General features: G+C 40.1%; 6 protein-coding genes and 1 pseudogene across 11 annotated transcripts; 5 read left to right on the forward strand and 2 right to left on the reverse strand.

The window, feature by feature from the left end:
* Window positions 1,367–6,225, forward strand: LOC18766040 (50S ribosomal protein L21, chloroplastic). Its single transcript, XM_007198779.2, has 5 exons — window positions 1,367–1,884; window positions 2,129–2,209; window positions 4,366–4,467; window positions 4,580–4,654; window positions 5,930–6,225. The coding sequence occupies exons 1-5, from the start codon at window positions 1,558–1,560 to the stop codon at window positions 5,999–6,001; spliced, it is 657 nt and encodes a 218-aa protein (XP_007198841.1). The 5' UTR covers window positions 1,367–1,557; the 3' UTR covers window positions 6,002–6,225.
* LOC18766130 lies at window positions 16,372–19,557 on the forward strand. Its single transcript, XM_020559550.1, has 4 exons — window positions 16,372–18,181; window positions 18,343–18,597; window positions 18,954–19,079; window positions 19,167–19,557. The coding sequence occupies exons 1-4, from the start codon at window positions 17,003–17,005 to the stop codon at window positions 19,212–19,214; spliced, it is 1,608 nt and encodes a 535-aa protein (XP_020415139.1). The 5' UTR covers window positions 16,372–17,002; the 3' UTR covers window positions 19,215–19,557.
* LOC18766026 lies at window positions 23,458–26,285 on the reverse strand (annotated as a pseudogene).
* Window positions 26,374–27,423, forward strand: LOC109947919. Its single transcript, XM_020559551.1, has 3 exons — window positions 26,374–26,666; window positions 27,023–27,148; window positions 27,236–27,423. The coding sequence occupies exons 1-3, from the start codon at window positions 26,406–26,408 to the stop codon at window positions 27,281–27,283; spliced, it is 435 nt and encodes a 144-aa protein (XP_020415140.1). The 5' UTR covers window positions 26,374–26,405; the 3' UTR covers window positions 27,284–27,423.
* Window positions 30,184–33,120, forward strand: LOC18766054 (pentatricopeptide repeat-containing protein At2g20710, mitochondrial). The gene is made up of 2 exons (XM_020560819.1): window positions 30,184–30,629; window positions 31,549–33,120. Exons 1-2 carry the CDS (start codon window positions 30,315–30,317, stop codon window positions 32,776–32,778), a joined length of 1,545 nt encoding a protein of 514 aa, XP_020416408.1. The 5' UTR covers window positions 30,184–30,314; the 3' UTR covers window positions 32,779–33,120.
* On the reverse strand, window positions 33,639–39,250 carry LOC18766105 (FBD-associated F-box protein At4g10400). 6 transcript variants are annotated; one of them, XM_020560357.1, is made up of 7 exons: window positions 38,892–39,250; window positions 38,513–38,568; window positions 38,247–38,399; window positions 37,971–38,128; window positions 34,825–35,700; window positions 34,453–34,638; window positions 33,639–34,222 (listed from the first exon to the last, which is right to left on the reverse strand). In XM_020560357.1, exons 4-7 carry the CDS (start codon window positions 38,076–38,078, stop codon window positions 33,908–33,910), a joined length of 1,485 nt encoding a protein of 494 aa, XP_020415946.1. In that variant the 5' UTR covers window positions 38,079–38,128; window positions 38,247–38,399; window positions 38,513–38,568; window positions 38,892–39,250; the 3' UTR covers window positions 33,639–33,907. The 6 variants fall into 6 exon arrangements, with proteins under 6 accessions (XP_020415946.1, XP_020415947.1, XP_020415949.1 ...); XM_020560358.1 differs by having other exon boundaries at window positions 38,509–38,568; XM_020560360.1 differs by having other exon boundaries at window positions 34,492–34,638; window positions 38,505–38,568.
* LOC109948067 lies at window positions 42,625–45,744 on the forward strand. Its single transcript, XM_020559975.1, has one exon. The coding sequence runs from the start codon at window positions 42,625–42,627 to the stop codon at window positions 45,742–45,744; it is 3,120 nt and encodes a 1,039-aa protein (XP_020415564.1).

Raw genomic sequence — 71,416 nt, forward strand, 5'->3', positions numbered from 1 at the left:
CGTGGTGCTTCTAATTGGTTTTGGGGTCATTTTCAAATAAAATGAAAGCGGGAATGAAATTAAAAGGAAACTTCAAAAACTCTCTGTTTTAATGAAGGAATTGAAAATTATATAGAATTCTAAAATGATAGAATTTAGATTTTTTTCATTTCAATTTCTGGCAATTGAAGATTTCAGTGTTTGGATTTATGTATATCGAATTTTGTAAATGGTACTATGAAAATTGTGAAATAACTCCTATTTTTGTGGAAATTAAACTCGGAATTTTCAATATCTCCTCTTAATGCCGAGTTATTTTCTCTCATCCAAACAAAGAATTAAATAAGAAGAATGTAATTTTGTGTGGATTATTTGACAAATTTATTTATAGAATTTCGGTCAAATGTACGATTGGATATGATTTAGTATATTTGATTTTATGATTTTGAGCATTAGATTTAAATTTGGGCCATTTAACCGTTAAAACAGTCAAAAATCAATGTATGCCATTGATTTGAATTGGAAAAAATAAAACGGATGACCGTTGGATTTCAATGACTAGCTGATCCCAACTGCGTGCGGCTCAAGCACATGGTCACAAATTTAGGTTGTACCACACGAGATCATTTCGGTTCCAGTAACATTTATAAAAATAAAAAAAATCTGCTACTGGCCTGGAGCCCAATCCAAAGCTAGATTTGGACCCTTCCCGCACATGGGTCTGAGGGGAATCCAGGCCGAACATTCCTAATTTTGGTTTTAGCCTTCGGTTTGGAGAAAGCCTAATGTAGAGGAACTAAACCCAATTTTTTTGTAAAAACTCAAAATACATCCCCAACCCATGTATAGGAAGAGGCCAATTTTGAGCTTTAGCTAAACTACCAATCCAAGTTTGGGTTCGGAATTAAATGGGCCTATACTGGGCTAGAGCCCACTCAACAAGCACGTACATGAATTTATCGCTTAATTGCGATGCACGGGTTCAATCGCGCAAGGGGCCTGTTGTGCTTAGAGTTCAATGACACTTTGAAGCGATCTAGATTAACTGGCTCTTGAGATCCAACGACTAGCTCCGATATGATGATCTAGATTTAATTTGACCTAATCTAACGGTAAAAAACAAAAAATTCAATGGTCGAAATGCCTAAATTAGATCCAATCCCAAAAGTTATCCCAAACTCACTAACAAAGTTTCTTTAACATTCCAATCTTTATATTCTCCTTTCATTTTTCTAAGTTCTTATGTAATTTTGTGTCAATAATAGATTATCGCTTCGATTAAAAAATTATTAATAATCCTCTTGTCTAATTAATATTAATTAGTTTTGCTAAGGATGTTGGTTGGTATTATTTTCTTTTTCTTTTTCTTTTTTGCTTCTTTCAAATTCTTTTCAAAGGGTAAAATTGAATTTTAGAGTTTGCAAATGTAGGGTATGAAGAGCAAATTGTTGGGCCGAAATAGACTTCCTTCCCCCACATACATATTTGGTTTCTGCTAACGGATAGGATAAGTCCATGGCAGAGTGAGTGAACAGCTCACTTGTTGTAGCCTTAAGCTTTTCCTCTTAAATCAAAACAATGGCAGCCTCTGCAACTCTTTCCTTGTGCTCTTTGTTCGCAACCCATTGCAAAATCTCACAGAACCTTCAAACCCCGTCCAGCAATGTCAGCTTTCTGTCTCTCTCTTCTTCTTCTTCTTCTTCGCACAAGCTGTCTTCCTCCTCTTCACGACCCACATTCCCTCTTCTAACCAAGTCGGCGGAAGCTGAATCTGCTGTGGTCGTCGAGGCCGAGTTTCAAGCCTCGGAGTCTGAGGCCAAACCTGATGATACGGAGCCTGCGGCTTTGCAGGTGGTTGAAACCCCTTCATCCCCAAAACGCGAGCAGTTGTTTGGTGTTGTTATGGTATGTATTCAATTTCAATTCATTGACTGAATTTATGGTTACCCAGATGTTTTAAGCTGAAAAAATGGCGTTTGTGGTCATTAATTTTGTTGTTCAGTTGATTAACCAGCTGACATTTTGTTTGTAATTACGTTTTTGCTTAGTTTCTTTTCTCTAAAAACAGAAGTTCGAATTTTGGGTTCTCTATTTAGATCATAATTGCTAATCTTATGACTGGGTTTGCTTCTGTATGATGTCTGTTTAGATTGGTGGGCGCCAATACATTGTTATACCTGGACGATATATCTATACTCAGAGGCTGAAAGGCGCTAATGTCAATGATAAGGTATGATATTCTTCTCATTCTTTGGTTATTAGTTACTTGAATTCTTGTCATGTTTGTTCCATCATGGCAATTCTTGTTGTAGTTATATCTAGCTTTAACTTAGTTTTGTGAAATTTTTTGCTTTGATTGGATTTTAATACATTGCCAGTACAAGAATCACACACAAGTGCAGTAATTTTGATGAAGTTAATACGCTTTTACTTCTTGGGTTGGCATGAGAAACATTCCATTTCCAGTGACATGCCTCAAATTATTAACCCCATCAGTTGAGAACCTGTGAAATTAGGTGACTTTCAGCTAATGTTGCATCAAATCATAAATTGTTGGAACCATAGTTGCATAAAACTGTTGATTGAAAATGCTGCGATGAGTCAATCCTTTACAAGATGTTGTAGAAGCATTAATTATAACTGGGAAAGGAACTTGTTTGCAACTATTGGCCTTCTGTTTCCAATTTCACAAGTAATCATTTCAAGACAAAGTCATGGGCGTTTGATCTATGCCAATAACAAAGTTCTTGTTGACTAATGTGGTTACCCTTTATTGGTAGAAAGGAAAATCAGGAACACAGCCCTCAGTTTATGAGCTTTGCCCTCTCGTGGAATTCTTTTGGGTTTGCTTATGGTTGTAACCAGCTTGGGATCAAAATCTAGTTTTCATTTTTGGGTACACAATACTTAAAGGGAAGCATCTAATAATTTTTTTAGTGAAAGTAGTACATTAACAGTATGCTCTTCTACTGTACCTAGAATTTTCAATGTGAATGCCCTTGCTATTAGCATCTACTTTGATGAATGCTCCTTAAATAACCAATCCTTCACCAATTATAATAATTTAGTCCTTTGGTTTCCTGTGAGATATTGACACTTGATGAGGGAGAATGAGGAAGTACTATGAACAATGGGTTTGCCTTTTCGTGGATGCACTTTTTTGGAGGAGCAATTTCAGCTAAAATAATTGCTTTTCACTTTGGAGAGCTACACCGTTCACTTTAACCTGTATTGGCACTTCTTCAAGATCTTAGTGCTAGATGCTTTTCGTCTTGTTACACTATCTTTTCCATAACACAATTAACGTGGTCTTCTCCTCTGTTATCCTGAACTAAAAAAGAAGAAATAAGAAGGAAGAAGAATTTTACAACTCAATTGGTAGTTTATCCTCCATTGCCTTGAAATTGAACTATGAACTTATGGATGCTTGAAGAAATAGTGTGCAATCTCGGTTCATAAAGCTGCATTAAGTTTTGGGTTCAGATTGCCAGTAACATGCTTAAAATAACTTTGGTTGTTCCATTTAACAAAAACTCTCCTTTGCATTACACCGACCGATGGGTATGCCTTGTCAATGAGAATATGAAATAGTTCAGAGTATATTTCAGCATGTCATGATGGAGTTAGAATATAGGTTATTCTAGTTAGCGACATAATTTAATTTCTCTTTCATGATGGAATTAGAATATTTAGAATATATTTCGGTATGTAACATTGAGAACCTTCTTAGGGTTTGTAATGGTATTAACAATTGGTTGAAAATTGCATAGATGCGAAAGAAAATAGAAGAGAGTAATTAGAAGAATAATAATCAACAAGATATGAAAACCTATAACCACACTATTGTCTTCTGGGAACCTCAATGTCTCACCTTACAAAGTATAAAACATGCAGAAAGTCCTACGCATAGAGCAACAGAATCTGCAAATTTCTAATAAAATATGGAGATTCTTTTCAAACTCTTAAAAGGGGAAAGACTTTTCAGTAACTAAACAGTGCACGTACTTCACCTAAACAAGGGTAAAAGAAACTAGACTCATGACTAACCAACTTCTTATTCTGAATCTGAAACACCTCAAATCTCAAAATTATAAATGTACCAAAGTGTAGAGGTTCTTCCCTTATCTCCCTTTCAGCACAAGAATATTTTTAACTCCATAAAAATGTACTATTGCTTTACTAGAATCCATCAATAGTTGGAGAATACTGTGGTCTGTTGTCTAGCCTTTAAATAATGATTCTAAATCATTAATTCTTTCATGACCCAAAAAAATCTTTAATTCTTTATATTTATAAAACCAGTGATGTTATCAGCATTGGCTCTTTTATTTGCCAAGAACTGATCATTGCTTTGTTCTCAAGATGTTTAAACTTGATCTTATGCAGATTGTTCTGAACAAGGTATTGCTTGTGGGAACAAAAACAACTACCTACATTGGAAAACCAGTGGTGACAAATGCTGCTGTACATGCTGTAGTTGAAGAACAAGTAAGTCACTATATCATAATGAATCGATCGCTTTTACCCACACAAATAATGTGTCTCTATATGTGTGTCTGCGTATATTTTCTGCTTCTTATTGTGACATATTATTATGCAGGGACTAAATGACAAAGTAGTTGTCTTCAAGTATAAAAAGAAGAAAAATTATAGGAGAAACATTGGTCACCGACAGGTATTACCTTCATTCATCTCATTTCTTTGTGAGCTAACCAGAACAGTAGAGTTTATTCATGAGTGCAACTAAATTTTTTGCGAAGACTTGATTTCATATATGGAAACAAGGAAAGAAACAAAGTTTCAATTTTTCATATAGTTTTTTGGCCTAATAGGATGATAGAAACGAAGTTACAGGTATATGCATTTTGCATATACTGCAATGAGACTTTGCCTCTCATTTTCTTTATCACCCTCATCTTTTATTTACCCTAGTTTAAATTCGAGTCCTATTTCCTGATCAGTCATGCACCCAGTTCATGTGACTCTTGACCAAAATGTGTAAAGCAGGTATTCAATGCTCTAAATTTCTATTTACTTGACATTTTGGCAAGTTTAACCTTTGGATATGACATGGATACTCTGAAAGGATACACAAGGGATATGAGATGGATACAAGAGGGATTTATTGATTCATGCAGATGTTTTTGGGAACAGTGAAACTGAGGGTAACTTTGAAAAAGTCTAAGAATTGTTTTTGAAGAGGGGATTTGAGTGGTATTATATAATGTTAAGGGCTGATATGAACACAAAGCAAAACATAAAATAAGAAAGAAGGAAAGAAAATTTGATATGGTAGTTCACTATGCGTTATGGATTATGTGACTGCATGCCGAGTCTCACCATGAATTGGGTCTATATGGACTATATAGGCGACAATCATCTTCATTAGTGACTAATTCTATTAGGATTTTGACCCCATGTGGTGAGCACATTCTTTGAGTTGTGACAAGATTTTCAGGTATTAGAGTCAATCAGGGACCATACTGACAAGATTTTTGGGGAAATTTATGTTTGAAATTGAAATATATATATATATATATATGTATCTTTGTAGTACAAGCTGCTGAATCTTGCAGAGTGCATCACATGTAATTTGCTAAAACCAAGCTCAATTATTTTAATTTATCATCGTAGATAGGACGCAAAGGCAGCAATATGTACTTCTAGTTTTCTGTATACTTTTCATCTAGTGCTCCAAGCAAGAAGTTCCTGAATAATCGAGCAAACACCTATACCTTACAGTTTGTTATATGTTTTTTTTAAAAACAAAATTCTGAAAACGAAGAGACACATCTACCTTTATCCCTTGGGATGAAAACAAACTTTTGTATGTGTTTTTCTTAAGATCTTATATATGTCCTTGATCAAATACACACATCACTTTTCCTCTTAATTGCCTATTCCTGTTTTGATGCTTTTGATTTAGTTTTAACTCATTTAATGTATCCAGCCAAATACACGGATAAGGATAACAGGCATCACTGGCTACCAAGACTATCCAGCAGTTACCCTTGAGTCGTAACCGCATAGGAGGAGGTTTCGGTTCAGGATTTGGTTTTTTGTTTTTTGTTTTTCAATGCTTCTGAATATATTCTTGAAGTAGTGAATCTGAATATTCTTCCTTTTAGTTTCGTTGCCCTTCTCATTTTGTATGTAAGCTGGTAGATGGATTACCGTTCGTTTTGCCCAAAATGCTTAGTGTCATTATCCATTCTGTTCATACGACTTTCACATGATTGCAAAGTTTCCATTGATGCATTTTACATGGTTGCCTTCTACCTCAAAGAAAGATAAAAAGGGTAAACAAAAGAAAAAGGTAGGCTTAGCAACTTGCCATGTGAAGCACACTGGTTTCAAACAAACAAAAATATGACTCATTGGCCTATTGTATTTAAATAAATAAGCCATAGCCCAAAGGATGTGTTTTTTTGGTTAGAGAATGCAAGCCTCTGCATGTGTTTAGAACAGCGGTCGTAGTACAGTAGAATTCCCTGAAATCACATAAATTACTTCAATCGACTTCTGATAGTTGAGTCGTCTGCAAGTACCTTGAAATCACAGAATTCCAAGAAACCACATCCCTCTCATCTCAGGCATAACATCAAAACAAGACTGCGCGAACCCAATGTCGCCACTCTCAGCTGAAAATCAGTGTTACATGAGACCATGTCCCGATGCGACATTCCATCAAACGCCTTACTTGCATATTCCAAAATGTGACACTTCATATATTTGGATCAAACAACTTGTAACAGATACAGTAGGTGGCTCGACCAGAAAAGATCATGCGTGCATTGTTTGCACCGATTTAAAGCTCTGCCATGGCAGTTATTGCTGGAAAATGTGGGAGACGGTTGAAGTACTTGGTGGCTGTTGTTTGGCATTGAGAGAGAGTAGAGAATGCATAAATTGGTTGTGTTGGAACAAATATTGTAAGGAGAAAGAGAAACGTCTTGTTGTCGGCGTGTAAATTCATATGTTTTTTTATTTATAATTTTAATTTATTCTAAAGAACAAATTTATTTACTTACACTATTTTATGATGAGTTTGTATCATAAAGAGATCAGGACGTGAAGTTTTGTAATCGAATTAAAACATGAAGTTCTTTGAATTTAAATAATTGAGGGAATGAAGTTTCTCGGTTCTAATTGCAACAACCAACATAAGTTTTGGTATATTTATTTATGTTTACGCAACAGGGTATTCGGCACGCTTTTGCCGCATGCAAAAACATTTGGTAGTTTGTAGTGTTTCCCTCTCTTCAGGTAGGTTAATAGAATGAGTTATGGTCATTCTTTATTTGAGATGCATGAACGCGTACCAAGCCACCAAAAATGGCTTGAATGGAAAGATAGGATGGGGTGTGCGTGTAGTTTTGACTTCTAACCATACAATTGTTCGGACAAGCAAGAAACTTCATCTTGGCTTAGGTTTTTTTTCACTTCATTGGGGTCAAGAATGGTTAGATTTTGGATTTTTAATTTTTATGTTGTTGGATTTTTAGGATTTATGATATGATGAATGTAAATGCAAGAAACTAAATGACAAGAAAGCAAGTGTGTTCAAACAAAATTTTTATAAAAAAAACTTAATAAAGCCAAGAACCTACTATAAACTACGAAAAATAATAAACTTAAAACTAAGAGATTTTTGTAGACATGTCACCTGAACTTATACTTCAATTTCAATTTGTCACCTTAAAGAAAAATTTAAGAGAAATGTCACTTTAATTTTTCAATATCCATGATTTATCATCTGACTTTAACACCATTCAATTTTCCATTCATTTTTAAGGGTATTTTAGTCTTTTCTTTTTTTATTGGCATTTAAAAAATGGAAAAATCACTATTTATACATGGTTAGAGAGAGAAGAGGGGGAGGGGGGTGGGTCCTATGCGATGTGTTTTGGGGGCCGGTAGGGGAGAAAGGGAGAGAGAGGTCTCTTTTTTCTCTATTTTTTTTTCCTTGAAAATGGAAAGACTAAAATACCCTTAAAATGGATGGAAAATTGAATGGTGTTAAAGTCATATGACAAATCATGGATTTTGAAAAATTAAGGTGACGTTTCTCTTTAAGGTGACAAATTGAAACTGAGGTATAAGTTTAGGTGACATTTCGACAGTTATCCCTAGAACTAATTAAGTAAACTTGAATAGAAAAAAACTTTGTATTTAAAGAAAACAACTTAAATTAAAATCACTTGAAATCTAATAACAACGGAATTTACAGTGCATGAAAATAAACTAGAAAACTGAAGAACTTGGCTATACTCTGTGGAAAGTACGAACTAGACTAGTTAGGAAGTGAAAAGTGCAAGATAATGAAGTAGAGTTTGTGTGTTGTGTTTGAGGTCCTATTTTCTTCTTCAGATGATGTATATATATTCAAATTGTTGGGCATGATTGGCACTTAATTGTAAATTAAGTGGATATGTTTAATTTAATTTTCTATTGGAATTTTGTACCTATATTGTTTTATGTACGGTGTGAAACCGAGCTTCCCAAGTCTCGAGTTCCCAACGACCCTTTAGAACGTACCCTCCTCCCTCCCCCACCCATATTGCTTGGATTATTCTTTCTCTTCTTTGACTATTTTGTCAGGCAAGTAGTGCATGAGAAAAGTGTGCTTGGCTATTTAATCAGGCAAGTAGTTTATCTTCTTTAGATATACAAAGCACCATTAATATCCCTCGTAAGTGTTACAGCATAAATTCGACAAAAAAAAGAAGAAGGTAATTGTTATGGCAAGAAAAGTTTCTAGAGGTTTAAGATGGATAATTGATGATGTTGAATTGCAATTTGCATTCCTATTGTCAGATAAGTGTAGGTAGCTGCGTCTTTCATTCAGATATTGAAAATTGACGTGAAGCCTGCGTCTATTCAGCTAATAAAATTTCATCATCCATTTGGATTCGAAAAAGAGTTTTGAAACATACATACACTCAACAATTTTTTATACTGAATTTGGAAGAGAATTTTAGTTTCGAATTTGTTTGGATTGGAATTGAAATCCCCAGATTATGATATGAAGTCCTCAGGTTAGGAGATTCTAATTTCAAGTGGTTAAGAGCATTTACCTAAGCACCTGAGGTCCTAGGTTCGATTCCCGCTCCCATTATCACTTGTATAAAAATAAAATAAAAATTCTTATATAGTGGACAGTCATTGAATGCTTAGTTGGTCTTTCAGTTGACATTACTGAACCCATATCTCATTCGGTGGTTTTCTCTTACGATTAAAGTAAGCCCTAAACCTTATTAAAGTTCACTTAGGTTTCTAGAAATGAGATAAGGTACCAAAACATTCTTTATAGGCATCAGTTTTTCGCGGTTGCTTTGACAGTAGTAAGGTGACGCTTATTAGAAAAGACATTGGAGAAAAATCGATGCATATTACCATGAACAACGACGGTAACTTCAAAATCAACTGATGCTTAACTAGCTTTAGTTGTTGACTTTCTTCACAATAATGTTGACTTCCGACGTCTTTGACCATAACAACAACGGTCCACTTATGCCTTTTGACAAGAACCACTCCACTTATGATATATTTCCAAATATCTTAAATATGTTTAGCATCAGTTATTTCTCAAACAATGCAGTGTCTGAAAATCATAAGCATCGTTTTCTTCATATCTTTGATGCCTATTAAAAGGAACTACTTCACTTCTGTTGTATTTCCTGATATCTTAAAATATGTGTAGCATTAGTTACTTCTCAAACATTGTAGTGTCTAACTTTCATAAGCATCATTTTCTTCATATTTCAGAAGCCTTTTAACAAGAACCACTTCACTTTTGGTATATTTCCCGATGTGTTAACAAGTAAAAACAACAATTTCATGTTATAACATGATGTTTAATTATGGTTATGCCATTTGTCCAAACTATAGCATAATTCAAGTGATGTTTAAGGCCAACACATTTTTTTGTTCCTTGCAGTTTAACTCTTGTAATGTCAAACTAAAAAGTCATATCTTCATTAATTATCATGAAACATTACATAATACTTGAGTTTTGTAGTCCAAACCTCACATTGTTATTATGAATAACTACATGTACAGTGTTGTAGTGGTCGAGTATAGAGGGTAAATTAGGTTTTACAAAAAAATTAAAGCCTTTTAAAATAAAAGAAACTACATTTTTATTTGAAATTGATCATAAATGACAAAAAAAAAGGGGGTTATCTAAAGAGAGAAGCCTCAAAAGGTGTTATTTTATTTTATTTTATTTTATTTTTTGGGGTTTTAAAGTTAGTAAAGGGGAGGGGGATTTTCTTACATACACTACTAATTTGCCATTGTGATTTGAACCTGACACACCACTTATCTGCAATTCAAAATAATTTTTTACTCTAATTAAATTGTTAAGAGATTGTGGGGGTCTTTTTTGTTGAGAAGGCTTAGCTGGGCTTGATGGTTGCTAGGTCTTGAATAAAGCCTTCAAGTCCTTCTTTTTGAGTAAGCAAGAACTAGACCCAAAGAATCCCGAAGTAAAAGCAAGTCCTAGGAAATACTCTGTTCTTCATCTAGCGGCTCTTTGGATTTCTATGGCTGCATGAGTTGATATAGAGACCACATGTGCTTGGCATGGTGAGTCAGAATATTAAAAGGCTTGGCATGAGAGGTTTGTGGTGTGGGCGCTAAGTGCCCATAAGTTTAGCATGACAGAGAGACTTGCATGAGGAATGAATGATTATGGCAGTGTGTTGTGGCATGGTTTGGGTAGTGTTTAAGGTTTGAGATGGTATTCAGGGCATGGTGATAATGGCTAGAGGATAAGCTTGCCTCTGGCTACTACTTGGTTGTGTGGTGGTTGTGTTGGTGTTTTGGGTTTGAAATGGTATAAGTATGATGGAGGAAGGCTTGGGCTTTGTATGTTCATGGCAGTGGGTTTTCTGGATGATGTTCATGACTTAGAGTGCTTTACAGAAGAAGAGAAGCTCTGGCTACTGCTTGGCTGTGTTGGTGGTTGTGTTAGTGTTTTAGGCTTGAAGTGGTATAAGCATGATGCAGAGGTTAAGGCTTGGTTTTGGGTATTTCTAGCAGCTAAAGGATGAGCTTGCCTTTGGCTACTGCTTGGCAGTGTCTGTGTTTTGCAATGGCTAAGGCTTGTTGGTGTTTTGTAAAGGGTGAGCTTGCCTCTTGGTTGTTTTTAGATGATGTGCAAGGTTTTAGAATGGCCAAGACTTGGTGTTTTCTAGCGGAGGGTAAGCTTGCCTTTGCCTCTCTTCCCCCCTTCCCTCTTGGCAACCGATGCCTCCCTTTTATAGGTGCTGGGAGTTCCTGGAAGTTGCGAAAGATTGGTTTTTTAACGCAGGAAGATGAGGCGTTGGTGCCTATGGCTTTAATTGAGTTTGATTGGCTTTACTGCTGAAAGGGTTGGGTAGCAGGCACCGCAACCTAGTTTTAGAGCTGCTGGAAGGGTTTAGTGCTCGAAGAAATTGGGAGTCGGGTAATAAATGCTCTAGCTCGATTGTTGGTTACGATGTAGGTTTTATTGCTGGGAGGTTAGGCCTGTAGCTTTTAGTGCTTGAAAGTTGGTAGCTTGGGGTTGAGTGCTGGGAAGAAAATGTGTGATCTCTCTTTGCCTACCGGTGTGTATTGGGCTTAAGAAAGTGGGTACGAGTTTTGGTGCTCACAAGTAGCCCAAAACTTCTACTTTCTGATCCCTCAACAGGGCTTATGTAACTTTATAACCATCCACATCACAACTCGCTCAGCAAGTCCCAGACATGTATATGACTTGGGCCTACTTAAGGTTATCGGTTGGTTTTAGCATAGAAAAATGTATTATTGGCTTAGCATGACTTCTATATTATTTATATATTTATTTAATTAATAAATTTCTAAAATACAATTTGGATTAGCATGTGATAATTATTGTATGTTACATTGGACTTTAAATATCTTTGGACTTCTTGTAACATTTTGGCCTCAACAAAGACCAAATCCTAATATATCTTAAGACTGAAATAGTAAAAAATTGATCTTCTAACTGAAATTCTAGGAAGAGCACAGAATAATGTAAGGGATGGATAGGTGCCCACCCACGCATATGTTTTTTTTCATTTGTTTTACAAATTAAAATTAAAAACATGACTCCCACATACTGTCAGCTGCTACCCTTTTGGCTTTTTTTTTTTTTTTTAATTTTTTGGTGGCCATTTTAATTAAATTAAATTTAAAAACACAAAACACCAACTTACAAATATTAATTTATTACAAAATAATAGGGTTTATTACAACAATATAAGAAGCTAGCCAATGAGAAAAAGCAAACACTACAATTGTTTTCAGAATTGCAAAGTTGCAACTGAAACAAAACCGCATCCAAAACGTTTGTATCCTTATCCAAATTTGTCCTAACTCCACATGTTTACTATATGATCCTTTTAGGTTACATATACATGTATATAATATGTAACTCTTTAAATGAGTTCATTTGAAGTTCTGGACATTCTCTTCCCACTTGTATGAAACATCTGAACTATCTTAATATTTTAGTTTCCTCCAACATTTTACCTACAAAGTAAAACTAATATATTTTCTTTTATTTTATTTTTTCTATTCTAAAGAAAAACTTAAGTAGAGCATTCGTTGCATTATGGCAAACGGTAAGATAAACAGTTGAGTTTTTTCGTTGTTGAAAAATTAAATAGTTAATTTGAAATTAGACATCATACATTTTTCATTTCACCTTCATATGAATTTTAAGTTCATCATATATATTTAAGAATCTTATGTGTGGACACTTGTTGAATGCTTAGTTAGTCATTCAATTGACATTTGCTGAACCAATACCTCATTTGCTGGTTTTTCTTAGATTAAAATGTTGTAGTCATTGAGTAAAGGAGAGTAAATTAGGTTTGAAAAAAAGATTTAAATGCCTTTTAAAATAGAACATGAGTGTTGCTATTTTCACCTCCTGTCCTATTTTCTCACTCACCTTATCTACAAAATTTTAAAAATAAATTTACCCCTTTGTAAAATGATTTCTAAGAACTTACGGACAAATTTACACCATTCTCTTTAAAACATTTATCCATAATATTTTCAAAAGCTACAAGGCATAGAATCAAAAAAACTAAAAGATTCAGAAAATTAAAATATTATACTAAAATATTTATAGAGGTAGTACCATGTTGGCGTGACTTGTGGATATTGACTTACTTTCCTTACACACCAAGAATTCCTATTATAATTGTAATTGATTTACTTTAATTCCTGATTTCCTACTGCAAATAGATTTAGGAATTTATTATTTACTTGCCCATTCAGGTTTCGTTGTATTATAAATATGACCTCCTACAAGGAGAAGAATACACAGAAAATTCCCACAAACAAATATTCTCTCATAGTTTTAATATTTTAGCATGGTATCAGAGCCAGGTTCGATCTAGGGACCTGTGCTTGTGTTCTTCTTGAAATTTAAGTGCTCTTCTCCCCCCTTGAGAGGGGGGGAGGGGGAGTGAAAGGAATATGTTTATTGACCTATCCCAATTACCTTGACATATTTCCATGAAGATGTTGCTTATTTCTTGACTCCGACGATCCCTTCTCTTCAAGGGGAGAGGAAGATTGAAGAGAAGTTGTGTTTGAGTGAATTAGCTAAAGTTTATATGGAAGAATTTATTGTTGCCACTGCCGTGCTCATGGGATTTCGGTGTTCTGCCTTACCTATTGCCGTGCTCACAGGGTTTCTGTGTTCTGCCTTATCAATTGTTGTGCTCACACAGTTTCTGTGTTTTGCCTTACCTACTGCCGTGCTCACAGGGTTTCTGTGTTCTGCCTTATCTACAGCCGTGCTCACAGGATTTCTGTGTTTTGCTATGTGCCCTATTTTTTAGGGTTTGCTCTTGTGTTTCCGCTGTGAACTTTGTTTTAGTTTGTCACTTGTTTCACTCGTGGTTGACTAAAAGATCTTCTCTACAATTGGTGTTTCTCAAGTATGGTGTCCTGTGACTCGCTTGTCAAGTTGGGCCTGCGAAATATCTTTGCCCAACTTGAGGGGGAGTGTTGGCGAGTCCTTATTTCATTAGAATTTTGGTTACTTACCAATTATATTTTATCCTATTGTAATAGAGATTATTTTATTTAGTGTTATGGGGGTTGATGATTTTTTCAACCCTCATAGAGGTAGCACCACCGACTCATTCTCTCATTCTCTCATTCTCCACCAACCATCGTTGAGTTGAGTGCCCAGATGGCTCCGCTCCTACAGATGCAGACTTTGACCCCGAACCCGATCCAGAATCAGGATCCTCTTTTGACGACCCCGACCCCGACCCCGACTATGATGACGACCACCCAGACCCCGATCCCGACTATGACGACGACGACCTCGACCCCGACCCCGACCCCGACTCCGAAGACGACCCCGACCCCAACTCCGACTCCAAAGACGACCTCGACCCCGACCCCGACCCCGACTCCAACTCCGAAGACGACCCTGACCCCCACTCCGATGATGACCCCAACCCTGAATTTGGCTCTGATTCAGACCCTGATCCCGATTTCAACTCTAACTCCGGCCTCGACTCAGGCTCATATTCCGATCCCAATTCCTACTCAACTGTATCCTATGCATCTTCCGCTACACAGATTATGACTTCTCGACTAACGACCCCGACACATGGACCAGACTGCGCATTTTGTGAAATCCGAGGATCCATTGGCGGATATTTTGACAAATGCGATTTTCAGTAAAGCATTCCACAATTCACTAGATCAGTTGGGCATTGGCGACATCTATGCACCAACTGAGGGGGAGTGTTGGCGTGACTTGTGGATATTGACTTACTTTCCTTACACACCAAGAATTCCTATTATAATTGTAATTGATTTACTTTAATTCCTGATTTCCTACTGCAAATAGATTTAGGAATTTATTATTTACTTGCCCATTCAGGTTTCGTTGTATTATAAATATGACCTCCTACAAGGAGAAGAATACACAGAAAATTCCCACAAACAAATATTCTCTCATAGTTTTAATATTTTAGCAATAGTTTAGATTAATTTAAACAAAACAAAAAATAAAAAAAGATATAATATCGCTTGTATAAAAATATAAATAAATAAATAAAAGAAAAGAAATGAAGTCATTTAAAGAGAAAAGGTGAAACTTTCAAAAACTCAAACCAATAAAAGCTGATCTTTTAGATAAAAATATATATATATATATATATATATCTATATATATAAAGCAAAAGGCAGAGAATGGTGAAACATTCAAAATACCAGAAAATGCACTTTGTTAATTCAAACATTAAGAATTGAAATTATTAATTAAATGAGGATAATATCGTAAATTCATATTTTTTAATATTAAAAAAATTAAAAATAAAATAAGATAATAGGTCCTATTTTTATGGAACATAACTACCCTGTTATTTTTTCTTAATTCTAAAAATAAAAATAAAAAAGAAAAAGAAAATCAATTGTCACATGCGTGAGCATGTGTCAAGGGGCTAGTATATATAAAGCAAAAGGTAGAGAATGGTGAAATATTCAAAATACCATAAAATGCTTTTGGTTAATATGGTAAGTTTACATTTTTTTCATATTAAAAAAATTTAAATTAAAAACAAAATCAGATAATAGGTCCTACTTTTATAGAACACTAGCCTCTCTGCACGCGCTTCCGCGCTTGCGAGAGGTTTTTTAAAAAAAATAAGTAAATTTATTTTAGAATTAAAAAAGATAATGGGTAGTTGTGTTCCATAAAAATAGGATCCATTATCTGCTTTTTCTTTTTCTTTTAATTTTTTTTAATATGAAAAAGTGTAAATTTACCATATTATCCTCATTTAATTAATAATTTGAATTCTTAATGTTTGTATTAACCAAGGGCATTTTCTGGTATTTTGAATGTTTCACCATTCTCTGCCTTTTGCTTTATATATAATAGATAACCACCCAAATTACCTTTTCTTAATTCTAAAAATAAAATAAAAAATAAAAAATAAAACTAATTGGCTAGTTACAAGAAAGTACAAAATTATAATCCCACATACTATTTTATTAAATGAGTAAAGAGCATACCCTTTTGGTTTTCTTTATTTATTGTTTTAATAAAATTAAATTATAAAAAAAATACAAAATATGTATTAACAAAAATGGCATCCACCAGACAGTTCGCATCCTTATCCATTTTTGTCCGAACTAGACACCTAAAAAAACCCATTTAATTCTGTTGAAAATTCGGATATGCTCTCTGCCTCCTAACTTTTGCAGTGTTGATCACGACTCATCAACTTCATACTAACAAATCCAACGGTTCAGAATCAGTACTTCACCATCTGATCCTTTTACCGTACTCCGCGAAGCAGAGGATAACTAATCAAATGTCACAATTATAAGAACAAGATAGCGTGAAGCCTAAAGCAATTAATCAGAAAATTGAAATCTCAACAGTTTGGTTTTCTTCACTTCCTTTTCCATTTGATTTTCCCCCACTTTTTCTCTCTCTCCAAACAGCCACGGAGTTCCTGTCGAGCTTCGAGTGAAATGGAGATGGCTATGGAGGACTCATGCTCTCATTCGCTTCTCTTCATGGCTCGTTACGCTCTGCAATCTGACGGACGAACGCCGCGGTTTCTAAAGAATCCTATACAGAGTACGCTACGAATAAGTAATTTTCCGGTTTTCTGTGCTAATTTCTAGATTTACATAGTTTTAGAGTTGTTATTGTCGTCTTCAATTGCTCTGTTTGTGCCTGAATTTGAAGAATTGGAAACGGAAGCTCTAGGGTTACGGTGAATTTAGGAGAACTTGTGTTTTAGATTCTAGTGGTTTTGGAAGTTCTGTGGTGTTTATGAAGAACGGTGGTTCATGTATAAATTCTAGGGTTTCGGGAAATTCTCGTGGAGTTGAGCTTCTTAGGTTTTCACATGCTTGGTAAATTGTCTGTGGCTTGAATATCTCTTGAACAACACCAAGTGAAGTTTGACTTTCAGCTCGTGGGATTGAAAGAAGTAGAGGGACATTTGAAGTTGAACTTGATTTTTGGTGGGAAGCTTTAATGGCGGGAAGGTGGGAGCTCGGGTTTCCAAAGACTAGTGCTAGTAGTCTTAGGGAGCAAGCAACAAGAACAATTCTTCGCAATGTGAGGTCGCAAGGGCACACATATGTTGAGCTCCGAGAAGATGGGAAAAAGTTCATTTTCTTCTGTACTTTGTGTCTGGCTCCATGTTATAGTGATAAGGTGCTGTTTGATCACTTGAAGGGTAATCTTCACAAGGACAGGTTAGCTGCTGCTAAGGTTACTCTGTTGCGACCAAACCCGTGGCCTTTTAACGATGGTGTGGCTTTCTTTCATAATCCAGATGAGACTGATAAACATTTGGTGATTACAGATGGCAATAAATTTAGGATGTTGGAGTCTCCTGACGATGAAAACAATCTTGCTATTGTCAAGTATGGGGAAAATCTGATATCCAATGGCAATGAGCATGTTGGTACTGATGGTCTTGAATGTAATGGCTCTTTAGATTTTCCGAGGGTTCGTTCAAATTTCAAATTTAGTTGCTCTAATGAGAATTCAACTGCTAATGAAGTAAATTCCTCTGTAGTGATCCCTAGTGTTCTGGTTAGGGATGATGTTACTGACATAGAAGCGAAGAAGGTAGGCTTGGGACAAATTGCTGCAAGGTTCCTTGAGAAGGATAAGGTGTCAAAAGGTATTGGTAGAATATGGTGTGAATGGTTGGGGAAAAAAGCTATTGGCAACGAGTATCATTTAAAGGTTCCTGAGCACGACTTCGCTGTTGTTACCTTCAGTTACAATATTGATTTAGGTAGAAGGGGGTTGCTTGATGATGTAAAGATGCTTCTCTCTTCCAGTCCTTCAGTAGAAACAGAAAATGGTGAAGGCAGCGGCAGTAAGAGAAAGAAGTCCTTTTCTGACCCCGAGGATATCAGTGAATCTCTAAGTAATCAGTATGATTCATGTGGGGAAGATTCCTCTGCATCCAGTGGTGCATCATCAAAGTTGCTTTTAGACCGGTACGACGATCAGCTTCTGCACACAAGATTTATTTTAAACAAGTCTATAAGGAGAGAGTTGAGGCGGCAACAGCGTTTAGCTTTAGGGAGAATGTGTGATATATGTCAACAGAGGATGATTCCTGGGAAAGATGTATCAGCCCTCATAAATTTGAAGACTGGAAGGCTTGCTTGCAGTAGTCGAAATGTGAATGGGGTGAGAATCCTAAATAACTTTCATCATACCCTTCCTTCCCTCCCCCACGTTCTGGAACTCCATCTTCTTAATTTTGCAATGTATGCATTCAATTCTGCGTTTGGGTGTGTTACTCTAAACTTTTAATGTAGTTCTTATAATTTTATTTTGTTCACATGCAGGCTTTTCATGTGTTTCATACTTCCTGCCTAATACACTGGATACTTCTGTGTGAGGTTGAGATTGCAAATCAGTCCACTAATTCAAAAGTGAGAAGAAGATCTAGGAGGAAAAATGCAGCCAAGTGCAATGGACAAGATGGTCAGATGACAGCTTTGAGCACGCAAATCCATTCTGTATTCTGCCCAGAGTGCCAGGGTACTGGTGCAATCATTGATGGAGATGACCTGGAGAAACCAAATCTCCCTCTGTCTCAGGTTTGTACTTTGCAGGACAATTTTTTAATTGAATCGTTGTCTTATTATTTATACATTTCCTTGCCTTTTTTATTTTTCCTTATTGGCCTTTTGTGTTGACTGAAGTAGTGGTTTCCCAATTTGGGAGAAAAACAATCAAGCACACGTTTTTATTATCAATTTTTGGCAAGCAAAGTAGAGTTATTAGTTTTTCATGATTGTGATAGAGCATGCTTATGATGAGTCTTGACTCATCATCGTGAGCACATGCTTATCAGAAAACTATCTTCTGGTATCACAGAGAGGTGTAGGCTGGGAAGAAAGAAACCTTAGCAATATGCTATCTCTAAACCTTAGATTCTTTGTTAATATCACAGATGTTCAAGTATAAGATAAAGGTGAGTGATGCACGTAGAGCATGGATGAAGAGTCCTGAAATGTTGGCGAATTGCTCGACAGGTTTTCATTTCCCTTCCCAATACGAAGAAGGAATCCAAGTTTCTGTAGGTTTCTCCACCAGATTTCCTTTTTAATTGAGGATAACAATGATCATAACAAACTCAAGTTTGCCTTTGTGATTTTGATGCTAGGAAAAGGTGAAACCATTAAAGTTGATGCATTTCTACAGGGCAGATTAATAGAGTTCGCTTCAAGAACACTGGGAACCATGCGGTCGGTTGTTTTAGCTTCTCACCGTAGCACCTTCTTGTTGTATGTTTCACTTCTAACGTGCACCTTCTTGTTGTATGTGACTGGCTCATGAGTAGGACTTTGGAGTGGACAGGCATAGGTTGTATGGGACTGTTAGCTATTGTGGATAGTTTGGATTAGTTTGCTTGATGAGATATATTTGTACATACCTGTTGCTAACACAGGTACATATATGTTGTATACATTGCTGATATATGTCTGCATAATGCAATTATTTATGTATAAATGAATGATTTATGTTGTATACATTGCTCGTATGTTGAGGTCAAAGATGCTTGCTCGGAGGACACAATTGTCTTTTAATATTTTTTGTTTTTGTTTATATATACATCTTCCCATGACCATATTTCAGAAAACTCAATAAAACTACTACAATCTCCATTGCCCACATGAATCTTTAAGCGGGGACAATTCCTAAACCCCATGAGCTCCCCATGACCATAATGAATTGCCAAAGGGGAGCACCAATTCTATTAGCACTATTATTTCATTGTATGCAAGGGGCTTGTAGTTCAAGTGATTAATAGCATTTACTCATGCACTCGAAGCCCTGGTTTGATTTTTTCATTCTCCAATATCGCTTGTATAGGGCTTCGATTTTCCCTTTCTCTAATATCGCTTGTATAGGGCTTCGATTTTCCCTTTCTCTAATATCGCTTGTATATGAGAAAATATATATATATATTTATATATTTGTATATGCATATCCAATAGTGACAATTTTAATACAATCTCAAAAAGTATCTTAACAAATAAATTTTGGTTTGGATAAAATTAACTTCATTATAATACAATCCTTAACATTTTTAAGGGACAACTTATTTTGTTTAAAAGTTGGGATAACCTAACTCGAAACTCGGGACTCCAAACCCCAGATATGGGACTTTAGCCTCGGAGTTCTTCGGATGTGGAAATCAAACGCTAGGAGATAATATCATTGAATTGGTTCAAAAATTTTATTTCTATTTGAAGTCATGATACAAAAACGATCATATCATTCAATCTATGAATAACAATCCAATCTAATCATATGTGTTAAACCATAGGCCATATTTTGGCATTCTTATCCAAGTAATGCTACACTTAACACATTATTATCCCACATTTCTATACCACATGATGTGGCATGTCCATATTATATGCCACATCAATTAAATCAATGAAGTGCATTTTAATTAAGACAATTAGAAAAACAAAAATTGGAATAAATCATAAAAGAAAAGAAAATTATTAAATAATTTTAATTGATGTGGTTGTGCATCTCAGCTGCCACGTAAGATGGTATAAGGATGTGGTATACAAATGTGGTAAGAGTAGCATTATTCTTCTTATCCTCCACATGATCTACATGTCATGATCTTTAGGACTGATGGGCCATTTCGATATGTTATGATTTCCAAGGGGTTGGGTTTTGCTGGCAATTTTGCCCTGAAAATAGGGTATTTACTCATGATAAAGAAAAGAAGAGGAAAAATTCAATAAACAATTTACATAAAAGATTGGGCTCATTCTTCAAACTTGAAAGAAAAAATTTGGCCCATTGGCTGCACCGCAGAGGTTTATTGCCCTTCTTTCTGACCACTGCTGAGCTTTTTCGTTTATATCCACTGAAATCTTAAACCCTTAAACCTAAGCCACTTTTGTTGATAGCTCATACTATCACTACGAGCCGAGCCTATCTCGAACCGCCACGTAGCTATAGCAGACTGGGTCACTTATATACCGACCCGATCGTACAAGGGATACCATCACCAATCTTCCTAGTCAGAACACAGCAGACTCAAAGAAGGGGCCAATGCTCAAATAACCAAGAACCTACCCGAGCACAGGGCTGGGCCTTCCGACCAGAGGTATATTACGAACTGATAGACCCGACCAAGCTCCTGTCAGGTCCATCACTTCGCCCCTAAAGCTAAACAGCCTGGCAAGCGAGAAGGGTTGATTAAATACACATCTCATCCCCAAATATGTGTTGCCCTGACCATTGATCTCCGAATGATCTGGTTGATAATGGAGAGAGATCATTTAAGGCACCTCCCATCCTTGGCCGCTTGTCACTTCGCCACATAACCTCTGACCAGCAACATGGCAAGTGAAGACAGTACATTATATATATATATCCTTCACCTACACCAGGACAAAGGTAATAAATCCCCTCATTGTGAAAACCCTACATCCATTTTTTCTCCAGCCCAGATTAGTTTCTGACTGAACCATCAAAGAGGGTTAGACTGGGATCAGTCTCAGTCCGCCCCTATTCTGATATTGTTTGAAGTGTTCAGAGCTACCCTCGGACATTATACGGGCCCAAGTCCCCGGAGAGGGCCTAAGTATCTGTACGAGAAGGATACGCGGTTTACATTGGCGCCGTCTATGGGAATCCACTTTATTTGCGAACAGAAGCCGCATCTCCTAACCTATCCGAGCACCAACGTGAATGAAACCAAGCTATGTTAAGGAATCAACACCTCAGAAAGAAAGCCTCCACGAGCGCGGCTGGGAGAAATGCCCAGAGGCGAAAGAGAGATAAGTTAAGATCAGGTCGCCCGAGGGGCCTGGAGGAAAAGATGAGCCGAATTCTAAAATGCGTTAAAGACGTACAGAATCTTAGCAAATGCCTCCGCGCGCAAAATGAGATACTGCAAGAGAATCATGCCGAGCTAGCGGACCAGGTGCGTGCGCAACAGGAACCCGAGCCGACCAACACTAAGGACACTGACGGAGCCTCGTCCTCGTCGACAGCGGCTAAAATGCCAAGTAGAGCGTGGCCGACTCAAGAAGCATACTGAAGGAAAAAAAAAGCCTGGTGAGAGCGCAACAAAAGCCTGGTGGGAAACCTTCGCAAAGGAAAAAAACAGGCCGGCTTTGATGAAGCCGAGGAAGAGGTCGATGGCATCACCTCCAGGCTTAGAGACTTGGTCACTGGCGAGTTGAGAAGTGTGTGGGATCGGCTTGGGCAAGTCGAGAAATCCAAAATGCCCAGAGGACCAGAGATAACCGAAGAAGAGATCCCGCTACCATATACCCAGGACTTGCTGGATGCTCGGGTAGTTGGGGATTCGAAGGCTCCGAAAATCCCTTGTACGATGGGATGACCGACCCGTACGACCACCTGGAGCTGTTGAGAAGCAAGAGCTTCAGTCACTGGTTCGACTCTTGAAGGACTTCAGACGCTTCAATCACGCTCTTGAGGTTCAAATCTTTCTTACCGACTTCACAGTTTCTTTCCTTGTTTTATTTTGGTTCTTTGCAACTCTTTTTTTTATATATATGTTTCTATAGGTCAATTCAACCAGTTATCAAAAAGATTGGAATATATTATCTTTTATTTATAAACCTACGTAGTTGGATTGGTATTTTGTTACTTTCATCAGTTGCATGTGAATGTTGTGTTATTCAGGTGTCTGCAATGTATTATCGACAATTTGAAATTTAAATGTATGAACTGTTGACCATTTTAGAAGCACAAGATCCAAGCCTTGCTCTTTTAACATTTCTTGCTTTGAATTAACCAATATGCTGGTTCTCGTGGTTTGAAGTTGGTGAACTGGGGATGCAAATGATGGATTGCAGCACTACCAAATAACCAATGTCACCTGCAAATCTTTTCTAGCAAATTGTTATTGGCACTCTGAAAAAAAAGTCATAATGTACTGCTCTTGTGTGAAAACATATGGAGAAAATTCGATTGCAAGGAGTGTAGGATGACTATTTTGGAGTGCCAATAACATATCCTTTTCTTCTTCTTTTTTTGGATATACTGTATTTTTTTCTCCTTAATTACCGTCATTTAGGGAAAATTTGCTATCATGCCATATTATCGTTGGTCAATGATTTTTATATGTTAGAATTCATCTCATTGTTGGCATGGCCTCTGTCTTGTGGTGAGTGATTGTTGTTGTGAACTATAATTAGATGACCTAGGTCGGTGTGACCCAGATTGATTCCAACCTTACCAAAAATGTGTTTAGACTGTCTAATCACTATGTGTCATCCTTTTGTTATTTAGATATCCGGATCGCAGGTATTTTGATTTATCGCCAATTTGCTTAATTTGAATGACGAAAGATTCTACCATTGGCTTCATTTCCAACAAAAGCAGAGATTCCGACTTCAAAGATAGTAAATCAAAACTGCAAACTGGAAGCTGGCAGTAAAACAAAACTGTAAGCAAAAACACACCATCAATTGGCTTTATTTCAAACACAAGCAAATACAAACAGAGTTTCCAACTTTACAGGAGGACAGTGCAAACTGGAAGCTGGCTGGCTTACTGCTGCGGCTTCTTGTAAGACAGAATGGAGAGAACTGTTTGTATCAAGGTCAATGTTGTAACAAAGACGACAGCAGTCGCAAAATTCGCCAATTCCAATGGATTTTTAAAATATGTACGTAACTGGCTTTGATACCGATGCCATATAGTATCACAATACGCGTTCACATCCCGATAGAGTCTCCAGTAACAACAATTGCGCGGCCTAACATCATTGGAAAGACTTCTAAAAATCAAGGATATGTCGTAGCCCAAATGGTTTTCTATAATTCGACACTTAGCGAGACACTCTACATCTTTGTCAGACGTAATAAGTTGCTCCAACAACGCAGCATAAGAGGTAATTTTACTGGCTGTTTCACACTGTTCATACGCCACGAGATTTCTAAACAGAGATTCTCCATTCTTATGAACTCTTATCCGTGGAATTCTCATCACTCCATTTTTGAAGGTTATATCGAACATGTCCTCTCCAATTCCACATTCAAATATAATTCCTAACTTTTCAAGTTCTGTCACAGAGGGCATACGCAAAGAAGAAGTCCGATCTAAGTGTTGTGCACGTGATGGTTGTGCACGTGATGAGAGCAAAGAGTTTTTTACCAAGTCAAGCAAATGCTTGCCTTCCAATGCTTCACGGACGCGTTGCCAGTCCCACATCCTCAAGGTGTACCCGTCAAAGTATTCTAGAGTAAGCTCGGAAAGTGAATACTTCGTACGGGCATTACTTTCCCGTGTGAGGTCAAACAAACGGTCAATAACTTTCCAAGGAAGCTGGTTTTCAAGTAGAAGCAAGTCATTTATGAGGATCGGTTGCATCCATGCCCTATGGAACACAGGGTCGTCGTCCTTGATTGGCACCTTTCCTGAAACTTGCGGAAGAGCTCAATGATAAAGCAACCATCGACCACCATCATTTCTACAAACTCATCACTGGTTAAATCAATATTTTCTTCATAGCAATCGCGACAATATTGTTCCATATCTCTAATGGCTCCGACAAAATCCTCTAAGACAGTAGTTGGAGTTGGTTTTCGCTCAAGAAGGCAATGCAAATACCAAGATTTAATCACTTCCATGGCTTGGAACTGCAATCCACGCTGAAATGGTCCAATTGAAAGTAAATGTGGAACATACACTTCTTCTTTACCCTTAAGCAGCACATGAGGGATTCTAAATATGCAATGATGAGCTCGTGATGGAGACTGCTGGTGAAGTTTCGCTTGAATTGAGGATGCTAATATTTCATTTTCATGTCTCACATTATTTGCAGCCATCCTAGTAAGGGAAAATGGAAATTGTTACAAGCCAAATGTAATAAAACTTGTTTGAAACACTAACTCTCAGACCTAAAAAAATATTTAAAAAAAACTAACTCGGGTTAAACATTTTATTAGTCTCTGAACTTAGACTCGATTTGCATTTGAGTTCCACAATTTTCAAAATCGTTCCTGTGGTCCTTCAACTTTAGATTCGTTATGACAAATGGTCCTGCCATCAATTTTGTTAACTTTTCTGTTGAATGCAGGGGCAAAATGGTATTTTTATATTAAATTGATTAAAATATGAATAAAAAATTTAAAAACTAAAAATTAAAAATTAAACTCTCTCTCTCTCCCTCTCTATCCCGATTTGTACTCCCCCCAAACTTAACTTTTTTTTTGGTTGGTTTTATTTTTATTTTTAATTGTTATTTTAAAGATATGATTTTTTATTCAATTTTTTGGTTTTAACATAAAAATACCATTTTACCCTTGCATTTAACAGAAAAAGTTAACAAAATTGAAGGTTCTTTGTCCTAATGAAAGTGAAGTTAAAGGACCACGGGAACGATTTTGGAAATTTAGAGACTCAAATACAAATCGGGTCTAAGTTTAAGGACTAATAAAACAATTAACCCCACTAACTCTAATATGTTTTTTTTTTTTTTTCCGTCAAAGTAACTATATTTCAAAGAGTGCATAGCGGCCACAGCACTCGCAGCACAACAGCAACACCAGCCACAGTGGGCTTTAGGTAACGCTGTTTTGATACTACTTTTTAGCTACAGAATTGGGATATTTTTTTTGTCAAGAAAGAAACCCCTTGAGTTTCGAACTTGGGTGCAATGGGGGGAGGGGGGAATCCACCACCATTGTGGTGGATATTGGGATCTTTGCTAGAATGCCAGTTATAGTTTTTTAGAATTTTTATCAGCAAATCGGATGTATTTACAAAATAAATTGGTTTCAAGTATAAATTAATGCAAGTTTTTGAATGGATAGAGATGAAGATTGAGAGATAACTTACACTTCTGATTCACTTACGGTGAGAGGTAGCTTGCACACTTCTGATTCACTTTTGAAGCAATTGTTCTCCTATCAATATTGCTAAAATGAGAGTGTGAGAAGAAAGGTTTTTGGTTTCAATTGAATTGATTTCTTTGTATCACTTACAGCATAATTTATACAAGGAAAAGGCTTGCTAACGAAGCCCAATATTAATTACAAGTGGGTAGATGACAGCTGGTTTTGGGTTCCCAATTCCTGGAGATTGCAGCAACAGCCTCCCAAAGTCAAGCCAGACAACTAGCTAACAATCAACTAGCTAACAATCAACTAGCCATATTAGGTTTGACCCAAAAAAAAAAAAAAAAAAAAACACTAGCCATATTAGACAATAAAAAGGCAATACACATGCAATACAACGGCAATAAATTCAATGGATAAACCCACACCACAGTGAAGGATAAAAGCCCCGCGGTGAAGGACATAAAAGTTTGATGGTTAAAAAGTGCATTCAATTCTGCATTTGGTTGTGTTACTCTGAACTTTTAAAGTAGTTCTTATAATTTTATTTTGTTCACATGCAGGCTTTTCATGTGTTTCATACTTCCTGCCTTATACACTGGATACTTCTGTGTGAGGTTGAGATTGCAAATCAGTCAGCTAATTCAAAAGTGAGAAGAAGATCTAGGAGGAAAAATGCAGCCAAGTGCAATGGACAAGATGGCCAGATGAAAGCTTTGAGCACGCAAATCCATTCTGTATTCTGCCAAGAGTGCCAGGGTACTGGTGCAATCATTGATGGAGATGACCTGGAGAAACCAAATCTCCCTCTGTCTCAGGTTTGTACTTTGCAGGACAATTTCTTAATTGAATCGTTGTCTTATTATTTATACATTTCCTTGCCTTTTTTCTTTTTCCTTATTGGCCTTTTGTGTTGACTGAAGTAGTGGTTTCCCAATTTGGGAGAAAAACAATCAAGCACACGTTTTTATTATCAATTTTTGGCAAGCCAAGTAGAGTTATTAGTTTTTCATGATTGTGATAGAGCATGCTTATGATGAGTCTTGACTCATCATCATGAGCACATGCTTATCAGAAAACTATCTTCTGGTATCACAGAGAGGTGTAGGCTGGGAAGAAAGAAACCTTAGCAATAAGCTATCTCTAAACCTTAGATTCTTTGTTAATATCACAGATGTTCAAGTATAAGATAAAGGTGAGTGATGCACGTAGAGCATGGATGAAGAGTCCTGAAATGTTGGTGAATTGCTCGACAGGTTTTCATTTCCCTTCCCAATACGAAGAAGGAATCCAAGTTTCTGTAGGTTTCTCCACAAGATTTCCTTTTTAATTGAGGATAACAATGATCATAACAGACTCAAGTTTGCCCTTGTGATTTTGATGCTAGGAAAAGGTGAAACCATTAAAGTTGCTGCATTTCTACAGAGCAGATTAATAGAGTTGGCTTCAAGAACACTGGGAACCATGCGGTCAGTTGTTTTAGCTTCTCACCGTAGCATGTATGTTTCACTTCTAACGTGCACCTTCTTGTTGTATATGATTGGATCATGACTAGGACTTTGGAGTGGACAGCCGTAGGTTGTATGGGGCTGTTAGCTTTTGTGGATAGTTTCGATTAGTTTGCTTGATGAGATATATTTGTACATACCTGTTGCTAACACAGGTACATATGTATTGTATACATTGCTGATATATGTCTGCATAATGCAATTATTTATGTATAAAAGAATGGTATATGTTATTGTTGGTCTTTTTTTCCGTACTCCGTTCCTTTTCACCGTCTGCGGGGATCGGCTCTGCTTTGAGGAACGAAGAGGATCGTTGGATCAACACCAATGCCCTAATCGGATGGTGTCTCTTGGCTCGCAAAGAGGATTCCTTCAATTTCTGAACAAAATTGAAAGTTGAATCAGTTTGCCAAAAGCGAACGGGCTTGGTTGAGGCCCTATCTATGAACTTTTCTCGGCTCTGATTTGTGGTGCTGCGTAGGGGTGCCACTACTGGGTATATAACCAGCCCAATAGATCTGGTGTGGATGTTTGTGAATGGTTAGTGCTAAGGAATTTGTGCTTCTTTTCTGGACTTATTCTCAAGCCATTGTACTCCAGGGGGGGTACTGGCCTAGATTAATTCTTTTCTATGCCTCAATTAAGTGGACTTCAATATTCTTCCCTTCATGAGTATCAACCTAACAAGTATGAGCAGTACCTGAACAAATAAGAGAGAGAGAGAGAGGGAGAGAGAGAGAGAGACCAAGTTCGTGGTTAGTAAGACCCTCTCTAGGTTTTATCAACCGGTTTCAATATTTTTGTCTTCCTCGGGCTGGACTAATAGCTAATTCGGGCCCAGTGGTATAATTCGGGCCCAACTCAACTTCCTATCCCTTTTGTCTTTTACTGTTTCATTCAGGCCTCTGTTCCTTTTCGGGTTCCGAATGCTAGTTCTTCTGGACTTTTTAAAGGGCAGAAGGCGGGAATCCAATCTTATATATTAAAATAGTTCTTGATTCATTTTTGGATAATTAAATGAACTTTATTTATGTAGATTTTTCTGTAACTTATATTTAATTTGAGCGCAAATTAAATAACAAAAACTTCTTCAATTAATCCATCAATTATCTTTGAATCCGAATCACAAAATAAAGAAAGAGAGACCCGAGATTTCTCAATCCAGCCAAATGATTACATGAATTGAAACAGCTTACTTCTTTTTAAAAAATTCATACCATGGATATGGCAGAGCTACGAGAGATAAGCGCATGAGTTATCAACTAGTTATCTAGAGAGAGAGTAAGCAAATCGTTATCTTGAGAGTTTTCAAGTGTTTTTTTTGGAGACGTTGCGTCTGGTTTTGGAGAGAGAGTCACCTTCATCTGAAGTAGACCTTCTTTATTTATAGAGGCGAAAGGAGCCTGTAATGATGGAAACTGCAACAAGACTTTTGGCTTGTGGTTCAAGGTCAGCTGCTGGATTGTCGATCTTAACCGGTTCATAGAGGGGATGATGGAAGTTTTCTTATAGGAACCGTTAGTTTTCCTTGTGAAGCTCTCTTAATTTGACTCCTTTGTACTTGAAGACTTGGCTGGCAATTTTGATTTTTCTCTGGTTTTGGAGGCTTTAATACGACTTGTTTTCTTGCTAGGAAAGAAGGAGGTCAAGTCGTCATTAAATGTGATAATCCCCTCCAGCCTCCTACGTGGGCCTAGAAAACACGTTTACCGATTTTTTAACCTGTAGTGCAAAATTAGGCTCTGATTTTTGCAACTCGGGCCTCTTATTGATTTACTCAAAAAGGCCCGTTAGGAAGAGGGTGACCTTTATAGAAAAGACAAATGTTAATGGGCTTGTTTTTATCTTTAAAATATTATTTTAACCCTTTAGATCATTTTTGATCCATTTATCAAAACTGGGTACAAACAGTTGTATACATTACTTGTACGTTGAGGAAAAAGATGCTTGCTCGGAGGACATAATTGTTTTTAATATTTTTTGTCTTTGTTTATATATACATCTTCCCATGAGCATATTTCAAAAACTCAACCATTGCCCATATGAATCTTTAAGCGGGGACAATTCCCAAACCCCGCGAGCTCGCCATGACCATGATGATTCGCCAAAGCAGAGCACCAATTCTATTAGCACTATTATTTCATCTTATGCAAGGGCTTGTAGCTTAAGTGGTTAAGAGTATTTGTTTATGCACTTTAAATCCTAGGTTTGATTTTCTCATTTTCTAATATCGCTTGTATATAAAATTAAAAAAAATACATGCATATCCAAATCCAATAGTGATAATTTTAATACAATCTCAAAAGGTATCTTAATAAATAAATTTTGGATTGGATAAAAATAACTTCATTATAATACAATCCTTCACATTTTTATGGGACAACTTATTTTGTTTAAAAGTTGGATAACATAACTCGAACTCGAAACTCGGGAGATGTGGGACTTCAACCTCGGAGTTCTTCGGATGTGGAAATCAAATGCAAGGAGATAATATCATTGAATCAGTTCAAAAATTTTAATTCTATTTTAAGTCGTGTGATACAAAAACAATAATATCATTCAATCTATGAATAACAATCCAATCTAATCATATGCGTTAAACCGTAGGCCATATTTTGGCATTCTCATCCTCCACACGATCTACATGTCATGATCTTTAGGACTGATGGGCCATGTTGTGATTTCCAAGGGGTTGGGTTTTGCTTGCAATTTTGCCGTAAGAATAGGGTATTTTTACTCATGACAAAGAAAAGAGAAGAAAATAAAAAATTCAATAAACTATTTACATAAAAAAATTGGGCTCATTTTTCAAACTTGAAATAAAAAATTTGGCCCATTGGCTGCACCGCGGAGGTTGTTGCCCTTCTTTCTGACCACTGCTGAGCTTTTCCTTTCATATCCACTGAAATCTTAAACCCTTAAACCCAAGCCACTCTTATTGGCAGAGACAGAGGGCCAATGAAGCTTAGTTGTATGAGCAAGCTCATATCCTTTTCCCTTCAAAACCCTAGCAGAAATTATGGTGCTTTACCTTCACTCCGCCCTTCTAAAATCCCAAACCCACCTTCTCTTTCTTCTTCTTCTTCTTCTTCTTCTTCTTCTTCTTCATCAACTACTCTCCACGATCGCATCAAGGTCATCAGAGACCCAAAAGCCTCGGTTCTACCAGTGCTCGAACAGTGGGTCACTGAAGGTGGAGCTGTTGAGAAGCAAGAGCTTCAGTCACTGGTTCGACTCTTGAAGGACTTCAGACGCTTCAATCACGCTCTTGAGGTTCAAATCTTTCTTACCGACTTCACAGTTTCTTTCCTTGTTTTATTTTGGTTCTTTGCAACTCCTTTTTATATATATATGTTTCTATAGGTCAATTCAACCAGTTATCAAAACGATTGGAATATATTATCTTTTATTTATAAACCTATGCAGTTGGGTTGGTATTTTGTTACTTTCATCAGTTGCGTGTGAATGTTGTGTTATTCAGGTGTCTGCAATGTATTATCGACAATCTGAAATTTAAATGTATGAACTGTCACAAGATCCAAGCCTTGCTCTTTTTTTTATTTTTTTATTTTTATTTATTTTACATTTCTTGCTTTGAATTTACCAATTTGCTGATTCATGCGGTGCAAAGTTGGTGAACTGGGTGATGCAAATGATAAATTGCAGCACCACCAAAGTTCCCTGCAAATATTTTCTAGGAAACTGTTATTGGCACTCCAAAAAAACTCATCATGTACTCCTCCTCTATGAGAACATAAGGGAAAAATTCAACTGCAAGGAATGTAGAGTGACTATTTTGGAGTGCCAATAACAGCTCCCCTTTTCTAATATTTTGTATTTTTTTTCCTCTCTATATGAAAGGAAATATCAGTTACCGTTACTGAAAATGTTTAAATGTGGTATCATGGCATATCGTTGGCGGTTAAAGATTTTTTGTATGATCCAATTCATCTCATATATTTGGTTCATTCATTTTACAATTCAGCATTTACCAGCATGGAGGGGTTGTTTAGGCATTTTACTTGGACATTCATTGAACTTTTGGTATGGCCCGTCTTATGGTGAGTGATTGTTGTAGTGAATTGTAATTAGATGAACTGGGTCGGTGTGACAAAGATTAATTCCAACCTTAATAAAAATGTGTTTAGACTGCCAGCTTCTAATTATTCTGTGTCTTCCTTTTGTTATTTAGATATCCCAGTGGATGACGGATCGCAGGTATTTTGATTTATCACCAAGTGATGCTGCGGCTAGATTGAACTTAATCCACAGAGTGCATGGACTAGAGCATGCAGAAAAGTACTTCAACAATTTGTCGAAGAATTTAAAATCAGTTAATGCATATGGTGCTCTTCTCAGCATTTATGTGCAAGAGCATTCTGTTGAGAAAGCAGAAGCCACTATGCAGAAAATGAAAAAGATGGGTATGGCAAAGACATCATTCCCTTACAATATGTTGATCAATCTTTACTCTCAAAATGGAGAACATGAGAAGATTAACATACTGATGCAAGAAATGGAAGAGAATGGAATTCCTCTCGACAAGTACACTTTGAGAAATCGAATGATTGCATACATTGCAGCATCTGACATGCCTGGGATGGAAACTATCCTGAATAGGATGGAGGAAGATTCAAACTTCATTGTTGACTGGAAAATATATTCAATGGCAGCAAGTGGGTATCTAAAAGTCGGGATGATAAAAAAGGCTTGTTCAATGCTGAAAATGATGGAGAGAATGATGCCTCTCCAAGGGAGAAAATCATTAGAATTTCTTATCACTCTTTATGCAAATACTGGCCATAAAGGGGAGCTATACAGAGTTTGGAATACATACAAGCAATCAAATGAACCAATGGATGTACCATATGGTTGCATGATCTCATCTTTGGCAAAGCTTGATGATATTGAGGGGGCTGAGAGGATATTTGAGGAGTGGGAGTCACGATGCACAGAGTATTATGACTTTCGGGTGTTGAACAGGCTTCTTGTTGCGTATTGCAAAAAGGGTCTTTTTGATAAAGCAGAATCAGCTGTAAAGAAGGCTGTGGAAGGAAGAGTCCCATATGCTAGCACATGGAATGCGTTAGCAATAGGTTATACGGAAAGTAAGCAAATGCCTAAAGCAATTGAAACATTGAAGAAGGCACTGTCAGTTGATAGGCGGGGCTGGGTGCCTGATTCCAGTACTCTGACAGCATGTTTGGATTATTTGGAAGGGCAAGGAGATTTTGAAGGAATTGAAGAGATCATAAGTTTACTAAAGAACTTGGGTCCTTTGTCCAGGGATTTGTATCAGAGACTGCTGAGGGCTAGTGCTGCATCTGGAAAATCAGTTTCTATAATTCTTGATCAGATGAAAGTGGATGGTTTTACTGCTGATGAAGAAGCATACAAGTTTCTTGAAACAGGGCCAAGTTAGCCTATTGTAACTCCTTTCATTGTAAGAGAATTAAGCACATCTCAAAATATCCGAGAGAACTTAAAATTCCAGAGAGCCATCATTGAACAACTTGGGTTGGCCTTTTCTTCTTGCTAGATCTTACATCTGCATCAAGTTCAAGAAGGCACCAGCCAGATCAAGTAATGTTATCAAACTATTCAAAATTTTGACTCTGATTCAATACTATGTACGTGGTCTCACAAGTTGCAGTGATTAAAAATCTACATGTTAGTATTTTTTGTATTGCATATATGTTAAACACTAATCTGTCCTTCGTATTTTCTATACAAATGAAACTATAATAGCTTATCTTGTAGAACATATTTTCCGTACATTGTGACTGCAAACGGCTTTACGGAGAGCCTCAGCTATACCTTGCTTTGTGTTTTTCTGCGGATGTTTGTTGGGTTGCATTTTGTTGACGGGTGAAATCAGATTGGCGGATTAAGATGATAAAATCACAATCACACGCCTAATACAAGTGTTTGAGTGGTTCACTCATAATTGAATTACATCCACTATAGCTTGGGTTTCTATTTATCCTCATTGGTGGGTACTTGAACCAGCCATATTTCAACTAGGCTCAAACAACTTGAGAGAAGAAATACCAAAAATCTTTCATTGGCCTACTCGGCCGAAAAGGGGAAACATGGATCAATTTATACTTGTCCGAGAGATTAATGATCAATGAAATCATGCTTATCCATTACTAATACTAGGCATGGTCCATGAGTCTGCAGACATTCTCCTTTATCCATGGTTATATTACGCTTTACTCTTAAATATTACAAGGTAATCAAATAAACTGCAGATCAAGAGGCAGGCAGGGAACCAGTAGCTAATTAAAGTCCCGTTTTTCATTCACAACTTTGCAATCTAGAATGAATTACAAAGGCAGCCATAGCCTATACTCTGTTATTTATAGCCTGCAAACTGACTAAAATCTGCCAATTGCAAATCCAATTCCCACTCTTTTAAGGATCTATTTCTTCTTTTGTACAACTACAACATCATATAAAGAAAATATTCGAGGTAACCCATAGAACACAATTGCATCTACGAAAAAGTAAATCTGTCACAGTAGTATTTTAAAAAGAAACCCACAAAATTAAATGATAATTAACTCAGCTCTTGGTGGTAATTGCGTTCCAAGCTGCAAAACATGCTCTCTTGTTGCTTCTAACATATTATCGGTTGCTTTAAACTCCGGCAATATTTCTCGTCGAGTTTCAAGCTCAACAATAAGCTTTTCAAGCACCATGGCACACTCAATCAAGTACATGGCAAAATCAGTATCGATAATAGACCCAAAGCCAAGGAACCCACAAAATTTCACCTCCTTCAGGCAATGATGAGGACATCTATTAATCTTCTGCATATCTCTCCAACTCTGCTTCTTATAATAATTCCATTTCCATCTCATCTGCAAGGGGACACAGGTTATTTAAGCATGCAATTTTCGAGAGCTTAATGAAGAAAAAAAAAACGAAATTAACTAAATAAAACCACTAAATTTTTATAGTCATTTCAACTTTTTGTACCTAATATTTGAATTACCCTACAAAATCCATGAAAAACTTACATATAAGCCCTCCAAAAAAAAATTGTTTACATTTCTACACTTCTTGGAATATAGGTTGAAAACAAGTTCACCTCTGCGATGCATATAAATGAATGAATAGATATACATACCTGCAACGTCAGTCTATGTAGGGAAGGAGACCGCTCTAACAAGGGGGTTAAACTCAGCAGACTTTGCCCACAATTTGCATTACATACCTCCAATGATAAGTCTTTGAGACAAGTTAATTCTGGAAATTCTTGGGGCATATTAATTTGCTGGAAAATGAAACTAATTGTAAGATAATAAAATGAAGAATTATCCTTCAATTGGATGCTTTTAAGAAATTGATTCCAAGTAGAACGGCCCCCCAATTTGAGAGATCTCTAAATTCAAGCTCATCATATGTAGCTATATATGAAAAACATATATAGCTATATGTACTAATGATTTCATATACTTACCAGATCGAAATTCATGCGCAGGCTGAGAGTGTGAAGACAAGAGAAACAACTCGACACTGAAAGAAAAGCTCTGGTTATACTTTCATCATTTTCTGCAAGAGATACCTTGACAAGTGAGGGTGCATGTTTCAACACAATTCCTCTTGTGTACACACTTCGGCTGTCGTAGACAAACTCCACGAGATTAGGGGCAAAAATGTCAACTCTCACTAATTGGCGACAATTGCTTACTTGCAGGAACTTCAACCGGAGGGAGGAACCCACTGCTTTCACAGCATATAGATTTTCAATGCAACAAACACAAAGGTGTTCGAGCACTTCACAATGGGAAAGAAAGTGCCCAACAAGTTCATCATTTACTGCTATGTTCTTCAAAGAGAGGTGCCTAAGGGACTTGAAAGGGCTCTCAAGTAGCTTCTTTAGCAAGGAATTATGACCCCCCTCTATCTCAAGCCTTTGAACTCTCTTTCGGGCCGCAAATTCGATACATTTAGTGGCTGGAACAGAAGTAGAATAATGACGATTCATTCGGAACATGTCTAGGGTTGAACCCTGATGCAACTGCAAGACTTGAGTCACCCATTTTGCCCTAGCTGATATTTCAAACTGGTCAAATCTCTTGTTTTGAACTACATCTTCATCAAAGTTAAGACATGTAACATGTGTCCACAAATTTCTCCATCTCTTAGAGATGGCACTGGTTCTTGACGCTTCCCTGGTATTCAAGCGAGAAAGAATTCCAATTAAAATTTCGTCTGGCAAGGGGCTAATCTGATCCTGCAACAAATAAGTAATGTCCCCCTTGATTGGAATGTTATGTTGTTCTTCTTGTGTTGATGCAGTCCGCCTTGCTATTGACCCTATAACCTGCACAAACTGATTAGGGCACTAACTATTAAGATCACTTTACACCTTTTTAGCGTTCACCCTCAACTCCGGGACTCCCTTGTATGTTCTAATAGAACTGAAATCACTTGTTGAGGCCAAAAAAATCCAGAAACTCAAGGTACTACTTGTTGAGCCAAAAACTTAAGAAATTTAAATTTCAACCACACAATATAAGCAAGAAATAAAACGAAGGAGACCAAGGAATTAATATGGTTCAACAAGAAAGATCTTACCAAGCTAATGCTCAAGGCTTAATGTAGACGAATGAGAAATTGCAAACATCAGACTATAATCTCTCCACACTTTGTCTCACTCACACACTTTAGGAGTGATATTCTATTTCTTTCACTCTCACTTTGATTTGGAATGGAACGTTACTTGGCCCCACTGCATTCAACTAGGCCAGCATCTCTTTATATAAGAGCATCTCCAGGGGAGTCTCCAAATTTTAGCCAAATTCTAGCTAAAATAGCTAGAAAGCTATTATAGCAAACCACTTAAAAGGTGTTTCCTCCAGCAATGTTCTCTATTTTGGCTAATTTGAAATATTTTATTATTATTTTCTCTTTCTCTTTCCTCCTCTTTCTCTTGCAAATCCAATATATTTATTAAAAAAAAGTAGAACCCAACCCCACCAACCTCCCAAATGTCTCTATCTCTCTCTCACTTTTTCTCTCTCCTCCTAGCCAAATTCTCTCTCCTCCTCTCTACATGTAGAGAGCCAAAAGTTGGTTCTCCAAAATAGAGAGCCAAGTAGGGGGTCTGCTGGAGGAGGATTTTCCTTCTTTTTAGCCAAAGTAGCTAGGGATGAGAGGATAGAGAGTCTGTTGGAGATGCTCTAACCATGGCTGGAAGCATGTGGAAACTTTGGAATTGAGAACACCATGCTTGCACAGACTATGTGATAAATATGCCAGCCACCAACTTTTTAAAAACTTCAAAGCTCCAATATGTATGTTCATAGTGCTAGAGCTTTCTATCACAAATTAAGTCTTCATTTTAAGGCTATACCAACTGATCCGTATATACTAGCCACCTTAAGTTATATAGCTTTGGAACTCTAACCCTCATAATTATCATGGGCTGGCCCCAACACTATTGAAATATAGAAAACCAAAAGTTACTAAAATTAGAAATCAATTTTAACACCTTCTCTAAGGCCTTGTTTGGTTCATGGAAAAGATTTGATGCGAAATCATTTGTTATGTCTTTTCCTATGGGATGAAGAATGGAAGATTCATTTTCCATGTTTGGTAAAGTAACCTGGAAATACCACTTTATTTCCTTTCCCATGTTTGGTTTGTGTATGGATGGATTACAAATTTGTTTAGTTTTCCAATTATACCCCTATTAGAAATATGAAAAAATTACAACTCTAAATTGTTAATGAGGACAAATTGTTCATGAAAAAGTGTATTTACTGCTGGCCTTAATTTCCCATTGGGAGGGAAATTGAACCCATTTGACATCAAGTCTCTGCCATTTGAGCTAAGACATGGCTGGCGTCAATACCATATCAAGACAAGGAAGACAATAAAGAAGCAGGAGAGAAGATAACAGATAGGTGATAATCCTATCTGGGAGACCAACTACCTAGATTATGATAAGGGGTATCTCAAACAGGAAATGCAACTTAATTGTTTGGTTGCATAAGCAGACATAAATTCCTAATGCAAAGCTATAAGGAATACCAAACTCAAATTTTTATATCAAAATAATCTGATCTTATGGCTATTTAAAACACTTACTCATTTTGGGCAATTAATCAAAATAGGCGCACCTCACGGATGTTTTACGAAATTAAGTTATGTTACAAAATGAGAAAAAAGATGTAGGACGGGAATTCAATCAACATGTGCATGAAGGGAGGGTACTTTATCTGCATCCTCACGTCAAAGACAGTCTATTCCAGACAACAAAGAAATGGACAGAAGAGTGTCCACTGAAAAGCAATTTTCAACTTCTGAAGGACATAAATATTCATCAGTAAAGCAAGGCTTTATGTGGAAGATTGATGCCTTGATGGCTAAAATATTTGGTAAAAGCAAATGAAAGTATAATGTCAAATTTCCAAAATTCCATCCGTGCAGTAGACGCAAATTTACTGGAAAGTCAAGAACCCGAACAAAATCAGTTTAAGTGAATTGAGAGGATTCTAGGTTTAATTACTTAGTTAAATACCCAGAGAACGATTTGTGCGAACTTTGCAGAAGTAAGATTTAACTCAAATTTTGTGGTAGTCAGGGTTAGCTACCTACCTGTTCATCAGAGTACCTCTCAGAATGTGAAGATACTGAGCCTGAACTGTCACTTTCTCCAGAGCTCTTCTCAGAAGATTTCTTCTTCCACAACCATTTGCTATCCATCTAATGCTCTATTGTCCAACTTCCCAACTGGCACATCACAGAATGTTTATCTGTACACACATTACAATTTTACAGACAGGTCATCAAAAATTACCACAAATCCTCTTCAAAGTTGCAGGACACAAAAGAAGAAAGCTTAAAATTGCTATCCGACGGTTCAAAACTTACTGATTGTTGCTAGAAAATGGAACTCCAACCAATATAGCCAAGCCTTCTAAAAACAGAAAGCAATGTTCTTTCCAGAAAATCGCAAGCATTGAACAGAAAGAACACTTCGCTTATCATTCTCTCAGCTTTGATTCAAATCCACCGCAAACCCATCTAACCCCAACAACAAATATTACGAAATTACAAGAATAAAAATGGATCCCTTCATAGCTCAAGAGCACAGATAAGAGTATATAACACACCCAAACACAGACTTACTCACTCACTCTGAAGATGGAAGGATTTGTAGCTCCAGCATCACATCCAACGCAATCAAATGCTTCTGAATGAAGATGAAGATGAGTAAGAGTAAAGACCCAATTTTCAAATGACAAAAACAAAACTACCCATAAATTGATGAAATGTGGCAGAATATGCACTTTCAAAAGACAAAATTCGTATGAATAAAAAACAGTGCTTGTACCAGAACATAACGAAAAAGAAATGAAAGAAGCCAAAATACCCAAGACAAAAGTTCCCATTTAGCAGCAACCCATCAAAGCGAAAAAGACACACACACAAAATAATATAACACAAAACCTCAGAATTCAGATGCATATAATTTATCTAAAAAAGATTAAAAAGAGCACGACCCAAATCAAATACCTTTTGACTGGAAACCACAACAACCTGCTGCTATGGAGTAGATGGAAGCCAATAATAACAAGACGTAAATGAAAGTTGGTTCAATAGTAGAAAAATTGAGGTGTCCAAGTTCCGTTTTCTCTCAAATATTCTCTGAACAAATAATTACTAGCAGAGGCAAGGGAAGGCTTGACGACAAGTACAAATGAAGATGATCTGGAAATTGCCACAACAAAAAGCTTGACAAAAATCCTAGAGGCTATCACTCGAGAAACCACAAAAGAAGAAGAAATGATTGAAAAAGGAAAAAGGCAAATTCGTGAGAGGATGGACAAGAGATAACAGAAGCTTCAAGAATATTTTAAGGTGGCAGACATGCAGATGCAGTACACCCATTCAGAACTTTTTATCTGTTTACTTAGGAGCAACTCCACCCATAAGGGCTAAGTCTAAGGCAAGGGCAAGCAAGCCTTGCCATTTGTGATTCCACCCATGAAGGCTAAGTCTAGGGCAAGTCTAAGGCAAATACTATTTGTTTATACCAAAATAAACGGCCTATTATCACTGGACACGTGGGGGGAATCGATACTGATCAACGGACCCCTTCGGCATACTTCCTATCGAAGCCATCTATCTTTGCCCTTATTACCATCAGACACGTGCCATGCTCACAATCTATGCCCAGTGTCCCACATCGGAAATATGAGCACAGCGCACACCTCCCAAGGCCTATAAAAGGAGACCCATATCCCCAAAAGGGAGGGATCAGAACTAACGGTACGCTATCGTGTGATCTGTCAGTTAACCTTACTAAATCCGTACTTACTTAAGCATCGGAGAGCCTTCGGCCGGTACCCCACCGGTACCCCAAGGATTTACCGAACTTATCCTTTTGCAGGTACTTACCCTATAGAGTGGACCACCTACCGAGGACAGCGACCTTCCGAAGGGATAATTGAACTAAGTTGACGAAACACGTGTTAAACCACTTTTTCGCATCAACAGTTTGGCGCCGTCTGTGGGAATTCGAAAAATCATCAACCCACGATCCCCTAAGCACATGGGGACCACTTCAAAACAAACGTTCCTAACGGAAGAGGGGGTACCGTTCGGAAGGCAGAGCGGAGCTAGCCCAGCGCTACCTCCGAGCACTCCCTTCGGAAACGCCCCCGCTACCCAAACAACCGCCGAAGCCGAGCTGACAGCCCAAATCGCATCCTTACGGAAGGACATGGCGAGGCTGCAGGAACACAACAACTTTCTTTCGTCCAGAGTGGACGAAACCCAGCAGCTGCTTCACCAGCACCAACCGCAGAACATGCAGACAACTCACTCTTCCGAGAGTTTGCGGAATCCCCGCGGGAAGAACAAACGCGCAAAGGTAGCGAAGGCAACGCCCGCACCTTCCAGAGAATTGGTGGTTCCGGCACCCCGGGATCAGCCGCACATCCCCAAGAAGGTCTACACCGATTGCCGACATCGGATTAACGACCGGGAACGTCACAATGACGATCGGGAGCCAGAGAGAGAGAGGTCACCAATCAGGATTGGCGCTCGGATAAGGGACTCGCGGATGAGAACCCTGGGAGATAGGTCGCCTATTCGGAAGATCAGGGGACTAGGCCCTGCCGAGTCGTCGGAATCCGAGTACGTCCCTTCCAAGACGCCTCCCGACTACCGTTCGGCAACACCTTCGCGGTATGCGGGGGATAATTTACTAAATCTACAAAGGCAATCGGAAGATTACAGTTCCGATGGGATCCCTAGCCGAGACCCCATGGTCCGACTCCTTTTTCAGAAAGTCCAGAAAATGGAAAACGACAACTCCCGCTCCCAGGGGCCCGAGTGGGGAAAGCTTCGACCGGGGCCATTCACCAGGCGCATCCGGGACTCTCGGCAGGATCGGGAAAGGCAGCAGCTTCGGATACCGTTCTATACGGGAACGGAAGACCCCTTAACCCACCTTCACTCATTTCAGTCCGCCATAGGATGCAAGGGCTTGAGCGATGAAGGGCAGTGCCTGCTCTTCCCGTCTTCCCTTACCGGGGCAGCCCTGAACTGGTTCTACCGGTTAGAGCCAGAAACGGTAGATTCCTTCGACGAACTAAAGCAGATTTTCCTCAATCACTTCATGATTCAAACGGACCGCCTTTACTCTGCCGATGACCTGTACACAATTCGGCAAGGAGAGGACGAACCGTTGAGGGAATACGCGGCGCGTTTCAGTCACGAGTACTCTAGGTGTCCGGAGACAGACGACAAGGCAGCCTACGGCGCCTTTAAGAGTGGCCTTCGGTCCTCGCATTTCCGATACCTAGTACACAGCAGCAACTGGCGCACGTATGACGAACTTATGAAACAAGCGGCCATCCACGCAAAAGCCGAATACTTCAACTCAAAGCCCACGGCTTCGGCACCACGGGGAAGCACCGAATCAAGCGCTTATCCGGCAAAGGTCACATCCTACGGCAGTACCGACACATACTCGGCGGGTCAGAAAAGAAAGGACGACCGCGCCGATCGAAAAGAACCCTCGAAGAAAGGGAAGGGGCGGTACGGTCGCAACGACCACCGAGCGCCTCTGCCGAATCGCGATCAAGCCAATGAAGTCTTCACCCTGTTGAACACTACCTACGAGGCCGTCCTAATGAACGAGCAGGGAATAATACCGAAGCCAAACGCCCGAAAACCAAATCGGCAAGACAACCGAGAGACCGGTAAATTCTGCCGATACCACCAGCACAACAGCCATAATACAGAAGACTGTATAAGCCTGAGAAAAATCGTCGAACGCTTGATCCGGGAGGGGAAGCTAGACCAGTATATCGCGCGGCCGCCAGCGGCGACGGTGCCGAACGCAAATCGGCAGATAAACATGATAAGCACTATCAGCGGCGGACCAACCATCGCAGGACTGAGCAATCGTTCGATGAAGCAGTATGTGCGTGCCGCACAGTTTCCCCAGGTATTCGGCATAGAGGTGAATCGCCACCATGAAGCACCGAAGGATCATTGGGAGCCGATCACGTTTTGTAAAGAAGAGGAACAGGGCATCCTCTATCCCCATGACAACCCAATGATCGTCCGAGCAGAAATTGCCGATTACGATGTGGGGAGAGTACTGATCGACACCGGGAGCTCGGTAAACGTGATCTTTGCCGAAGCTTTCCGAGAGATGGGAATACAGGACAGCCAGGTCAACCGGCAGTTGACACCTTTGCTAAGTTTCTCTGGGGACATGGTCCAGCCGGTCGGTAGCGTAACACTCCCAATTACCTTCGGCACCGCGCCGAGGAGAACGACGGTATACGACCAGTTCCTCATCGTTGACTGCCCGACGGCGTACAACGTCATTGTTGGGCGAACGGCACTGACCAGGGTTAAGGCGCATCTTTCTCCACACATGCTGTTGATGAAGTTCCCGACCCCCAATGGCGTAGGGTCTATCAGGGGAAACCAGCTGAGTGCACGGACTTGCTACGCCACGGCGATCAAATCAACCTCTTTCAAAATCCCAGACGAGACCATGTCTATACAGGGGATGCCGAACGGCACGGGACCAGTTGACGACCCAAGAAATGAGTCACCGACTCCTCATACACAACCCGCCGAAGAACTGGAGACGATAACCCTGAACGAAGAACAGCCCGATCATCGGGTTAAAATCGGTACCAGACTAACACCTGCCCTCCGAGCGCAGTTTATAGACTTCTTACGGCACCATTCGGAAGTGTTCGCATAGTCATACGAAGACATGCCCGACATAGACCCTGAAATCATCAGCCATAAACTCAGCATTTCCCCCGCCTTCAAGCCTGTCAGGCAGAAGCGCCGTTCGTACGATGCCGAACGGTACGAAGCCATGTGCACTGAAGTTGACAAACTTCAAACCATCGGCTTCATCAGGGAGGTTACCTACCCGGTATGGCTGGCGAATTCGGTCATGGTCCGGAAGGGTGCAGGCGGCTGGAGAATGTGCCAAGACTACACCGATCTGAACAAGGCCTGCCCAAAGGACAGCTTTCCGTTGCCCCGGATAGACCAGCTCGTGGACGCCACGGCAGGACACGAGCTGCTCAGCTTCATGGACGCCTATTCAGGGTACAACCAGATTTTCATGCACCCCCCCGACAGCGAGCACACCGCCTTCATCACGGACAGAGGGTTGTACTGCTACAACGTCATGCCGTTCGGCTTGAAGAACGCGGGGGCAACATATCAGAGGCTTGTCAACAGAATCTTCGCTGAACACATCGGCAGCATCATGGAGGTTTACGTTGACGACATGTTGGTAAAAAGCAGAACCGCCGAAGAGCACCTGCACAATCTGTCTATCATGTTCGGTATACTGAAGGACTACCGAATGAGGTTAAACCCGATGAAATGCGCCTTCGGTGTATCTTCTGGGAAGTTCCTCGGTTTCATGATTAGTCACAGGGGCATCGAAGCGAACCCCGAAAAAATAAAGGCCATCATCGACATGGAGAGGCCAAAAACAACAAAGGACATTCAAAGCCTTACCGGACAAGTGGCTGCCCTGACTCGCTTCATATCCAAGGCTACCGACAAATGTGTACCGTTCTTTAAAGCCTTGAAATGGGGCAAACGGAATATCATATGGACTGCCGAATGTGATAAAGCGTTTCAAGACTTAAAGGACTACATGGGCAGAGCACCCCTCCTGTCGAAACCACTACCTGGAGAGACTCTCTATCTATACCTTTCGGTGTCTAGCACTGCCGTCAGTTCGGTATTGATCCGGATACCGGAGAGGGCAGAGCTACCGATCTTCTATGTCAGTAAGGCACTCCAGAGCGCCGAACTTCGATATCCCCCGTTAGAACAGCTTGCGCTAGCCCTGGTGGTCTCGGCACGAAGACTTCGGCCATACTTCCAAGCACACGGGATCAAAGTCCTGACTAACCAACCGCTTCGGCAAGTGCTCCAAAGACCTGAAACTTCTGGCCGGTTGATCAAATGGGCGATTGAACTCGGAGAATTCGATATACAGTTTGTGCCAAGACCAGCCGAAAAGGGTCAGGCCGTTGCCGATTTCATCTCCGAGCTCACCCCACCAACGGCACAGGAAATAAGCGAGCTAGATACCAAAACCGGTACACCGATGGAAGTAGACGCCGAACGGCTCGACGTCTCAAATCCCGTATGGACTCTGCACGTCGACGGCTCGGCAAACCAACAAGGATGCGGAGCCGGCCTAGTACTGACAACACCGGAGGGACTCAAGATCGAGTACGCCCTCCGATTCAACTTCCGAACCTCCAACAATGAGGCAGAGTATGAGGCTCTCTTGGCTGGCCTTCGGTTAGCCAGGAGCATGAACGCAAAACAGATCAAGATACACAGCGACTCTCAGCTCATTGTGAACCAGGTAACGGCAGACTTCGCCGCCAGAGACGCCTCCATGAACGCCTACCTTTCGTCTACTCACCTGCTGCTCCAGGGCTTCCGAGCCTACGAGATCAAGCAGATCCCCAGAAGCGAAAACAGTCATGCCAATGCATTGGCACGGCTAGCTTCGGCAATCAATGACAAAGTCGGAAGAAAGGTGCCGGTGGAAATTCTTGCCCGACCGAGCACGGTAGCCTCTGAAATATGTACCATACGGTACAAGGATACATGGATGTCCCCTATCTACTCATACCTGACCAACGGCACCCTTCCTGAGGACAAGGCCCAGGCCCGGAAGCTTAGATACCGATCGGCAAGGTACACCGTCATCAACGACGTCCTTTACAAACGTGGCTACACGACTCCGTATCTCAAGTGCCTTACGGCAGAGCAGGGGGGCTACGTCCTCCGGGAGATCCACAATGGTGTTTGCGGCGACCACTCTGGGTCCCGGTCACTCGCACACAAAACCTTTCGGCAGGGATATTTCTGGCCGACTATGCACCAGGACGCCAGTTCGCTTGTGAAGAAATGCGATAAATGTCAGCGCTTCGGCAACATACAGCATATCCCCGCCGAACCCTTGACACCAATCGTGAGTCCTTGGCCTTTCGCACAGTGGGGACTAGACCTGATCGGTCCGATGCCACAAGGAAAAGGCCAGGTGAAATACGCTGTGGTTGCCGTCGACTACTTCACCAAATGGGTGGAGGCCGAACCTCTTGCAACCATAACAGCAGCGAGAGTAGAAGACTTCGTCTGGACTCACATTTGTTGCCGTTTCGGTATCCCGTATGCAATCATCACCGACAACGGCAGACAGTTCGATTCGGAACTCTTCAGGCACTTTTGCACCCGCCTGAAGATCAACTTGTTTTTCGCATCACCGGCCCATCCCCAGTCAAACGGTCAGGTAGAAGTGATAAACAAAATCATCAAGAAACTGCTAAAACGGCAGCTGAACAAAGCCAAAGGAGCCTGGCCAGAAAAGCTTCCCGAAGCGCTCTGGGCCATCCGGACCTCTTACCGAACGTCCACGGGAGAGACCCCATTCTCCTTGGCTTTCGGTTCGGAAGCCGTTGTGCCGGTAGAAATTGGCAAACCTTCCTACCGAACGGAAACCTTCGCTCTGAAGCCAAACGAAGAAGCACTCTCTCTGAGCCTCGACCTTCTGGAGGAGCACCGAGCGCATGCCAACCTTCGGAATGAAGCCTACAAGCAACGTGTCTCTCGGTATTACAACTCTAGAGTCAGGCACCGTTCGTTCCGAATCGGTGATTGGGTCATGAGGAAGGTGTCCCTAGCAACTAGGGATGCTGCGGAAGGAACCCTCGGACCTTCCTGGGAAGGACCTTACGAGATCATCGGTATCCTTCGATCGGGAACCTACCGCCTAAGAGACTCCAACGGCAAGACCCTCGGTCATCCTTGGAACGTGGAACATCTCAAGTACTATTTCAAGTAACCTAGCCTACAGCAGGACTAAGTTGTAACCTAGCCTACGGTAGGACAAAATTGTAAATGCCTTTCGGCAGAGATATATAGAAAGCCTTCGGCACTATTACTTCGGAAATTCTTGTTACGATCTCTACTAACCTACGGCTACCAATACAGGGAAGTTAACGTTCTACGGCATCTTTATTAGCCTACGGCAATAAAATATTTTCGATAGTATTACCCTACAGATCCCATCGGAACTTAACAATTTCAGATCAAATCCTATACGGCAATAGGTACGATCGGCAACATAAAAACAGTTTCAGATCAAATCGAAAAGACAAAAATAGACAAATATGTGCATTTAATTTAAAGATGCCCTCGGCATCAAGGTGTTCGGCAAGTACAAAATTAAAGAAAAATCTAACTATTACAAATCGGAGACGGTCTTCAAGCTTCGTCACCAGCAGCAGCCTCGGCGGACCCAGAGCCTTCGGCGGCGTCCTCCCCCTCATAGTCTTCGATCATTTCTTCGGTAATACCTTCTGGTAGAGGAGGAGGGTCGGCAATGAAGTTGAGGTTCAGTTTCTGCCCAGGGTTGTACCGCTTGAATCGGTACAACAGGTCCGCCATCTCCGAGCCCACTTCCTTATCCAGAAGGATAGAGAACTCGGAAGACGAACGGTACCCCTGGATAGCCGACTGAACCGCAGCCTCAATCTCTGCGGCCTTGGCCCGTTCCGATTCCTCCAGGGCCGTCTACGCCGCTGCTCTAGCCCGCTCGGCCTCCTCCAAAGCCGCCTGCACCGCGTCTTTGGAGGCCTCGGCATCCTTCGTTGCCTCGAGCGCAGCCTCCAGGAGCCCCTTCATCTCTTCCACCTGCCGTACGGCGGAATCCTTCTGCTTGACAAGGAGGGCGTGCTCCTGGAGTGCCTTGCCAGCATCGGCAACCTTGGACCTGCCATCCTCGTACGCCTTCTTGGCGCGCTCGGCAGCATTGATGGCCCGCTTGACGCAAAGCCACATGTCCATGGACGCCTGCGCACAACATAAGTGGTCAGAAACCTACCCCACGACAAAATAAAGAAAATCAAGAGGGAAGAGAAAGATCTTACCGCAGCCTGAAGACGGAAGGCGCGTCCAGCCTCCTCCCGAAGAAACTTCTTCGGCAGTTCGTCAACCTCCGGCAGCTCCATCTGAGAGCCGAGGATCATGTGGTTGACGAACTGGACTGTCTTCGCCGGGCAGGCGATGGAGACAGCCTCGGTAGGACCGTCCTCGTCCTCCACCGCGAGGACGGCCCTGGGCACCTCCGGTTGGCGAGAGCGCTTGGAGACCGGCTCGGCCTCCAAATCGACCGTCTCCGGTCGCTTGCCGGCAGCCTTGGAGGTGGCAGCATCGGCGTCCCTGTGCCTCGGCGCAGCGGCCTCACTGGCAGTCAGCCTCGGAACGGCTTCGGCATTAAGCTGCCGAAGGCGGTCCGCCAGAGTCTGATCCTCCGGATCCGGCACCGATTGCCGAACGGTAGCCGCCTCGGACTGCTTTCTTTTCTTTTTGCCCTCCAGGCCCATCATCAGGCGCCTCCTGGAGGACTCGTTCATTTTCCTGGCCTCGGCAGCTTTCCTGGCATCCGTCACTGGTCAAAAAGGTCACTTGGTCAATTCGGCAAGCGATGACAAAATACCAAAAAAAAAAGAGAAGGGAAGAAGTCTACATACTCTCGGCAGGGTGGACGAGGCCGGCTCTGATGAGGTTGTCGGTGAAGAGGAAGCGCGGATAAACTCGCTCGGCAGCGGGTACTCGCAACGTCACTCTGTCGAGCTGCCGGATCTCGCTCGGCTTGGGGCTCAGCTGCTTGAGTTTGCCTGTCAAACGAAGAGATTAGTAAAATACAAGAAGAAAAAGGAGCCACCCTACTGATCGGTAGTTGAAAAACCTACCGGCAAGCTGGAAAGTTGTGGGGACTCGGAGGCTAGGGGGTGATCCCGATGGCGACTCCCAATCGCCGGAGAGCAACACCCGCCGATTCCTCCATGACTTCTGGGAAGTCGGCACCGAGCTAACAAAGTGCCCTCGCTCGGCAGCCTTCAGGCAGTTCGCCTGGACCCAGCCGCCGTGATCGGCGCTTTTAGACTTGGTGACGCTATACAGATACGAGAACTGCTCGTAGGAAGGCTCCCCCTCCTCGGCCATCCCGAATGCCGCGATCACCCCCATCAGGGCCACCCAGAAGTTGGGGTTGTATTGGCCCGGAGCGTACCCAATCTGTGCAAGTATCCTCTGCACGGCAGGTTGCAGAGGCAGCTGAACCCCTTGCACGAGGACGTCGGTGAAGAAAGTCACCTCGCCGTTCGCCGGGTCACTAAGGGACTCAACCGGGCTCGGAATCCTCATCCTTACCGAATCAGGGATGAGGTATTCGGCCCTGATCTTCTCCAGCTCCCGTTCGGTGATCTTGTTGGGCTCCAAGTAATCGACCCCGAGCAGGGGCCTCTGAGGCACACCCACCGGTACCCTAGGCGGCCCACGGTGGACGATGGTTACCCTCGGCCTGGAAGGACCGGCAGTGTCCTCGCTTCGACCAGAGGTGGAAGCCTCTGGCTGGTTCTCGGACGGCACAACCCGAGTACCGTCCCTGCACACCGCGACCAGGGGTAGCGGGTGCCCCGTCATGAGCCCCTTATCGATGCCATGGGTGGGAACGGAGTCCGCCTCCTCACCGAATAGCTCGGCATCGGAGTCTTCTCCGCCCTCGGCGCCGAGGCTCACGGCCTCGCTGGACGTATCCCAGCCGGAGGATAACTCCCCGTCGAAAGCGTTGGGCTCATCGCCGAACGGTGACTCACTATCGGACATCTACAAAACAAAGAAAAAGGGAAAACTAAGGTTCGAGTCGCACTATCCTACAGATACCTACTTCTCTACCTATGGCCACTAGACTACCGAAGGAAGATCCTACTTAACGATCGGCTAGCCTATGCCACGGACAGAAGTATAATAAAAAATTAGGGGGGATACCGAACGGTAACTTACCTTGAGTGCTGTGAAAGTTGCTGGATTGCCGTCCGCACACTTCGAAAATCGCCTAACTTGCCGATCGCACGCTTCGAAAATCGCCTATTCGAGAGCTCTCGCACAAACTCACAATTGCAAAGTGAATATTTCATCCGGAGCAACCTCCATTTATAGAGGGAGAACTGTAACGGCACGCCTCGGAAGACTAAACGACTCATTAATGCACCAACAGGCGCATTATTGCTGGCCACGCGTCACCGGGCGAATGGCGCCTCTACCTGCGCGCCAGGCACGGAAGGCGAAGCGCCTCTCTGCCCACTTGCCTCTCGACATCAGCGACCCCTCATGTCCCAGGTCAATCCTCCAAACGAGCATACCGAACGGCAGGATAACCACCGGGCTGCCGTAGAGAATCAAATTCCCTTCCGAAGGGTCTCCGGAAGAGAACCTGGGGGACTACTGTTTATACCAAAATAAATGGCCTATTATCACTGGACACGTGGGGGGAATCGATACTGATCAACGGACCCCTTCGGCATCCTTCCTACCGAAGCCATCTATCTTTGCCCTTATTACCATCAGACACGTGCCATGCTCACAATCCATGCCCAGTGTCCCACATCGGAAATATGAGCACAGCGCACACCTCCCAAGGCCTATAAAAGGAGACCCATATCCCCAAAAGGGAGGGATCAGAACTAACGGTACGCTATCGTGTGATCTGTCAGTTAACCTTACTAAATCCGTACTTACTTAAGCATCGGAGAGCCTTCGACCGGTACCCCACCGGTACCCCAAGGATTTACCGAACTTATCCTTTTACAGGTACTTACCCTCCAGAGTGGACCACCTACCGAGGACAGCGACCTTCCGAAGGGATAATTGAACTAAGTTGACGAAACACGTGTTAAACCACTTTTTCGCATCAACACTATTCATTGTACTTTATTTCCTATTTTTTTTATACTTTAAACCATTAATTTTGATAATCTTTTGTAATTAAATTTTCGGATAATATTTTTGGTTGTCACGTGTCCATTATTTTTCAGAAAAAATTTTCATATGAGAATCTCGATTGCCACATGTCTTATTTCAAATAAAATTTTCGGATATTCATTAAAAAAATTATAATCTCAGATTTCAGATAACATTTTCACCCTCTAAAATTGTGCCACGTGTCCCATGTCAGATAAGATTTTCAGATATTTAAAAAAAATTATAATCTCATATTTCAGATAAGATTTTCACCCTCTAAAATTGTGCCACGTGTCATCTCTGTCAGATAAGATTTTCAGATATTTTTTTTAAAATTATAATCTCAGATTTCAGATAAGATTTTCATCCTCTAAAATTGCGCCATGTGTCATCTCTATCTTCTGAATCCCTCTATAAAACTACACCATCAACTCATACCTCTCACACCATCTCTTATCTATTCCTTCATTTCTCAGATTTTACAAAACACATTCTACTCTCAATGTCAAACTTGAGGAGGGTGTTAGAGAGGCAACAGAAAGAAAGGGAAGAAATCCGACGTAGACGTGCTGAAGAAGATTGGGACACCGATGAAGAAGAGGAACAAATGCTTGCAGCAGCGGTGTGTATGCTTAATCAATCAATGCAACATCGTCGTCTTCGTGCCCCAAATGTGGACAGACGTAGAGAGTCTCGGGGTAAGAATCTCTTGGAGGATTACTTTATCCCAAATTCATTATATCCTACTCATAAGTTTCGAGAGAGATATAGAATGCAGCCACATTTGTTTCAAAAAATCATGCATGATATTTGTAATTACGACACATACTTCATTCAAAAGCATGATGTTGTTGGAGTTTTGGGTCTTATCCCGGAGCAAACACTTACAGCTGCTTTGCGGATGCTTGCTTATGGGGCATCTGCAGAGCAAGTGGATGAGATTGCAAGGATGGGAAAATCAACTATCCTAGAGTGCTTAGTGAGATTCTGTGATGCAGTGGAAAATTTATACACGAGGGAGTACCTTCGCAAACCCACGCCGAGGAACCTGCAAAGGCTGCTACAAAAAGCAGAGGCTCGAGGTTTCCCAAGCATGATTGGAAGCATTGAATGCATGCACTGACAGTGGAAGAATTGTCATACTGCTTGGCAAGGAGAGTACGGGAATCGAAAGGGCCAAAAAAGTATAATTTTGGAGGCCGTAGCTTCATTCGACTGTTGGGTTTGGCATGCCTTCTTCGGGGTTGCTGGATCTCAGAATGACCTCAATGTCCTTGGTCAATCCCCGGTGTTCGACGAGGTATTGCGAGGTCATCCCCCCAGGTCACGTACCAAATCAACAATACCGTATACTCTGGTGCGTACTACCTTACCGACGGAATTTATCCTAGGTGGACGACATTCGTGAAAATAATTCCGAATCCCCAATCCGAGAAGGAAAGAAGCTTTGCTTCCTTTCAAGAAGGTTACAGGAAAGACGTGGAAAGGTGTTTCGGTATCTTGCAAGCTCGTTGGGCAATTATCAGGGGTGCTGCTCCGATGCTAGACGAGGAGGTGTTGCGGAGTATTATGATGACTTGCATCATCCTCCACAACATGATTGTGGAGGATGAGTATGACTACGATGCTCCAGAGGTGTTTGAACCCGATCCCATGAACACGGCGTTGACAAGAATATATGAAAGGCCGATGGGACCAAATGGACTACCAATGAAGCCCGAACCGTTAGTTCGGGATGGTCAATTCAACAACCCCATGATTGATCGTTATGAAGAAATGCAATCTTCATATGTTCACGAGAGACGTCAAGTTGACTTGATTGAGCACTTGTGGGAGATGAAAGGCAATCACAATGGATGAAGTCAAGATTAGTGCTTTGTTTGGAATTATGCTTTATTTTTAATTATGCTTTATTTTGTGTGTGGTGTTTTTTGGAATTATGCTTTTATTTATTATTAGTATGCTTTTATGTATGGGTTGTTTTGTGTGTTGTTTGCAATAAATTATGGTTTGGTTTTAATTAATCTTTGTTTTGATGCTCAAATATTTTTAATAAATAGTCATATTATTTAATGCTTTTTTTATTTAATGAAAAGGAAACAATACAACAAATTAAAGGCTAATACAACAATACAACAATACAACATATGGCAAAGATGTTTCAATACAACCTAATGGTTTTCATCATTTAACTAATCCGTATTGCTAGGTCCGTCGTCATGGAAAAGTTTTCTTCTCATCACATCCCTTCGTCTATGCTTCCAATAGGCCTTTGTTTCAGGAGACATATGGCTCGTATCCATGGCCATAATTTTCATCTCTCTATCATCTATGTCTTTTTCTTGTACATGATGTTGTTGAATTGCAAATGATTCCTCTCGTGCCTTGTCTACTTCATCTCTTTTCAAGTCTCTCTCAATTCTTAGTGAGGTGTTCTTAGTTATTTGCTCCAATAATTGTACACATTCATTGCTCGAAGTGCCCCCTCTCTTGGCCTTTGCCGCCTTTCTCCCAATAGGTCTCGGCAGATGTGGGAGTGGTGACTCCGTTTCCATTGGGGAATCCAATGGCGAATCGGTTGATGGTGAATTGTGGAGCGGCGTCTCATTCAACACAACCGGCGGACCGGTGGGAATAATTTTGAATCTCGAACAATCCTTCACAACTTCCCAACATTGAAAATGCACGAAACTTTTTTTGCCTTGCCCCATGGCACCGAACCACATTTGTGCTTGTATGATCTATTAAAAATAAATAATTGGAAGTGCAAGAAAAAAAAAATTATTATGCAAGAAAATATAAACTATTTTGAAATGCAAGAATAAAATTGATTATGCAAGAAAATATAGACAAATTGAAAATGCAAGAAGAAAAAAAAAAGATTATGCAAGAAAAAGAAATAGAATATGCACACAAAAAAAAGTTACATTAAATTGATGAAAATGGCAATTATAAATATTTTACCTCATCGGATAGATTTTGACCGCTTCGAATGTTCTCCCTTGCTTTTGTCAAGGCATTTCTCCATTTTCCTAACTCTTTATTCAAAAGTTTCCATCTACTAGACAAAGCCATTTCGGTCCGAATGGAACCCGATCTTTGACAAAATTCTCCATGAATTTTGCTCCACATATGATGGAACTTCATCTCATTGCCCGTGATAGGGTCATGACTAACGTTCACCCAAGACTGACACAACGCAATATCTTCTTGAGTTGACCACGAGCCTCCGATTTCGACAGAAGATGCCATTTGTTTTTTTTATACAAATGGAAAGTAGTAGAAAAATGTGAGTGGAGAGTAAAAAATATTGGAAGGAGAAGAGTTTGTATGGAGAATTGGTGTGGGAAGTGAAAAATGTGAGTGGAGAGTAAAAAAATATTGGAAGGAGAAGAGTTTGTATGGAGAATTGGTGTGGGAAGTGAATAATGTGAGTGGAGAGTAAAAAATATTGGATGGAGAAGAAATTGTATGAAGATTTAGTGTGGAAAGTAAATAAAATTGTTAGGTATTTATAGGAAAAAAATACAGAATTTTTTGGTATTTTTTAAAAAAAATTTCAGAATTTTTTCGATTTTTTTTGGAATTTTTTTAGCCAAAAAAACGAGGACCGTCAGATTTCTGGAAAAAAATCCATCGGAGAAGCCCGCTTGCGACACGTGTCAAATGCCCGTTGGAGTCTGTCAGCGATGACATCAGCACTGACGTCACGGTGACGTCAGGGCACGGAAGTCAAATTTTTTTACCGTTGGCACGTGTAATTCACGTGCCAACGGTAAAAAAATTTTGAATTACCGTGCGCTGACGTCATCGCCCTCGAGTTGAAGCCCAGGCGAGACTTGCTCTTGGGCCTGCCCGGGTTGGTGGGACCCACTAATTGCCCGGGCTCAATCTTGCGCGCTGGAGGGCCTTGGGCTTGGGAGGGCAGCCTTTTGCCCGGTTTCATGTCCAGCGGTGGAGTTGCTCTAACATGTTTCTATGTTTTCAACAAAACTGTCCAAAAAAAAAAAAAAAAAAAAGATTAACGACATTTCAGTGCTTGGGAGCTGTTTGTTATAGATGCTTGACTTGGATTGGCTTGAACTAAATTTAGTCCTATGTTTATTTCATTTCATCCTAGTCATAAATAGGAATATCAGGCCTACCAAAAACATCTCCTCAGAGCACGTCCAACAGCTAAGGCTGGACTCGGGTTGGGGAGGGGGTTTGGGAGAAAAGTGGGTTTCCAGCAACAAAAGGCAGCCCAGGCAAGAGGTAGGGGCCATGAGACTGGGCTGGCCCAAGGTGGAGTTTGGCCCGAGCAAAAGTCCGAGGGCGGTGACGTCATGGTTGACTCCAGGGCTGGCGTCAGCCCTTCAGCTTTCAAATTTTTTTTAACGTTGGCGCTACAGTAGCCTTTTGCCGGTTTAGGGCAATGAGATTAAATTTTCTCATATGTGGAAAAAAATTCATCAAGCATTTTGTGAAAGGGCAATTGGTTCGACACGTACAGAAATGGCATTATCTAGTCGGTGGAAAATTCTTAATAAAGAGTTGGTGAAATGGAGAAATGCCTTGGCAAAAGCGATGGACAACCATAGAAGGGGAGAAAACCTTAGCAGTGAGGTAAATTATTTGTCATTTTCGTTCTATTAATTTCTGTGTCATATTAATTTTTATTTAAATGTTTCTTGCAATTTATATATTTTGTTAATATTTCTCTAGTTTTTTTAATACATGTTGTATTTTTTTAAAATTTATTGCATTTGCATTAGTTTTTTTTTTTTACATGTTGCATTGCCAATATTTTTTAAAGTTTCTTGCATTTCCATTTAATTTTTTTTTTATAGATTATGCAAGCACAAATGTGGTTTGGTGCTACTGGGCAAGGGAAAAAAAGTTTCAACCATACCCATTGTTGGGAGGTGGTGAAGACTTGTAAGAGATTCCAAATTATTCCAACGGGTCCGACGGTAGTCTTGAACGAGACTCCACTCCATGAGATGCCGGCATCGGATTCACCTATGGATTCCCCGATGAGTCAAGACTCACCCATTGAAAAGAAGTCAAGGCCTATTGGGAGGAAGGCGGCGAAGGCGAAGAGAGGGAGTAATTCTAGCAAGAATGCATCTAAATTTTTGTAGGAACTTTCAAAGCACCAAGCCATGAGAATTGAAATGGACTTGAAACAACAAGAGCACGATATGGCTATTCAACTAGAATATGCAAAAGAAACGGAGTATGTACACGAACAAAACATTGAAAAAAAAGATCGGGAAACCATGGCCATGGATACAAGCCATATGTCCCCTTAAACAAAACAATTTTGGAAGCTAAAACGAAGGGATGTTATGAGACAAAGACTTTTTCGTGACGATGGACCTAGCAACACGGATTGGTTAAATGATGAAAACCATTAAAATAGTTTGCTTGTCTTTCATGTCTTAGTTTACTTGCCTTCGATTTCATTGTATTTTTTGTTTTGTTTAATTCATGTATTTTATTTTATTAGTTGTATTGCTTTTCTTTAGTGAATAAAGAAAATATTCAACAAAATTCCGTTTTATTCAAAACATTCCATACATAAAAACCAAACCACAACCAAAGCATAAAAAATAAACAAACCACAACCAAAGCATAAAAAATAAACAAAACCACAACCAAAGCATAAAAAATAAACAACCCACAACCAAAGCATAAAAAATAAACAACCCACAACTAAAAATAATAAAGCATAAAAAAACCAAAGCATAACTAAAAATACAACATAAACATAATTTATTAAAAAATACATCTTCACTTCACTTCATTCACCTTCATTGCCTTTCACCGCCAATAAATGCTCCATCAAGTCAACTTGACGGCGTTCATGAATATACGACGATTGCATCTCCGTGTAGCGATCAATCATACAGGGCATGAAACTACCGTCTCTAACCAACGGTTCATGCTGCACTGGTTCTCCATTTGGCCCCACTGGTTTTTCATAAATTCGTGTTAGGGCCGTGTCCATGGGATTTGGTTCATACACTTCATCAGCATCGTAATCATATTCATCTTCCACAATCATGTTATGGAGGATGATACAACTCATCATTATACTCCTAAGCACCTCCTCGTCAAATAGACGCGCCGCGCTCCTGATAATAGCCCACCAGGCTTGAAGGATACCAAAGCACCTCTCAACATCTTTTATGTACCCCTATTGATAGCGAGCAAAAAATTTTTGCTTATGGGATCGGGGACGTGGAATTGTTTTCACAAATGTTGTCCCCCATGAGTAGATGTCATCAGCTAGATAATATCCGTTCTGGTAGACGGTACTAGTGATTTCATATGTGATATTTGGGGCTTCACCTCTCAAAACATCATTGAACACCGGGGATTAACCTAGGACATTCAAATCGTTTTGAGATCCGGCAACTCCGAAGAAGGCGTGCCAAACCCATGTATCAAAACCAACAACTGCTTCCAGGATGATACTTTTCTGCCCTTTTCTATTTCCGTAATCCCCTTGCCAAGCAGTTTGACAATTTTTTCACTGCCAGTGCATGCAGTTAATGCTACCAATCATGCCAGGAAATCCTCGATACTCATCTTTGTGGAGAAGCCGTTGCAGGTCCCTAGGCGTAGGTCTGCGTAGGTAGTCTCTGGTGTACAGAGTTTCCACTGCATCACAAAATCGCACCAAGCGGACTTCCCCATCCGGGCAATCTCATCCACCTGATCAGCAGATGACCCATACGCCAACATTCGTATCATAGCTGTGAACTTTTGCTCTGGAAGAAGTCCCAAATTTCCAGCACAATTTTTCTTTTGAACAAAATATTCATCATAATTGCAAATATCATGCATGACTTTATTGAACAAATGGGGTTGCATTCTATATCTCCCTCGAAAATAAACATCAGAGTACAGAGATTGTGGGATAAAATAATCTTCCATAAGATTCTTACCCCGAGAATGTCTATGTCTGTCCACATTCGGGCCACGGCCTTCTCATGAACCACGGCCACTCTGGTTTTCTTCCTCCAGCAAAATAACTGCTATGCCAAGTTACTCATCTAGTTCTCTCTGCGCCCTTCTTCTTGCAGCTCGTCTACACATTCTTTCTCTAGTTTCTCACTCTTGCCTCTCCAAAACCTCTTGCATGTCTGCCATTGAGAATGGAGAATGAAATCTAAAATATGAGAAATGGAAATGTATAGAAGAACTGGTGTGGGACATATGAGCTGAACCTCTGGTTTTATAGAAAAATTTAGACAAATAGATATGACACTCGGTGCAATCTTAGAGGGTGAAAATCTTATCTGAAATTTGAAATTTATCTGAAATTTGAATTTCGAAATGTATCTGAAATTTGACATTTTGAATTTATCTGAAATTTGAATTTTTAAATGTATCTAAAATTTGAAATTTATCTGAAATTTGAAACCGAAAATCTTATCCGATATGAATAGTATTGACACGTAGGAACCCAAAAATCTTATCCGAAAATATTATCCAAATTAATTGTTTAAGTAAACAAAGTTGTGAAAAAAATAAAAAAATGAATAGTATTTGTCATGACAAGCCTAAACTGCTGGAAACACACTTTTCTGAGGGGGGCTAGGGCAGCCACTATTCACATGAATAGTAGTTGCCCTATGGCTCCCCTTGCCATGGCAAGGGGCTAACTGGTGGAAATGCTTAGGAGGAGACCTGTCAATAAATTGGATTTTGATCCAAATCTGGTGTAACTAATAGGAGATAAATTAGACTTCCTAATCCGATAATCTGATTACAATCCGAATTTGATAATCTGATTATAAATGGATCCGGAGATGAATTATAATTGATCTGATCCGATAATAATCTGATCCAACTTAATAAGAAGTAAAATTTTAATTTTTCTATGCTTTATATTAATATTTTATATGTGTAAAATATTAATGTAAAGCATAGAAATGAGGCATGGCAAGAGCACGAGCCCGTTTAAATGAGGCCCGACCCAGCACAGCACAGCACAAACCCAGCCCGTTTAAATGAAGCACGGCACGGCACGACAAGTCCACAATATATTGTGCATGGCCACTTGCTAACATTTGGAATTTACCTCTACATGACCACATTGCCTTGGCTTAATTTGCCTCCACCTTCTTAAAATATTCTTAGGCAGATATGCTTGTTCAATTTGCACATTTTATCCGTTTTTCCATGTTATCTCCTTATCAACTTACATCTAATATACTCTAGCATTTTCAGAATTGGTTTATCCCTACATTCCAATATGGTACCCTTGAAAGACTCGCACAGATTATTCAACAACATGTCACACTTCAAATGAGTATTGAAATGTGATTTTGACTAATGCCTTGGAGGTTTATAAGGTGTGGTGAGCCATTCATATGCATCGTTAGAAACTTATTTAAGTTCTTCCATGGCCCTTGTAAAGTGGGGGACAATGGTTGCATATGAAGCTTCCCAAAACTTGTCTCTCAAGCTTTTTGCTTTGAACATTGTCATATAGCTGGTAACAAAGTGTCTTGCATAGAACATGTGGTCACAATTAGTGACCACTTTCTCAAAAGCAGGTAGTAAACCTTTCTATTTGTCGGATATAAAGATGAAGCCAAACTGATTAACAATCTCACAATCCTTAACCAATAACTCCAAAAATCAAATCCAATAATCCTTGCACTCTGATTCCATGGCTGCATATGCAATCCCCCAATTTTCATTGTTGGCGTCTATATCAACTGAAGTTAACAGTTCCCCTACATAAACAATCTTCAAGAAGCACCCATTTGAACCTATCATGGGGTTGCATCCAGCTTTAAACCTTCCTTAGCTGTTTCTACACAAACATATAATCTTTCAAACAGTGGTAGGCCCAACTGCTCTTGGAAATACACTTAATCATAAATGTGGTTCATGGATTAGTCTTCCTTAATTCCTCACAATAATCTCAAATTCTTGAATATTGTTCCTTGAAAGTGCCCTCAATCTACTTTAGTGCCTTATCTTTTGCCCTATAAACTTGTCGTTTTGACACCCTTGTATTATAATCCTTCTCAACAGTCTCCTTGAATGACATACCGGCCATTCAGGATTGGTCTTCAATGTCTCAACATATTTCTTGCTATCCAAGTTCACTTGACAATAGGGTTCTCCCATAGATGAGTACATTTGTGGTTACCTACATATGTCTTCACTTGCAATGTGTTCTCATGTTGCATTTTCGAAGAATGTATCATCCACTCACAGTCCGAGTCACTACAAATAGCCTTGAGATTCAAAGACTCACTCTTCATAAACACAACATCCTTATTCTGCAAGATTGAGTGTTCTCTGATAAATGCCCTAAACACCTTACAATTAATAAACAACATGCCAATCTCAAATTTCGAATCTGCCATGTCTGTTGCTGGATTGAACTATGGCCAATTCTTATCACCTTCATTGTCAAAATCATACTTGCCATATCAAAATCTTCATAATCCAATTCAACATTTGTAGGCCAATCAGGAGCAGTCTCATTCCACATCCTTTAACCCCCTGCCCATTCAACATGCTCATCCACCCATTCTTTAAAAAACACATCATCATCATCGCCACTAAAGTTGGAATCCACAAAATATAAGTCCTCAATTTTAGCATAATCAACATCTAAATGTTCAAAGTCTGCAGCATTTGCATATCTCCTTCCACTTCTCAATTTCATGGAATTTCCTTTGGACTTCTTGATTCCCTCAACAGTTCCTTCCACAACTTCTGCGTCAAAAAGTCCCTCAAATAGGTTGACTTTCTGTTGAACAGTACATGTCCTCCTCAAACCTTTGCACCTTCTTTTTCCAAAAGCAACCTTGACCCTATGTGACTTGCCATCTGAGCCCTTACCTTTGCCTTATTTAGAACAACCTTCACTAGCCTTTTCTTTGCCCTTGTCAGAACACCCTCATTATTCACAGTGGTATTAACATTAACCTTTCTTTTGCCTTTCTCATAAGCTTGATCAGTCAACCCTTCTTTAGTTCAACAAGATTCTTTGTCATTTTCTTGCAAGATTCCATGCCCTTGTTCATTGAACCCTTCATTCAACTCTCACTGCATCACAATGTCTTATTCATAGCATTACACAATAATATTTTTACACAAGTGCTATAAAAGATAAGGAATTTGACAAAAAAATAAAAATAATAACCAAAAACGATATAAGAGAAGAAAGCGATGTGCGTGGACATAAAAAATTAAAGTGGGATTCTAACAAAAAAATTATTAGATCTTAAAATGTGTCACTTTCTCGCTCTCACTCACTAATCTCTCTTTCTCTTTCGCTCTTAACTTTTCTTCGCTCTCACTTAGACTCTCTTTCTCTCACGCTAACTCCCTCACTCTCTCCCAAACTCTTTCACAATTCATTAGCCATCATTCTCAAGGCAGATAACAACTCATCTTCTCTCAAGATTATGGTCTAGGGTTTCTAAAAAATCAATTACTATGTCCTCTAATTTTATTTAGGTTTAATTGGTATTGTATTGTAAGATCTACATGTACAAATGAGCATCGCTTTCGTTCATTTGCCCTAGTAGAGAGACTGATCAGTGCATAATTACATATCATTTTGTACCATTCTAGCTTATGATTTGGTTATGTTTTTGAGGTAAACTTGTGCTTTTGACCTTTTTTTCTCTTTGTTTAGGTGTATTACGCTTTGGGACTCATTTCATGCATTTTGGAGCCAAATTATATCAAAATTGTGTTTGCAGGTCAGTCAACTTCACAGATTGGACTGTACATGCTTAGGAAAAATTATCTAATGAGCCATGCATCATTGGAAAGATGTGGAAGTCAAGTTTGTTGAGCATTTTACGGTTCATGATTCTGAGTCTTCTAGAGGAAGTTATGCAAGTTTTGGCAACTTAAGGTGAAATTCAGCAGCATCTGCGTTACTGTGCCAAAAATGACATTTGAAGGCCTTTCTGATTTTTTCTTGAGCTAGGCTACATATGGTTGAAACTTCAAGATCCATAGTTTTCCAGAATTTTCATAATAGAGGAACAAGCCCAAAACAAGCTTACAAGCTGACTGCAGTGCATTGACATATGCATGAGCTAATTATTTTTGGTGGGGAAGTTCGGTAAAGTTGGTGAAGTAGATGTTGTAAGTAGAAGCAATACTCAATTCAAATTTTTACTTCCCTTAGGCCTATAAATAGTGAGGTTCCCCAAGCTTTAAAACACACCTCAAAAGGGGCTCCTAAGCACCTCTCCCTTCTCTCCCTCAAATTCTCTTAATTTTTTCTTTTAAGTTCTCAATTGTTATAACAAAACCCTTTTGCTAAATTTTCCTTTATGTTTTTCTCAGTGATACTTTATTTTTCATTGTAATGTAATTTCTTATTTTAAGTTTTCAAGTTTGATTAGTTTCCAAGTTTCAATTTTGGTTATTGTTCTTATTCATTATGCTTATAAGTTAATATGTTTGTTTGAATGATTAATCACCATTAGAACTTGTATGTTAGATATCTTGGTTGGAATTAAGAGTAGACACCATATGCTTTAATTCGAATTGAACTATGAATAGAAAAAGTATGTATGGACATTCGACAACAGGGATTATATATATGTTTGGTTGTTTAAAACATTCTTCTATGCTTAATGGATTTATAATGCTTAATTTAGGTTCAACAACAAGGATCTAATTAAGAAACTAGGAATACAAGGTTAGGACCAGACACCATGTCTTAATCATACTTTAGCTAGAATCAATATGAGAATCTGAATTGAATTTGGTAACTTATTTGTTTTTTTTTTAATCAAATAAAAACTTCATTAGATAAACTTCAACGGTACAATCAAAGACATCAACAAGACATCTAAAATACCAAGCCCAATAGAGCAACAAACTAACATGCTAAAAACACAATTAATACGGACAAAAGCCGCACTAAAACTACTAGCCCACATCACCACAATTAACCATAAGCCCAAACAAAACACACAAACCCAATATAACCAAAATCCTAAAATAACCCATGAGCCTAGACGAACCCTACCACCACCACCTGATGAAGCGCCGTCACTACCACATCCACCACCGCATCCATAACAGATCTGGGAAAAATATAATTTCCAACGATCTACTTGCGCAAAAGAGCGAACAAATAAACGAAAACAACAACTTTGCCAAAGAACAATTGGGTTATTTGCAGCAACCTCCGTCAAAGACAATGTATAATCAAATTTAGAGAACATCAGCAGCGTTAATCAGCGGGTTTTAGGAGCAAGATTTGATTGAGAACATAGACTAAAAGGGGTGATAAGGAACTTCAATCTAACCATGGCTCAAAATAAACCACCACAAGGAGCTTTTTTTCAAAATGCCCCAGTGGACTTATTCACTAACCTAAAAGGAAAAGGCATGAAGATAGGAAAGGGAGGAGGGCCAGTGACGCTTCTTCCTCCTCTCCCCTCTATGGAGTTTTCCTTTAGAACTCACAGAGGGAGAAAACGGCTAGGGTTTCTTGGGAGAATAAAAATTTTCTATCAATTACTTGAACTACAAGTTTATTGCCACAACTTATTTGCTTGAGTTAGTTATTTTCTTTTTTTCTTGTTTTCAATCCTTGTACTTTTCACAATCACCTTTAAATCTTGTTTCCATTTCTGTTTTGTACATGAAATCAAATTGAATCAATCTATCATCAATCCTCGTGAGATTGACCTCGCACATACATATACTATACTACCGAACGACTCATGCACTTGCGAGTATCACAAGTTGAGGATGCAGCTAAATCAATTTTGGTGCAGCTGAATCGACAACAACAGAGACCCCCAGGCAAGTTTAAAAGTACATAATGAAAATAACTAATAAGTATAGCTATGGCAAATTCTAGCTTATTTCAAAACAATAATGCAACAGAATAAGTATACCTGGAATCCAATGTTGCTCCCTAGTCCCACACACTTCACAAACTAGCGCACGAACAATTCACTCGGATAACAGCCTTTTCCAAATTTAACGATAAGTCACAAGTTAAACAAAGTCGATAGTATGATCCTAACGCACTACAACTAGGTCCGATTACATCTTGCTAGATGAAAGGACTTGCCCTAAACTCCCCCTTGGAGTATGAGACATATTTTGGATTGATTATTAGTTTATTGTGTGTTAGGTTTCGACGCTTCCTATTAGACTAGTTATGGTTGTGGAAAAGAGGCATGAGGCCCATTATAAATGTTATTAGTGTGTGAGTGACTTATATCTTGTGCATGATGATTGGTTAGAGGAGGTTATAAAATGTGTTTTCTTTATATGTGGAATTTTGGGTTTAGAGCCATTTTTACGGGAGACTTTACCTGTTTTCCAAGAAGAATCAAAACCTCTTGGTTGTTTCGAGTTATGGAAAGAAGTGTATTTTAGTGATTAAGGCCTGAGACTTGCAGTAGCAACGACTGGGTGGGTCATGTTCCATACTAGATGTGTTGGCCGGCCGAACGTGGTTATTTTCCGACTAATCCCGCAGTTAACGGTCGTCGGGTGACGACGAAATGTTGTCGGGAATCCAAGGTGTCATTGTATGCCATTTTTGCTAGAGAGAGAAGAGAGAAGTAAGAGAGAAGAAGCTTACCTGGAATTTTAAATTTTGACTTCATCAAAATTACAATTATGCCACTGCACTTTCGTAAACCATAACTCCTTTGTTAAAGCTCCGATTTATTTAAAGTGTCTACGAACTCATGAGAACGAGCTCTACTCAATGGAGCAAAGAAAACTTTGAAAACCAATCCCTAAAAAAAATTGAACCCTAAACAACTTAAAAACCCTAAGAGCAACACCGCCAGTTTATTTGAAATAAATAAAATTAAAAATTTGGGAAGGGATGTTACACTAGAGGTGTCAAACGAGTTAACTTGAGCCCGTCCATTTATTAAAATTATCAAGTCGGGCCTGAGCCCACGGCTTTAGCCTAAATGAGACAGGTCGAGCTCGTGTCGAGCAACTAAACGGGCCAATATGGGCCCAAGCCAAGTTTGACTTGTGTAGGGGTATTTAAGGTGTGATAATCACACCGAAACAATAAATCCGTTTACTGGGTGACTACCTGCAGTATAGCCAAAATCTAAACCATCATTGCACTGCACAAGGACAATTACTGAGGGTACCGTTTACCATGGGTGGTGGTTACCGGCTATACTGCAGGCATATATATTGTTTCGTTTGCTGTTGCCGATGGATTTGGTATCCTACAACTTTATCTGCACCCGCAGCATTTTGGCTTGGTCATCCAACCGCAATCGGTCGTTGACCAAAAAAGTCAGCGTTTTTCAGTATTTGAGGTCCAACCGTACATCCCTAGACTTATGTAATGCATTTATTTAAATTGTTTTACAACTTCATTTCAATCCTTTTTATAATTATGTATATACTAACAAGCTTTATTATTTGTTGGAAAGAAAGCCCAATAACTTTATTTGAAGTACATCTAAATAGAAAAATGGCTAGATTGTTGTTTGGGTTTTAAAATTTGAAACTTGAAAAATAAAATCATTATTTTATTTATAAAGAAAATATTAAAAATTTAACATATATTATAAGAGAAAAGAAATATACTTGAATTTAAGATATAAATACAATAATATTATGTCTTATTTTTCTCTAGAATAAATATAATTTAACAAATGGGCCTTAAACGAGCTGACCCATTAGACTTCAGGTTGGCACGCCCACGATGGCCTTGTGCCTGCCTAGCCCATTACTTCGAATTACCTCGTCCTGACCCGCCCAAATACAGGTTGTGCTGTGTCATCGTATCGGGCCTTACTTAATTGGGTCATGTTCGTGTCAAGAAAATCACTTTTAGTTATTTTAATTGACTCTGGGGAGAAGCACCACCCATGTGCTTCTCCACAAAATCAATTAAAGTGATTATTTGGAGAAGTAATTGTCCATAAAAGTGATTATTTGCCTGTCCAAAGTCACTCCCAAACGACATGTTAAAGCATGGAGAAGAATGATGATATACATCTTGGATTAAAACTGTGAGCAAAAATATTTCCATTTTTAGATCTGCCATTGGGCTTGCTCTTAGGAGGGTGTACTCAATTAAGATTTTAAAAGAGTTGAATGGAGTTATAAAGTTAATAGAGTTCAATATATTTCAATTGATTTTTATAAACTTATGTTCACCTGTTTGGTTTTTATTCCTGTGATGGAAGGGCAAAGTTCTCCATTGCCTTGAAAATCATTGACTGGTCAACAAGCCAACTTTCTTTGGTGTGCGAGCGTGCCACTGCTAGCAATAAAAAATCCTAGCAGACTTCTTTGAAACAAATAACTTGTGTCCTAAGTTTACTGATTTCTAAACAAGCGATTGTGAATTTGGGTGAGGAATATCTCCCAAGTAAGTTCTTTTCCTGCCTCAGACTGGTGAGAACTTCATAATTTATCACAGTATAAAAGTGGTAGTTCTGGAAAGAATAGATGATAATAAAGTGGACTGTTTTAGGCAGAACTGTTTTTTACAAATTTAAGAAGGGAGAAATCAACTCTAGAAAGACAAAAGATGGCTGGAATCTCAATTCTGCCTAGGTAGAAACTTCTGATCCGGGCTGGACTGAGTATGTCTGTGCTGGACTGAGCTGTTTTAACAACTTCAACTGCTTAGCTTCCACTGTAAATCGATACCAAAGTTCAATTTTGGCAGAGCTTTAATCTACTTCAAGCCTTGGGAGGCTTTTGAGCGGGCAGAACTGCGGCTTCTTCAGTCTGAAAGGGCAAAAGTGGCTGGACTTGAGGACTTAATAAGTTGGAACTGCACTGTAAAATTTGTTGAGGTTTTCATATTTGTGAAAACTCAAACTCTGCTTGTCTTGGCTTTTGCCGAACCAAATTTGTAATGAGATAAGTCTCGTTTTGAATGACTTATTTCTCTAAGTCTGAACTTTGGAAGTTCTTATCTATAGCTGGCTTCTTTTGTGGCTCAAATGAGTTTTTGGTTGCTCCAGTTTGTTTGAAGGTTCTCAGTGATCAAGTGATCATTTTGTAACAAGACCCGACCCAAATTCCGCTTTGGAATCTGAGTCGGACCCTGTGCGTGTCCGACACCTGGCGGATGTGGGGCACAAATGACCAAATTACCCTTCTATACAAAGGACGATGAAATAACAAGGTTGACTTCTACCGAAAAACCGGCAGAGTTTCCCTTGTAACTGGCTCAATACCAAAACATTTACACCTGCCAAACAAGTATATATATATACAACCAACTGCCAGCATACATATATATATATACATTCCAACCATTCAATTCTAAGTCTAAGGCAACACATTAGAGCGGTTACTAAGAATTTACACGCTTACTGTGCACGGAAGGCGCGGAAGGTGGAAAACGGCTCGGTGGTGGATCACTGTGCACGCTTACTGCCTAGGGGCGCAAAACATTGAAAGAGTGAGTGGACCCAAAAATAAAGTTTAAAAAATAGCATATGAACATACTAACCCCACTGTAAAAACAGTTATACAAACTAAATTATTCTCTTTATTTCTGAAATCAATGCACTCATATAATTATACATGTATATAAGCCAAGCATACTCAGGGTCAACATTAATTTCTTCAGGCATTGAACACAGTTTAAAACTACCACCTAGGTGTACCCTTTATTTCCATCAATTCCTTGCATCACCATGGGTGACACGTACTCGTAGGTCTCAGTGACACAAGGTCAGTCTGAGCCCCAACTCGCAGGATTCAAGGGACTGTAGTCCACCTGATCCGCATTACTCACTCCACACGAGTTCGAGTACCAAAGAACTCGTGGGGCAACTGTCAAGCATGCTGACTAAACCGAAGGCAACCAATACAATCCGAAGGCAACATTTAATCTGAAGGCAACTTATTTACTGAAGGCAACATTTGTACATCTGCGTACAAGGTGGTTTAGGAAAATATAAAGTTTCTGAAGAAAATCTGTTGAATAACTGAATTTCTGTAACCTCTAAAATTCTGCTGCCATTTATCTGATAATTAACTAGAATTTCTTTTCCTAAATCCTTTAAAGGAGATTCCACTCGGCAGCATGCAAAATAAATATTTAAAAGCATATAACAGCTTATAAAACACTAATTCTTGCATAAAACTTATTCAAGATCGAATACTGTAACTGAATTGCTTAAACTCATTTATAAAAACAAAGAGTCCACTCACTGGTAGTCCAAGCTCGTTGGACCTCTTGAAGGTCCCTCCTGCGGGTCAACTGGTGCCCGGATGTCTGATTCAATGACCATAATATTATATTAATACAATACGTAATATAGTATTAATTTAAAAACCCTAACCCCCGGCACCTAGAAGTACGTGCGTCAGATTAAAGTTATTCCTATGCCCATAAAAGCTTTCCTTCCACTTGGAATTGTTTAGCAGTATCTTGGGACTCAAAAAGCGCTAAAGTCTCAAAAAGTCAACCCGGGACCCCGCGGGTCCATGACCTCACAATCTGATTCGGAAGCCTCTAGAAGTTTTAATATATCTAGGACACATGTCCCGAGGGTTTGGTCTCGATCGGACGGTCGGATTGATCATGATTGTACAATCGCACGATTTCTAAACCCTAGCCCTAAGGTTCGCGATTTCAGAGTATCCGGAACTACGATTCACAATCCGTCGAATCCTACATGATTCTAGAATAGTCTAAATTAACATATCTAAAACTGGTTACGATCCAACGGCTCAACAGTATTGAACCCGAAAATCGCACAATATGTAAAATCCGTTCGAGGCTCAAACGGTATCCAAATTGAGATCCGCGAATTCCTACCCGCTCGTGACAACCTAAGGATCTCATCGAGATATAGTGCCACTTCGTTACCCTCGCCCATGCACCGCCACACGTGCCGGCAGAGCTGGGTGTCTACAGCAATTACGCATCACCAAAAAATCTCAAAACCACGGCTCCAAACTCCTACCCTAGGTATAACACCATATTTGGAGCCACTTTTGTTCTTGGACCTACCCCAAAAACTGACCGGAAGTGGCCGAAATCAAGATCCCGAAATAGGCCGAATTTCCAATTCGAAAATCAATTACCTACGTTCAAAATCGATGCCATCCTACCCAACCATCAGCTAGAGCATGAAAAATAGGTAGAAATCCATACCTTACTCGTCAAATTTGGAGAAGAAATGAGGGAGAACGAGCGGTTTGAATTTTTCTGGAAAAACCACCGGATTTCTGCAAATTCCGGCGATAACGGCGGCGGAGCAGAGCGGCCGAGGGCTGGGACTTGTAGAGGATGATGAGCTGGTTCTTTTGAGACCGGTACCGACGAAGATGGCGGCCGGACGTGGGGGTGGTGAGGAGAAAGCCGATCGGCTGTTTAAGGGGGGAGGGGAATGTTCGCGACGGGAGAGAGAGAGAGAGAGAGAGAGAGAGAGAGAGAGAGAGAGAGAGAGAGAGAGAGATAGAGAGAAACTGAGGAGAAGAGAGAGAATGAGGTTTTTAAAAATCTGATTTTATAAATTACCGTTTTGCCCCTCGGAGTATTTTAACTGTATTTCCTTCGTTAAAGCTCCGATTCGAGCCCACTTCGTGTCTACGGACTCATTTCGTCGTGCTCTACGCAACGGTGTGTATGGAATTGTCAAATTCCTTCTCGGTCAAAAAGTCTACCTGACAGGACCCGATTCAAATTCCGCTTTGGAATCCGAGCCAGACCCTGTGCGTGACCAACACCTGGCGAATGTCGAGCACAAATGACCTATTTGCCCTTCTATATAAAATATACTAAAATAACAAGGTTGACTTCTACCGAAAAACCGGCAGAGTTTCCCTTGTAACTGGCTCAATACCAAAACACTTACACCCGTCAAAACAAGTATATATATACAACCAACTGCCAGCATACATATATATACATTCCAACAGTTCAATTCTCAGTCTAGGGCAACATATCAGAGCGACTACTAAGAATTTACAAATGAGTGAATCCTTTTACAAAACAAAATTCTACATCAAAGAAAGGCGCGGAAGATGGGAAGTGGCCCGGTGGTGGATTCCTGTGCACGTTTACTGCTTGGGGGCGCAAAACAACAAAAAGGATGAATGGACCCAAAAACAAAGTTTAGAAAATAGTATATGAACATACTAACCCCACTGTAAAAACAGTTATACAAACTAACTTATTCTCTTTATTTCCGAAATCAATGCATATATATAATTATATACATTTGAAAACAGTTTAAAACTATCACCTAGGTGTACCCTTATTTCCGTCAATTCCTTATATCCGTCAATTCCTTGCATCATCATGGGTGACACATACTCGGAGGTCTCATGTAACACCCCGACCCCAAATTTCCCCAAATTTAACCCTTATTTAATTATTTAATTATTTAAGGGTATTTTAGTCATATTTTTAACCGGAGAGATTTTGGGACCGTGACTTGTATTTTTGGATAGGTCGTACTGAGACGAGTTCATAGACACGTAGTGGGCTCGAATCGGAGTTGTAACGAGAGAGATATGGTCAAAAGAAGTCCAGTGGCACAATCGTAAATATTTTGAAATGAGATTTTTTATAAGATCAGATTTTCTCTCTCTCTCTCTCTCTCTCTCTCCCTGCGCGCAGAACAGCGCCCCCCCCCCCCCCCCCCCCCCGTGTTACTGTTCACAGCGGCGGTTTTTGGGCCTCCGCCGCCGCATCCGGCCACCGCTCGGGGTGGCACCGGTCCCAAAAGAACCGTGCCATCTTCCTCTTTCCATCCCGACCAATCTCAGCCACTAGAACCACCTGTGCTCGACGGAAAATGCAAAAATTCGACCGGTTTTAACCCAAAATTCAAGGAGCTCGATCTCCCTCCTCCGGCCACCAAATCCGACGAGCAAGGTATGGTTTCTCACCTATTTTTCATGCTCTAGCTGCCTGTTGGGTAGGATTAGATCGATTCTTAGCGTAGACAACTCGATTTTCGAATTGAAAATCGGCCGAACTTCGGCCGCCGTGATCGGCCATTTCCGGCCACTTTTTGGGGTAGGTCCAGAACAAAAGTGGCTCCAAATAGGGAGTTATACCTAGGGTAGGAGTTTGGAGCCATGGTTTTGAGATTTTCCAGCGAAGCGTTATCGCTTTGGGTACCCACGCGCTGCAAGCGGGTGCGGCGGCGCGTGGGCACTGTAGAAAAAGTAGCGATGTGTTCCGATGAGATCCTTAGGTTGTCACGAGTGCGTAGGATTTCACGGATCTCAATTCGGACGTCGTTTGACTATCGAACGGATAATCGCATGGTGTGCGTTATCCGGGTTCGATAGGTTGGGACCGTTGGATGATCCCGAATTTAATATATGTTAATCTAGGTATTTCTAGGATCGTGTAGGAATTCATGGATCGTGAATCGGAGCCCCGGATGTTCCGAATAATAATTTAAAGTTTATATTTTATATTAATTGTCAGATCGTGCGATCGTGAATAATCCGACCGTCCGATCTGAACCAAACTCGCAGGACAAGTGTCCTATACCTGGTAGAACCCATAGGGACTTCCGGATCGGAAATTGCAGGTCGTGGGTTCCGCAGGTCCGGTTGACCAGGGTTAGAGTAGTTTGACCTTTGGTTGACCGTGAGTCTCCCGGAGTAATCTCACCTTTCTAGGGGGGATTATCGGGTGCTAGATGATTGTGGAGGGTTACACAATATTAGAATTAATTTATATAACTATAATTATATATGGTTGTACAAGGGTACAACAGAGTCTAGAGTGTCAGTTTGGAGTGCTATACGCACTACTTTAGGTACCTTCTCGGATGTTGGATTCACTACAAGTACCACCAAGTGAAAGTTAGGTCCCGCGTGGCATAGGTTATCCGGCGTTGGGACAGGCCCCATAAGTGGCGTTGGTTGTACCGGCGTATGGGGAGCTATGTAATATGATGTTCAGGTCTCACGTGGCGTAGGTTATCCGTTGTTGAGACAGGCCCCATACGTGGCGTTGGTTGTACCGGCATATGGGGAGATTATGTGATATTGTGTTGAGGTCGCACGTGGCGTAGGTTATCCGGCGTGTCGACAGACCCCATACGTGGCGTTGGTTGTACCGGCGTATGGGGAGATTTGTGATATGATATTGAGGTCCCACGTGGCGTAGGTTATCCGGCGTTGGGACAGGCCCCATACGTGGCGTTGGTTGTACCGACGTATGGGGAGATATTATGATAGTATGGCATGGTCGCACGTGGCGTAGGTTATCCGGCGTGTTGACAGGCCCCATACGTGGCGTTGGTTGTACCGGCGTATGGGGAGATTATATGAAATCCAGAGAAATGAAATAAGGTATCGCCCAAGTGTGGAATTGGGTTTTAGGGAAGAACTACGTATGGCTTGATCCCTCAAGGAGGGTACGTAGGCAGTCTAAGGTTATTGGGTGCAGCCGCAGACTAAATATTAGTCATAATTTGTATTTGAATTGCTTGGTAGTTGGTTAAGAATTATTGGAAGGCCGAAGGCCATTTGTGTGAATTGCATGAAATTATATTGTGCATGCTGCCAGTTGGGAATATTAAATGCGTTTTCATGCAGGTATAAATTTTGAGAAATGTCCAATTTATAGGGGAGACTCTGCCGAATTTTCAGCAGGAAGTCTCGGTTTTTAGTATTTGGCCCTGGCATCGGGAGGATGTCGGGAATTCCAAAGGGTTCGCCTCGGGTTGAGAAAAATTCGGGGCGGGTCCTTAAATCTCAGTAGCACGAGGTCA

This window comes from Prunus persica, chromosome G3 (assembly GCF_000346465.2).
Source record: "Prunus persica cultivar Lovell chromosome G3, Prunus_persica_NCBIv2, whole genome shotgun sequence".
Lineage (NCBI taxonomy): Eukaryota > Viridiplantae > Streptophyta > Magnoliopsida > Rosales > Rosaceae > Prunus > Prunus persica.

Coding starts and splice junctions, on each gene's coding strand:
- LOC18766054 (XM_020560819.1), top strand. CDS start 30,315: ATGAAGCTTAGTTGTATGAGCAAGCTCATATCCTTTTCCCTTCAAAAC. Junction 30,630..31,548: donor GCTTCAATCACGCTCTTGAG/GTTCAAATCTTT, acceptor TTTGTTATTTAG/ATATCCCAGTGGATGACGGA.
- LOC18766130 (XM_020559550.1), top strand. CDS start 17,003: ATGGCGGGAAGGTGGGAGCTCGGGTTTCCAAAGACTAGTGCTAGTAGT. Junction 18,598..18,953: donor CAAATCTCCCTCTGTCTCAG/GTTTGTACTTTG, acceptor TTAATATCACAG/ATGTTCAAGTATAAGATAAA. Junction 19,080..19,166: donor AAGAAGGAATCCAAGTTTCT/GTAGGTTTCTCC, acceptor TTTTGATGCTAG/GAAAAGGTGAAACCATTAAA.
- LOC109947919 (XM_020559551.1), top strand. CDS start 26,406: ATGCAGGCTTTTCATGTGTTTCATACTTCCTGCCTTATACACTGGATA. Junction 26,667..27,022: donor CAAATCTCCCTCTGTCTCAG/GTTTGTACTTTG, acceptor TTAATATCACAG/ATGTTCAAGTATAAGATAAA. Junction 27,149..27,235: donor AAGAAGGAATCCAAGTTTCT/GTAGGTTTCTCC, acceptor TTTTGATGCTAG/GAAAAGGTGAAACCATTAAA.
- LOC18766105 (XM_020560357.1), bottom strand. CDS start 38,078: ATGGATAGCAAATGGTTGTGGAAGAAGAAATCTTCTGAGAAGAGCTCT. Junction 35,701..37,970: donor AGAGGTACTCTGATGAACAG/GTAGGTAGCTAA, acceptor TGCCCTAATCAG/TTTGTGCAGGTTATAGGGTC. Junction 34,223..34,452: donor CATTTATATGCATCGCAGAG/GTGAACTTGTTT, acceptor GTCCCCTTGCAG/ATGAGATGGAAATGGAATTA.
- LOC18766040 (XM_007198779.2), top strand. CDS start 1,558: ATGGCAGCCTCTGCAACTCTTTCCTTGTGCTCTTTGTTCGCAACCCAT. Junction 1,885..2,128: donor AGTTGTTTGGTGTTGTTATG/GTATGTATTCAA, acceptor ATGTCTGTTTAG/ATTGGTGGGCGCCAATACAT. Junction 2,210..4,365: donor GCGCTAATGTCAATGATAAG/GTATGATATTCT, acceptor GATCTTATGCAG/ATTGTTCTGAACAAGGTATT.
- LOC109948067 (XM_020559975.1), top strand. CDS start 42,625: ATGCCCGACATAGACCCTGAAATCATCAGCCATAAACTCAGCATTTCC.